The sequence below is a fragment of the Rissa tridactyla genome, chromosome Z (assembly GCF_028500815.1).
Source record: "Rissa tridactyla isolate bRisTri1 chromosome Z, bRisTri1.patW.cur.20221130, whole genome shotgun sequence".
NCBI classification, from domain to species: Eukaryota; Metazoa; Chordata; class Aves; order Charadriiformes; family Laridae; genus Rissa; species Rissa tridactyla.
The window spans coordinates 30,655,657-30,727,083 of record NC_071497.1 but is presented as its reverse complement, the minus strand read 5'-3'; the positions used below and the strand labels follow the sequence as shown (position 1 = coordinate 30,727,083).

The 71,427-nt window shown below is 45.7% G+C and overlaps 1 protein-coding gene across 7 annotated transcripts; it reads left to right on the top strand.

Moving 5' to 3' along the window:
• Positions 1 to 23,673: 23,673 nt before the first annotated feature.
• Positions 23,674 to 53,039, top strand: PRRC1 (proline rich coiled-coil 1). Of its 7 annotated transcripts, none has more exons than XM_054185492.1 (10): positions 23,676 to 23,798; positions 26,356 to 26,489; positions 29,791 to 29,907; positions 33,103 to 33,489; positions 34,737 to 34,894; positions 39,517 to 39,619; positions 44,165 to 44,328; positions 45,681 to 45,784; positions 48,241 to 48,343; positions 51,502 to 53,039. In XM_054185492.1, exons 3-10 carry the CDS (start codon positions 29,811 to 29,813, stop codon positions 51,709 to 51,711), a joined length of 1,326 nt encoding a protein of 441 aa, XP_054041467.1. In that variant the 5' UTR covers positions 23,676 to 23,798; positions 26,356 to 26,489; positions 29,791 to 29,810; the 3' UTR covers positions 51,712 to 53,039. The 7 variants fall into 7 exon arrangements, with proteins under 7 accessions (XP_054041471.1, XP_054041467.1, XP_054041464.1 ...); XM_054185490.1 differs by having other exon boundaries at positions 23,748 to 23,844; XM_054185493.1 differs by lacking the exon at positions 23,676 to 23,798 and adding an exon at positions 23,938 to 24,033.
• Positions 53,040 to 71,427: the final 18,388 nt, after the last annotated feature.

The window sequence follows — 71,427 nt, the reverse complement described above, 5'->3', positions numbered from 1 at the left end:
GGGGCACTGGGAGTCTGCTGCCGCTGCTGTCGCCGACTCTGCCTGTGGTGTCCGGCTTGTGCTGCCGTCCCTTCCAGCAGAGCTGCTCTCCTCCATAGCTGCTCGATGCGCGACGCTATGTCCTGCAAAGAGCGATGGAATGTGGGCACGAGCTGGCTGAGTGGGACTCGGCACCCGGATATAAGCAGTGAGGGACGCCAGGTCACAATGCATCGCTTGGTGACGTCACAATGCATCGTTTGGTGACATCACAGTCTGTTTCTCGGGGACGTCACTATGGGCCGTCCCTACCCATGGCGCCACTGCCCACTCCATCCATCGCCCCCTTCCCTTGTCTTGTGCTCGGCATCAGTGTTTCACGCCAGTCACCAAGGCCTCCGCCGTGTCTTCCCAGGGCCCCCTCAGGTCACTCTGGCCGTGGCAGACGTCTCCAGGCACATGCGGCAAGAGGGTTCCGTGGATGACACCTCGTGCCTCCCTGGGAGGCTGCAGGACAACGTCCCACAAGCTCTGCCCGCACCCCAGCACTGCTGGCCAGCCCTCTGGGCTGCCCTGCTTCCTCCCATGGTGGGACACAGGCAGCCCTTGGCTCACTCTTATGGGTTCTCTCCTGTCTTTCACCCCTAGCCAGAGGACACAAGGGTGGTCCCCTCTGCTCAGCACCCGTCAGGCCTCATCCAGGCACTACGTCCCTTTTGGGGTCCCTGTCTTGTTTGCCTGTGTTTCATTTTTATTTAAACTACAGAAAAAAAATGGAAGACATTGTCCTGTTGATTTACAATAGAAGTTCAAGAACCTGGAATAAATATTACATACATTTTTTTTGACCATGTGAGACCTAAATGTCTGTATTTGTACATGGGAGGAAGCAATGGTATTTTGCTACTTACTGGCCGAAAAACACTCTGACCAGCTCAGGTTTTGTTGCCTGCCAGAGGCAGAAACTGAGTTTCCACAAACGAACAAACAAATTAGTCCTCTTCAGAATCTGTCACCCTCTTTTAAGCTCTGCTTCTTCAAGTGAAGGAGGAGTTTCATGGAAAAACCCTGGACACGTTTTGAAGTCAGCAGCTGACCGTTAAATAAAGGGGGCGATGGATGGAGCGGGCAGTGGCGCTGCAGTAACCCCGGACGTGTGTGCTGGGGCCACAGCACTGCTGGAGCGAGCACCACGGTCGAGGATGGCCCGCTGCAATGTCCCCGAGCGATGGGTTCTGATGTCACCAAGGGGTAGACTGGGAGGTCAGCTCGTGATGGATTATGACCAGGTGCCCCTCACTGCTCATATCTGGGCACTGAGTCCCAGCCACCCGGCTCGTGTCCACACTCCAGCTGAGCCAGGCTGCGAGGCAGGAGTGCTGCTGGAAGCCTGGTGCTGGTGCCTTGCCTGGGGATTTGCTTGTCGCCACTCTCCATACGTGAGCCCAGAGCCACTCGAGGACTTGCCCCAGCCCTGCCACGTTCCGGCAGCCGGGGCACCCAGGAGGCGCGCTCGCAGCAGCAGAGGTGAGCTGGGAGGGGAAACCTCAGCCTGGGCAGCTGGGAGGCTTTCCTTCTTGAAGGACCCGGGCATTTCTTCCACCCCTGCCCGGAGCCGGCAAATGACTGTGGCCTCTCTTCCTTTTCTAGCGTGACACCGGCTGCTGCAGCGCCAGCGAGAGGGAGCCCCTTAACACCCTCGGCTCCCCCCAGCCCAGCGCAGAGCGTGCAGGCTCCCCCCATCTCCACCTCCTGGCCGTGGAGCTGCAGGACCGCTGTCCCATCTGCCTGGACAGCTGGGAGGAGGCCAGCTACCTGATGCCATGCCTCCACCGGTTCTGCTACCCCTGCATCCTGCGCTGGTAGGGGGACAAGCCAACCAGGTACTCCTTGTAGTCACTGTCCCCTCGCACAGAGTGCAGCAGCCGCTCAAAAGGCTGCCTGCAGACTGGGCAGGTCTCTGTCCTGCTGGCCCACCGCCGGATGCACGCAAAGCAGAAGCAGTGCATGCAGCGGGCAACGTAGGCTGCCTTTCTGATGTCTCCCAGGCAGATGGGGCACTGGGAGTCTGCTGCCGCTGCTGTCGCCGACTCTGCCTGTGGTGTCCGGCTTGTGCTGCCGTCCCTTCCAGCAGAGCTGCTCTCCTCCATAGCTGCTCGATGCGCGACGCTATGTCCTGCAAAGAGCGATGGAATGTGGGCACGAGCTGGCTGAGTGGGACTCGGCACCCGGATATAAGCAGTGAGGGACGCCAGGTCACAATGCATCGCTTGGTGACGTCACAATGCATCGTTTGGTGACATCACAGTCTGTTTCTCGGGGACGTCACTATGGGCCGTCCCTACCCATGGCGCCACTGCCCACTCCATCCATCGCCCCCTTCCCTTGTCTTGTGCTCGGCATCAGTGTTTCACGCCAGTCACCAAGGCCTCCGCCGTGTCTTCCCAGGGCCCCCTCAGGTCACTCTGGCCGTGGCAGACGTCTCCAGGCACATGCGGCAAGAGGGTTCCGTGGATGACACCTCGTGCCTCCCTGGGAGGCTGCAGGACAACGTCCCACAAGCTCTGCCCGCACCCCAGCACTGCTGGCCAGCCCTCTGGGCTGCCCTGCTTCCTCCCATGGTGGGACACAGGCAGCCCTTGGCTCACTCTTATGGGTTCTCTCCTGTCTTTCACCCCTAGCCAGAGGACACAAGGGTGGTCCCCTCTGCTCAGCACCCGTCAGGCCTCATCCAGGCACTACGTCCCTTTTGGGGTCCCTGTCTTGTTTGCCTGTGTTTCATTTTTATTTAAACTACAGAAAAAAAATGGAAGACATTGTCCTGTTGATTTACAATAGAAGTTCAAGAACCTGGAATAAATATTACATACATTTTTTTTGACCATGTGAGACCTAAATGTCTGTATTTGTACATGGGAGGAAGCAATGGTATTTTGCTACTTACTGGCCGAAAAACACTCTGACCAGCTCAGGTTTTGTTGCCTGCCAGAGGCAGAAACTGAGTTTCCACAAACGAACAAACAAATTAGTCCTCTTCAGAATCTGTCACCCTCTTTTAAGCTCTGCTTCTTCAAGTGAAGGAGGAGTTTCATGGAAAAACCCTGGACACGTTTTGAAGTCAGCAGCTGACCGTTAAATAAAGGGGGCGATGGATGGAGCGGGCAGTGGCGCTGCAGTAACCCCGGACGTGTGTGCTGGGGCCACAGCACTGCTGGAGCGAGCACCACGGTCGAGGATGGCCCGCTGCAATGTCCCCGAGCGATGGGTTCTGATGTCACCAAGGGGTAGACTGGGAGGTCAGCTCGTGATGGATTATGACCAGGTGCCCCTCACTGCTCATATCTGGGCACTGAGTCCCAGCCACCCGGCTCGTGTCCACACTCCAGCTGAGCCAGGCTGCGAGGCAGGAGTGCTGCTGGAAGCCTGGTGCTGGTGCCTTGCCTGGGGATTTGCTTGTCACCACTCTCCATACGTGAGCCCAGAGCCACTCGAGGACTTGCCCCAGCCCTGCCACGTTCCGGCAGCCGGGGCACCCAGGAGGCGCGCTCGCAGCAGCAGAGGTGAGCTGGGAGGGGAAACCTCAGCCTGGGCAGCTGGGAGGCTTTCCTTCTTGAAGGACCCGGGCATTTCTTCCACCCCTGCCCGGAGCCGGCAAATGACTGTGGCCTCTCTTCCTTTTCTAGCGTGACACCGGCTGCTGCAGCGCCAGCGAGAGGGAGCCCCTTAACACCCTCGGCTCCCCCCAGCCCAGCGCAGAGCGTGCGGGCTCCCCCCATCTCCACCTCCTGGCCGTGGAGCTGCAGGACCGCTGTCCCATCTGCCTGGACAGCTGGGAGGAGGCCAGCTACCTGATGCCATGCCTCCACCGGTTCTGCTACCCCTGCATCCTGCGCTGGTAGGGGGACAAGCCAACCAGGTACTCCTTGTAGTCACTGTCCCCTCGCACAGAGTGCAGCAGCCGCTCAAAAGGCTGCCTGCAGACTGGGCAGGTCTCTGTCCTGCTGGCCCACCGCCGGATGCACGCAAAGCAGAAGCAGTGCATGCAGCGGGCAACGTAGGCTGCCTTTCTGATGTCTCCCAGGCAGATGGGGCACTGGGAGTCTGCTGCCGCTGCTGTCGCCGACTCTGCCTGTGGTGTCCGGCTTGTGCTGCCGTCCCTTCCAGCAGAGCTGCTCTCCTCCATAGCTGCTCGATGCGCGACGCTATGTCCTGCAAAGAGCGATGGAATGTGGGCACGAGCTGGCTGAGTGGGACTCGGCACCCGGATATAAGCAGTGAGGGACGCCAGGTCACAATGCATCGCTTGGTGACGTCACAATGCATCGTTTGGTGACATCACAGTCTGTTTCTCGGGGACGTCACTATGGGCCGTCCCTACCCATGGCGCCACTGCCCACTCCATCCATCGCCCCCTTCCCTTGTCTTGTGCTCGGCATCAGTGTTTCACGCCAGTCACCAAGGCCTCCGCCGTGTCTTCCCAGGGCCCCCTCAGGTCACTCTGGCCGTGGCAGACGTCTCCAGGCACATGCGGCAAGAGGGTTCCGTGGATGACACCTCGTGCCTCCCTGGGAGGCTGCAGGACAACGTCCCACAAGCTCTGCCCGCACCCCAGCACTGCTGGCCAGCCCTCTGGGCTGCCCTGCTTCCTCCCATGGTGGGACACAGGCAGCCCTTGGCTCACTCTCATGGGTTCTCTCCTGTCTTTCACCCCTAGCCAGAGGACACAAGGGTGGTCCCCTCTGCTCAGCACCCCTCAGGCCTCATCCAGGCACTACGTCCCTTTTGGGGTCCCTGTCTTGTTTGCCTGTGTTTCATTTTTATTTAAACTACAGAAAAAAGAAAGGAAGACCTTGTCCTGTTGATTTACAATAGAAGTTCAAGAACCTGGAATAAATATTACATACATTTTTTTTGACCATGTGAGACCTAAATGTCTGTATTTGTACATGGGAGGAAGCAATGGTATTTTGCTACTTACTGGCCGAAAAACACTCTGACCAGCTCAGGTTTTGTTGCCTGCCAGAGGCAGAAACTGAGTTTCCACAAACGAACAAACAAATTAGTCCTCTTCAGAATCTGTCACCCTCTTTTAAGCTCTGCTTCTTCAAGTGAAGGAGGAGTTTCATGGAAAAACCCTGGACACGTTTTGAAGTCAGCAGCTGACCGTTAAATAAAGGGGGCGATGGATGGAGCGGGCAGTGGCGCTGCAGTAACCCCGGACGTGTGTGCTGGGGCCACAGCACTGCTGGAGCGAGCACCACGGTCGAGGATGGCCCGCTGCAATGTCCCCGAGCGATGGGTTCTGATGTCACCAAGGGGTAGACTGGGAGGTCAGCTCGTGATGGATTATGACCAGGTGCCCCTCACTGCTCATATCTGGGCACTGAGTCCCAGCCACCCGGCTCGTGTCCACACTCCAGCTGAGCCAGGCTGCGAGGCAGGAGTGCTGCTGGAAGCCTGGTGCTGGTGCCTTGCCTGGGGATTTGCTTGTCGCCACTCTCCATACGTGAGCCCAGAGCCACTCGAGGACTTGCCCCAGCCCTGCCACGTTCCGGCAGCCGGGGCACCCAGGAGGCGCGCTCGCAGCAGCAGAGGTGAGCTGGGAGGGGAAACCTCAGCCTGGGCAGCTGGGAGGCTTTCCTTCTTGAAGGACCCGGGCATTTCTTCCACCCCTGCCCGGAGCCGGCAAATGACTGTGGCCTCTCTTCCTTTTCTAGCGTGACACCGGCTGCTGCAGCGCCAGCGAGAGGGAGCCCCTTAACACCCTCGGCTCCCCCCAGCCCAGCGCAGAGCGTGCGGGCTCCCCCCATTTCCACCTCCTGGCCGTGGAGCTGCAGGACCGCTGTCCCATCTGCCTGGACAGCTGGGAGGAGGCCAGCTACCTGATGCCATGCCTCCACCGGTTCTGCTACCCCTGCATCCTGCGCTGGTAGGGGGACAAGCCAACCAGGTACTCCTTGTAGTCACTGTCCCCTCGCACAGAGTGCAGCAGCCGCTCAAAAGGCTGCCTGCAGACTGGGCAGGTCTCTGTCCTGCTGGCCCACCGCCGGATGCACGCAAAGCAGAAGCAGTGCATGCAGCGGGCAACGTAGGCTGCCCTTCTGATGTCTCCCAGGCAGATGGGGCACTGGGAGTCTGCTGCCGCTGCTGTCGCCGACTCTGCCTGTGGTGTCCGGCTTGTGCTGCCGTCCCTTCCAGCAGAGCTGCTCTCCTCCATAGCTGCTCGATGCGCGACGCTATGTCCTGCAAAGAGCGATGGAATGTGGGCACGAGCTGGCTGAGTGGGACTCGGCACCCGGATATAAGCAGTGAGGGACGCCAGGTCACAATGCATCGCTTGGTGACGTCACAATGCATCGTTTGGTGACATCACAGTCTGTTTCTCGGGGACGTCACTATGGGCCGTCCCTACCCATGGCGCCACTGCCCACTCCATCCATCGCCCCCTTCCCTTGTCTTGTGCTCGGCATCAGTGTTTCACGCCAGTCACCAAGGCCTCCGCCGTGTCTTCCCAGGGCCCCCTCAGGTCACTCTGGCCGTGGCAGACGTCTCCAGGCACATGCGGCAAGAGGGTTCCGTGGATGACACCTCGTGCCTCCCTGGGAGGCTGCAGGACAACGTCCCACAAGCTCTGCCCGCACCCCAGCACTGCTGGCCAGCCCTCTGGGCTGCCCTGCTTCCTCCCATGGTGGGACACAGGCAGCCCTTGGCTCACTCTCATGGGTTCTCTCCTGTCTTTCACCCCTAGCCAGAGGACACAAGGGTGGTCCCCTCTGCTCAGCACCCCTCAGGCCTCATCCAGGCACTACGTCCCTTTTGGGGTCCCTGTCTTGTTTGCCTGTGTTTCATTTTTATTTAAACTACAGAAAAAAAATGGAAGACATTGTCCTGTTGATTTACAATAGAAGTTCAAGAACCTGGAATAAATATTACATACATTTTTTTTGACCATGTGAGACCTAAATGTCTGTATTTGTACATGGGAGGAAGCAATGGTATTTTGCTACTTACTGGCCGAAAAACACTCTGACCAGCTCAGGTTTTGTTGCCTGCCAGAGGCAGAAACTGAGTTTCCACAAACGAACAAACAAATTAGTCCTCTTCAGAATCTGTCACCCTCTTTTAAGCTCTGCTTCTTCAAGTGAAGGAGGAGTTTCATGGAAAAACCCTGGACACGTTTTGAAGTCAGCAGCTGACCGTTAAATAAAGGGGGCGATGGATGGAGCGGGCAGTGGCGCTGCAGTAACCCCGGACGTGTGTGCTGGGGCCACAGCACTGCTGGAGCGAGCACCACGGTCGAGGATGGCCCGCTGCAATGTCCCCGAGCGATGGGTTCTGATGTCACCAAGGGGTAGACTGGGAGGTCAGCTCGTGATGGATTATGACCAGGTGCCCCTCACTGCTCATATCTGGGCACTGAGTCCCAGCCACCCGGCTCGTGTCCACACTCCAGCTGAGCCAGGCTGCGAGGCAGGAGTGCTGCTGGAAGCCTGGTGCTGGTGCCTTGCCTGGGGATTTGCTTGTCGCCACTCTCCATACGTGAGCCCAGAGCCACTCGAGGACTTGCCCCAGCCCTGCCACGTTCCGGCAGCCGGGGCACCCAGGAGGCGCGCTCGCAGCAGCAGAGGTGAGCTGGGAGGGGAAACCTCAGCCTGGGCAGCTGGGAGGCTTTCCTTCTTGAAGGACCCGGGCATTTCTTCCACCCCTGCCCGGAGCCGGCAAATGACTGTGGCCTCTCTTCCTTTTCTAGCGTGACACCGGCTGCTGCAGCGCCAGCGAGAGGGAGCCCCTTAACACCCTCGGCTCCCCCCAGCCCAGCGCAGAGCGTGCGGGCTCCCCCCATTTCCACCTCCTGGCCGTGGAGCTGCAGGACCGCTGTCCCATCTGCCTGGACAGCTGGGAGGAGGCCAGCTACCTGATGCCATGCCTCCACCGGTTCTGCTACCCCTGCATCCTGCGCTGGTAGGGGGACAAGCCAACCAGGTACTCCTTGTAGTCACTGTCCCCTCGCACAGAGTGCAGCAGCCGCTCAAAAGGCTGCCTGCAGACTGGGCAGGTCTCTGTCCTGCTGGCCCACCGCCGGATGCACGCAAAGCAGAAGCAGTGCATGCAGCGGGCAACGTAGGCTGCCCTTCTGATGTCTCCCAGGCAGATGGGGCACTGGGAGTCTGCTGCCGCTGCTGTCGCCGACTCTGCCTGTGGTGTCCGGCTTGTGCTGCCGTCCCTTCCAGCAGAGCTGCTCTCCTCCATAGCTGCTCGATGCGCGACGCTATGTCCTGCAAAGAGCGATGGAATGTGGGCACGAGCTGGCTGAGTGGGACTCGGCACCCGGATATAAGCAGTGAGGGACGCCAGGTCACAATGCATCGCTTGGTGACGTCACAATGCATCGTTTGGTGACATCACAGTCTGTTTCTCGGGGACGTCACTATGGGCCGTCCCTACCCATGGCGCCACTGCCCACTCCATCCATCGCCCCCTTCCCTTGTCTTGTGCTCGGCATCAGTGTTTCACGCCAGTCACCAAGGCCTCCGCCGTGTCTTCCCAGGGCCCCCTCAGGTCACTCTGGCCGTGGCAGACGTCTCCAGGCACATGCGGCAAGAGGGTTCCGTGGATGACACCTCGTGCCTCCCTGGGAGGCTGCAGGACAACGTCCCACAAGCTCTGCCCGCACCCCAGCACTGCTGGCCAGCCCTCTGGGCTGCCCTGCTTCCTCCCATGGTGGGACACAGGCAGCCCTTGGCTCACTCTCATGGGTTCTCTCCTGTCTTTCACCCCTAGCCAGAGGACACAAGGGTGGTCCCCTCTGCTCAGCACCCCTCAGGCCTCATCCAGGCACTACGTCCCTTTTGGGGTCCCTGTCTTGTTTGCCTGTGTTTCATTTTTATTTAAACTACAGAAAAAAGAAAGGAAGACCTTGTCCTGTTGATTTACAATAGAAGTTCAAGAACCTGGAATAAATATTACATACATTTTTTTTGACCATGTGAGACCTAAATGTCTGTATTTGTACATGGGAGGAAGCAATGGTATTTTGCTACTTACTGGCCGAAAAACACTCTGACCAGCTCAGGTTTTGTTGCCTGCCAGAGGCAGAAACTGAGTTTCCACAAACGAACAAACAAATTAGTCCTCTTCAGAATCTGTCACCCTCTTTTAAGCTCTGCTTCTTCAAGTGAAGGAGGAGTTTCATGGAAAAACCCTGGACACGTTTTGAAGTCAGCAGCTGACCGTTAAATAAAGGGGGCGATGGATGGAGCGGGCAGTGGCGCTGCAGTAACCCCGGACGTGTGTGCTGGGGCCACAGCACTGCTGGAGCGAGCACCACGGTCGAGGATGGCCCGCTGCAATGTCCCCGAGCGATGGGTTCTGATGTCACCAAGGGGTAGACTGGGAGGTCAGCTCGTGATGGATTATGACCAGGTGCCCCTCACTGCTCATATCTGGGCACTGAGTCCCAGCCACCCGGCTCGTGTCCACACTCCAGCTGAGCCAGGCTGCGAGGCAGGAGTGCTGCTGGAAGCCTGGTGCTGGTGCCTTGCCTGGGGATTTGCTTGTCGCCACTCTCCATACGTGAGCCCAGAGCCACTCGAGGACTTGCCCCAGCCCTGCCACGTTCCGGCAGCCGGGGCACCCAGGAGGCGCGCTCGCAGCAGCAGAGGTGAGCTGGGAGGGGAAACCTCAGCCTGGGCAGCTGGGAGGCTTTCCTTCTTGAAGGACCCGGGCATTTCTTCCACCCCTGCCCGGAGCCGGCAAATGACTGTGGCCTCTCTTCCTTTTCTAGCGTGACACCGGCTGCTGCAGCGCCAGCGAGAGGGAGCCCCTTAACACCCTCGGCTCCCCCCAGCCCAGCGCAGAGCGTGCGGGCTCCCCCCATTTCCACCTCCTGGCCGTGGAGCTGCAGGACCGCTGTCCCATCTGCCTGGACAGCTGGGAGGAGGCCAGCTACCTGATGCCATGCCTCCACCGGTTCTGCTACCCCTGCATCCTGCGCTGGTAGGGGGACAAGCCAACCAGGTACTCCTTGTAGTCACTGTCCCCTCGCACAGAGTGCAGCAGCCGCTCAAAAGGCTGCCTGCAGACTGGGCAGGTCTCTGTCCTGCTGGCCCACCGCCGGATGCACGCAAAGCAGAAGCAGTGCATGCAGCGGGCAACGTAGGCTGCCCTTCTGATGTCTCCCAGGCAGATGGGGCACTGGGAGTCTGCTGCCGCTGCTGTCGCCGACTCTGCCTGTGGTGTCCGGCTTGTGCTGCCGTCCCTTCCAGCAGAGCTGCTCTCCTCCATAGCTGCTCGATGCGCGACGCTATGTCCTGCAAAGAGCGATGGAATGTGGGCACGAGCTGGCTGAGTGGGACTCGGCACCCGGATATAAGCAGTGAGGGACGCCAGGTCACAATGCATCGCTTGGTGACGTCACAATGCATCGTTTGGTGACATCACAGTCTGTTTCTCGGGGACGTCACTATGGGCCGTCCCTACCCATGGCGCCACTGCCCACTCCATCCATCGCCCCCTTCCCTTGTCTTGTGCTCGGCATCAGTGTTTCACGCCAGTCACCAAGGCCTCCGCCGTGTCTTCCCAGGGCCCCCTCAGGTCACTCTGGCCGTGGCAGACGTCTCCAGGCACATGCGGCAAGAGGGTTCCGTGGATGACACCTCGTGCCTCCCTGGGAGGCTGCAGGACAACGTCCCACAAGCTCTGCCCGCACCCCAGCACTGCTGGCCAGCCCTCTGGGCTGCCCTGCTTCCTCCCATGGTGGGACACAGGCAGCCCTTGGCTCACTCTCATGGGTTCTCTCCTGTCTTTCACCCCTAGCCAGAGGACACAAGGGTGGTCCCCTCTGCTCAGCACCCCTCAGGCCTCATCCAGGCACTACGTCCCTTTTGGGGTCCCTGTCTTGTTTGCCTGTGTTTCATTTTTATTTAAACTACAGAAAAAAGAAAGGAAGACCTTGTCCTGTTGATTTACAATAGAAGTTCAAGAACCTGGAATAAATATTACATACATTTTTTTTGACCATGTGAGACCTAAATGTCTGTATTTGTACATGGGAGGAAGCAATGGTATTTTGCTACTTACTGGCCGAAAAACACTCTGACCAGCTCAGGTTTTGTTGCCTGCCAGAGGCAGAAACTGAGTTTCCACAAACGAACAAACAAATTAGTCCTCTTCAGAATCTGTCACCCTCTTTTAAGCTCTGCTTCTTCAAGTGAAGGAGGAGTTTCATGGAAAAACCCTGGACACGTTTTGAAGTCAGCAGCTGACCGTTAAATAAAGGGGGCGATGGATGGAGCGGGCAGTGGCGCTGCAGTAACCCCGGACGTGTGTGCTGGGGCCACAGCACTGCTGGAGCGAGCACCACGGTCGAGGATGGCCCGCTGCAATGTCCCCGAGCGATGGGTTCTGATGTCACCAAGGGGTAGACTGGGAGGTCAGCTCGTGATGGATTATGACCAGGTGCCCCTCACTGCTCATATCTGGGCACTGAGTCCCAGCCACCCGGCTCGTGTCCACACTCCAGCTGAGCCAGGCTGCGAGGCAGGAGTGCTGCTGGAAGCCTGGTGCTGGTGCCTTGCCTGGGGATTTGCTTGTCGCCACTCTCCATACGTGAGCCCAGAGCCACTCGAGGACTTGCCCCAGCCCTGCCACGTTCCGGCAGCCGGGGCACCCAGGAGGCGCGCTCGCAGCAGCAGAGGTGAGCTGGGAGGGGAAACCTCAGCCTGGGCAGCTGGGAGGCTTTCCTTCTTGAAGGACCCGGGCATTTCTTCCACCCCTGCCCGGAGCCGGCAAATGACTGTGGCCTCTCTTCCTTTTCTAGCGTGACACCGGCTGCTGCAGCGCCAGCGAGAGGGAGCCCCTTAACACCCTCGGCTCCCCCCAGCCCAGCGCAGAGCGTGCAGGCTCCCCCCATCTCCACCTCCTGGCCGTGGAGCTGCAGGACCGCTGTCCCATCTGCCTGGACAGCTGGGAGGAGGCCAGCTACCTGATGCCATGCCTCCACCGGTTCTGCTACCCCTGCATCCTGCGCTGGTAGGGGGACAAGCCAACCAGGTACTCCTTGTAGTCACTGTCCCCTCGCACAGAGTGCAGCAGCCGCTCAAAAGGCTGCCTGCAGACTGGGCAGGTCTCTGTCCTGCTGGCCCACCGCCGGATGCACGCAAAGCAGAAGCAGTGCATGCAGCGGGCAACGTAGGCTGCCCTTCTGATGTCTCCCAGGCAGATGGGGCACTGGGAGTCTGCTGCCGCTGCTGTCGCCGACTCTGCCTGTGGTGTCCGGCTTGTGCTGCCGTCCCTTCCAGCAGAGCTGCTCTCCTCCATAGCTGCTCGATGCGCGACGCTATGTCCTGCAAAGAGCGATGGAATGTGGGCACGAGCTGGCTGAGTGGGACTCGGCACCCGGATATAAGCAGTGAGGGACGCCAGGTCACAATGCATCGCTTGGTGACGTCACAATGCATCGTTTGGTGACATCACAGTCTGTTTCTCGGGGACGTCACTATGGGCCGTCCCTACCCATGGCGCCACTGCCCACTCCATCCATCGCCCCCTTCCCTTGTCTTGTGCTCGGCATCAGTGTTTCACGCCAGTCACCAAGGCCTCCGCCGTGTCTTCCCAGGGCCCCCTCAGGTCACTCTGGCCGTGGCAGACGTCTCCAGGCACATGCGGCAAGAGGGTTCCGTGGATGACACCTCGTGCCTCCCTGGGAGGCTGCAGGACAACGTCCCACAAGCTCTGCCCGCACCCCAGCACTGCTGGCCAGCCCTCTGGGCTGCCCTGCTTCCTCCCATGGTGGGACACAGGCAGCCCTTGGCTCACTCTCATGGGTTCTCTCCTGTCTTTCACCCCTAGCCAGAGGACACAAGGGTGGTCCCCTCTGCTCAGCACCCCTCAGGCCTCATCCAGGCACTACGTCCCTTTTGGGGTCCCTGTCTTGTTTGCCTGTGTTTCATTTTTATTTAAACTACAGAAAAAAAATGGAAGACATTGTCCTGTTGATTTACAATAGAAGTTCAAGAACCTGGAATAAATATTACATACATTTTTTTTGACCATGTGAGACCTAAATGTCTGTATTTGTACATGGGAGGAAGCAATGGTATTTTGCTACTTACTGGCCGAAAAACACTCTGACCAGCTCAGGTTTTGTTGCCTGCCAGAGGCAGAAACTGAGTTTCCACAAACGAACAAACAAATTAGTCCTCTTCAGAATCTGTCACCCTCTTTTAAGCTCTGCTTCTTCAAGTGAAGGAGGAGTTTCATGGAAAAACCCTGGACACGTTTTGAAGTCAGCAGCTGACCGTTAAATAAAGGGGGCGATGGATGGAGCGGGCAGTGGCGCTGCAGTAACCCCGGACGTGTGTGCTGGGGCCACAGCACTGCTGGAGCGAGCACCACGGTCGAGGATGGCCCGCTGCAATGTCCCCGAGCGATGGGTTCTGATGTCACCAAGGGGTAGACTGGGAGGTCAGCTCGTGATGGATTATGACCAGGTGCCCCTCACTGCTCATATCTGGGCACTGAGTCCCAGCCACCCGGCTCGTGTCCACACTCCAGCTGAGCCAGGCTGCGAGGCAGGAGTGCTGCTGGAAGCCTGGTGCTGGTGCCTTGCCTGGGGATTTGCTTGTCGCCACTCTCCATACGTGAGCCCAGAGCCACTCGAGGACTTGCCCCAGCCCTGCCACGTTCCGGCAGCCGGGGCACCCAGGAGGCGCGCTCGCAGCAGCAGAGGTGAGCTGGGAGGGGAAACCTCAGCCTGGGCAGCTGGGAGGCTTTCCTTCTTGAAGGACCCGGGCATTTCTTCCACCCCTGCCCGGAGCCGGCAAATGACTGTGGCCTCTCTTCCTTTTCTAGCGTGACACCGGCTGCTGCAGCGCCAGCGAGAGGGAGCCCCTTAACACCCTCGGCTCCCCCCAGCCCAGCGCAGAGCGTGCAGGCTCCCCCCATCTCCACCTCCTGGCCGTGGAGCTGCAGGACCGCTGTCCCATCTGCCTGGACAGCTGGGAGGAGGCCAGCTACCTGATGCCATGCCTCCACCGGTTCTGCTACCCCTGCATCCTGCGCTGGTAGGGGGACAAGCCAACCAGGTACTCCTTGTAGTCACTGTCCCCTCGCACAGAGTGCAGCAGCCGCTCAAAAGGCTGCCTGCAGACTGGGCAGGTCTCTGTCCTGCTGGCCCACCGCCGGATGCACGCAAAGCAGAAGCAGTGCATGCAGCGGGCAACGTAGGCTGCCCTTCTGATGTCTCCCAGGCAGATGGGGCACTGGGAGTCTGCTGCCGCTGCTGTCGCCAACTCTGCCTGTGGTGTCCGGCTTGTGCTGCCGTCCCTTCCAGCAGAGCTGCTCTCCTCCATAGCTGCTCGATGCGCGACGCTATGTCCTGCAAAGAGCGATGGAATGTGGGCACGAGCTGGCTGAGTGGGACTCGGCACCCGGATATAAGCAGTGAGGGACGCCAGGTCACAATGCATCGCTTGGTGACGTCACAATGCATCGTTTGGTGACATCACAGTCTGTTTCTCGGGGACGTCACTATGGGCCGTCCCTACCCATGGCGCCACTGCCCACTCCATCCATCGCCCCCTTCCCTTGTCTTGTGCTCGGCATCAGTGTTTCACGCCAGTCACCAAGGCCTCCGCCGTGTCTTCCCAGGGCCCCCTCAGGTCACTCTGGCCGTGGCAGACGTCTCCAGGCACATGCGGCAAGAGGGTTCCGTGGATGACACCTCGTGCCTCCCTGGGAGGCTGCAGGACAACGTCCCACAAGCTCTGCCCGCACCCCAGCACTGCTGGCCAGCCCTCTGGGCTGCCCTGCTTCCTCCCATGGTGGGACACAGGCAGCCCTTGGCTCACTCTCATGGGTTCTCTCCTGTCTTTCACCCCTAGCCAGAGGACACAAGGGTGGTCCCCTCTGCTCAGCACCCCTCAGGCCTCATCCAGGCACTACGTCCCTTTTGGGGTCCCTGTCTTGTTTGCCTGTGTTTCATTTTTATTTAAACTACAGAAAAAAGAAAGGAAGACCTTGTCCTGTTGATTTACAATAGAAGTTCAAGAACCTGGAATAAATATTACATACATTTTTTTTGACCATGTGAGACCTAAATGTCTGTATTTGTACATGGGAGGAAGCAATGGTATTTTGCTACTTACTGGCCGAAAAACACTCTGACCAGCTCAGGTTTTGTTGCCTGCCAGAGGCAGAAACTGAGTTTCCACAAACGAACAAACAAATTAGTCCTCTTCAGAATCTGTCACCCTCTTTTAAGCTCTGCTTCTTCAAGTGAAGGAGGAGTTTCATGGAAAAACCCTGGACACGTTTTGAAGTCAGCAGCTGACCGTTAAATAAAGGGGGCGATGGATGGAGCGGGCAGTGGCGCTGCAGTAACCCCGGACGTGTGTGCTGGGGCCACAGCACTGCTGGAGCGAGCACCACGGTCGAGGATGGCCCGCTGCAATGTCCCCGAGCGATGGGTTCTGATGTCACCAAGGGGTAGACTGGGAGGTCAGCTCGTGATGGATTATGACCAGGTGCCCCTCACTGCTCATATCTGGGCACTGAGTCCCAGCCACCCGGCTCGTGTCCACACTCCAGCTGAGCCAGGCTGCGAGGCAGGAGTGCTGCTGGAAGCCTGGTGCTGGCGCCTTGCCTGGGGATTTGCTTGTCGCCACTCTCCATACGTGAGCCCAGAGCCACTCGAGGACTTGCCCCAGCCCTGCCACGTTCCGGCAGCCGGGGCACCCAGGAGGCGCGCTCGCAGCAGCAGAGGTGAGCTGGGAGGGGAAACCTCAGCCTGGGCAGCTGGGAGGCTTTCCTTCTTGAAGGACCCGGGCATTTCTTCCACCCCTGCCCGGAGCCGGCAAATGACTGTGGCCTCTCTTCCTTTTCTAGCGTGACACCGGCTGCTGCAGCGCCAGCGAGAGGGAGCCCCTTAACACCCTCGGCTCCCCCCAGCCCAGCGCAGAGCGTGCGGGCTCCCCCCATTTCCACCTCCTGGCCGTGGAGCTGCAGGACCGCTGTCCCATCTGCCTGGACAGCTGGGAGGAGGCCAGCTACCTGATGCCATGCCTCCACCGGTTCTGCTACCCCTGCATCCTGCGCTGGTAGGGGGACAAGCCAACCAGGTACTCCTTGTAGTCACTGTCCCCTCGCACAGAGTGCAGCAGCCGCTCAAAAGGCTGCCTGCAGACTGGGCAGGTCTCTGTCCTGCTGGCCCACCGCCGGATGCACGCAAAGCAGAAGCAGTGCATGCAGTAGGCAACGTAGGCTGCCCTTCTGATGTCTCCCAGGCAGATGGGGCACTGGGAGTCTGCTGCCGCTGCTGTCGCCGACTCTGCCTGTGGTGTCCGGCTTGTGCTGCCGTCCCTTCCAGCAGAGCTGCTCTCCTCCATAGCTGCTCGATGCGCGACGCTATGTCCTGCAAAGAGCGATGGAATGTGGGCACGAGCTGGCTGAGTGGGACTCGGCACCCGGATATAAGCAGTGAGGGACGCCAGGTCACAATGCATCGCTTGGTGACGTCACAATGCATCGTTTGGTGACATCACAGTCTGTTTCTCGGGGACGTCACTATGGGCCGTCCCTACCCATGGCGCCACTGCCCACTCCATCCATCGCCCCCTTCCCTTGTCTTGTGCTCGGCATCAGTGTTTCACGCCAGTCACCAAGGCCTCCGCCGTGTCTTCCCAGGGCCCCCTCAGGTCACTCTGGCCGTGGCAGACGTCTCCAGGCACATGCGGCAAGAGGGTTCCGTGGATGACACCTCGTGCCTCCCTGGGAGGCTGCAGGACAACGTCCCACAAGCTCTGCCCGCACCCCAGCACTGCTGGCCAGCCCTCTGGGCTGCCCTGCTTCCTCCCATGGTGGGACACAGGCAGCCCTTGGCTCACTCTCATGGGTTCTCTCCTGTCTTTCACCCCTAGCCAGAGGACACAAGGGTGGTCCCCTCTGCTCAGCACCCCTCAGGCCTCATCCAGGCACTACGTCCCTTTTGGGGTCCCTGTCTTGTTTGCCTGTGTTTCATTTTTATTTAAACTACAGAAAAAAGAAAGGAAGACCTTGTCCTGTTGATTTACAATAGAAGTTCAAGAACCTGGAATAAATATTACATACATTTTTTTTGACCATGTGAGACCTAAATGTCTGTATTTGTACATGGGAGGAAGCAATGGTATTTTGCTACTTACTGGCCGAAAAACACTCTGACCAGCTCAGGTTTTGTTGCCTGCCAGAGGCAGAAACTGAGTTTCCACAAACGAACAAACAAATTAGTCCTCTTCAGAATCTGTCACCCTCTTTTAAGCTCTGCTTCTTCAAGTGAAGGAGGAGTTTCATGGAAAAACCCTGGACACGTTTTGAAGTCAGCAGCTGACCGTTAAATAAAGGGGGCGATGGATGGAGCGGGCAGTGGCGCTGCAGTAACCCCGGACGTGTGTGCTGGGGCCACAGCACTGCTGGAGCGAGCACCACGGTCGAGGATGGCCCGCTGCAATGTCCCCGAGCGATGGGTTCTGATGTCACCAAGGGGTAGACTGGGAGGTCAGCTCGTGATGGATTATGACCAGGTGCCCCTCACTGCTCATATCTGGGCACTGAGTCCCAGCCACCCGGCTCGTGTCCACACTCCAGCTGAGCCAGGCTGCGAGGCAGGAGTGCTGCTGGAAGCCTGGTGCTGGTGCCTTGCCTGGGGATTTGCTTGTCGCCACTCTCCATACGTGAGCCCAGAGCCACTCGAGGACTTGCCCCAGCCCTGCCACGTTCCGGCAGCCGGGGCACCCAGGAGGCGCGCTCGCAGCAGCAGAGGTGAGCTGGGAGGGGAAACCTCAGCCTGGGCAGCTGGGAGGCTTTCCTTCTTGAAGGACCCGGGCATTTCTTCCACCCCTGCCCGGAGCCGGCAAATGACTGTGGCCTCTCTTCCTTTTCTAGCGTGACACCGGCTGCTGCAGCGCCAGCGAGAGGGAGCCCCTTAACACCCTCGGCTCCCCCCAGCCCAGCGCAGAGCGTGCGGGCTCCCCCCATTTCCACCTCCTGGCCGTGGAGCTGCAGGACCGCTGTCCCATCTGCCTGGACAGCTGGGAGGAGGCCAGCTACCTGATGCCATGCCTCCACCGGTTCTGCTACCCCTGCATCCTGCGCTGGTAGGGGGACAAGCCGACCAGGTACTCCTTGTAGTCACTGTCCCCTCGCACAGAGTGCAGCAGCCGCTCAAAAGGCTGCCTGCAGACTGGGCAGGTCTCTGTCCTGCTGGCCCACCGCCGGATGCACGCAAAGCAGAAGCAGTGCATGCAGTAGGCAACGTAGGCTGCCCTTCTGATGTCTCCCAGGCAGATGGGGCACTGGGAGTCTGCTGCCGCTGCTGTCGCCGACTCTGCCTGTGGTGTCCGGCTTGTGCTGCCGTCCCTTCCAGCAGAGCTGCTCTCCCCCATAGCTGCTCGATGCGCGACGCTATGTCCTGCAAAGAGCGATGGAATGTGGGCACGAGCTGGCTGAGTGGGACTCGGCACCCGGATATAAGCAGTGAGGGACGCCAGGTCACAATGCATCGCTTGGTGACGTCACAATGCATCGTTTGGTGACATCACAGTCTGTTTCTCGGGGACGTCACTATGGGCCGTCCCTACCCATGGCGCCACTGCCCACTCCATCCATCGCCCCCTTCCCTTGTCTTGTGCTCGGCATCAGTGTTTCACGCCAGTCACCAAGGCCTCCGCCGTGTCTTCCCAGGGCCCCCTCAGGTCACTCTGGCCGTGGCAGACGTCTCCAGGCACATGCGGCAAGAGGGTTCCGTGGATGACACCTCGTGCCTCCCTGGGAGGCTGCAGGACAACGTCCCACAAGCTCTGCCCGCACCCCAGCACTGCTGGCCAGCCCTCTGGGCTGCCCTGATTCCTCTCATGGCGTGGCAGAAGCAGCCCTTGGCTCACTCTCATGGGTTCTCTCCTGTCCTGTTTTGTCCTGTTTCCTCCCTGCTACTGCAGGGCCCTTCTGGAAGCTTCCATAGTGCCTGGCCCTCTCGCTCCTACAGGGCCTTTCCCTTCAGCAAGCTGTAATGGCACATAGGCCTCTCTCATTGCAGAGCCCTTTCTCCTCTGGAAGCTGCCCTGGTGCCTACGCCTCTGCCATTACAGGGGCCCTTTCCCCTTCAGGAAGGTGCCACGGTGCCTAGATCTCTGCCTTTGTGGGGGCCTTCTCCAGGCAGCAAGCTGCCATGGCGCCTAGGCCACTGCCATTGCAGGGGGCTTTCCCTTCAGCAAACTGCCATGGCTCCTGGACCTCTGCCATTGCAGGGGGCTTTCCCTTCAGGAAGCTGCCATGGTGACTGGCTCTCTGGCTCTTGCAGGGGGCTTTCCCTTCTGGAATCTGCCATGGCACCCAGGCCTCTGCCATTGCAGGGCCCTTTCCCGTTGAGGAAACTGCCATGGCACCTGGACCTTTGTTCTTGCAGGTCCCTTTCCCATCAGGAAACCGCCATGGCACCTGCGCCTCTACTCTTGCAGGAACGTTTTCCTTCAGGAAGCTGCCACTGTGCCTGGCCTTGTGGCTCTTGTAGGGCCCTTTCCCTTCTGGAAGGTGCCGTGGGGCCTGGACATTTTTTCTTGCAGGGGACTTTCCCTTCTAGAAGCTGCCATGGTGCCTGGGCACCTGTGACGCCTGGGCCTCTGCCATTGCAGCAGCCCATTCCCTTCAACAAGCTGTCATGGTGCCTAGCCCTCTGCTCTTACAGTGCCCTACCCCTTCTGGAAGCTGCCATTGCAGTGGGCTTTCCCTTCAGGCAGCTGCCATTGTGCCTGGCACTCTGGCTCTTGCAAGGCCCTTTCCCTTCAGCATGCTGCAATGGCACCTAGGCCTCTACCACTACAGGGCCCTTTCCCTTTAGGAAGCTGCCACGGCGCCTACGCCTCTGCAACTGCAGGGGGTGCTTTCCCTTCAGGAAGCTGCCATGGCGCCTAGACCCCTGCCATTGCAGGGGCCCTTTCCATTCAGGAAACTCACGTGGGGCGTGGTCCTCTGCTCTTGCAAAGCCTTCTGGAAGCCTTTCCCTTCTGGAAGCTGCCATGGCACCTGGACATTTTTTCTTGCAGGGGGCTTTCCCTTCTGGAAGCTGCCCTGGTGCCTGGGCCTCTGCATTTGCAGGGGCCTTCTCCTGGCAGCAAGCTGCCATGGCACCTACGCCTCTCACATTACAGGGGCTCCTTCCATTCAGGAAACTAACATGGGGCCTGGGCCTCTGCTCTTGCAGGGCCCTTTCCCTTCTGGAAGCTGCCGTGGCGCCTACGCTTCAGCCATTAGAGGGACTCCTTCTCTTCAGCAAGCTGCCATGGCGCCTGGCCCTTAACTCTTGCAGTGCCCTTTCCCTTTAGGAAGCTGCCATGGTGCCTGGACCTTAACTCTTCCACGGCCCTTTCCCCTTCAGGAAGCTGCCATGGTGCAAAGCCCCCTGCCTCTTACAGGGCCCTCTCCCTTCTGGAAGCACCTGTGACGCCTGGGCCTCTGCCATTGCAGCGGCCCTTTCCCTTCAACAAGCTGTCATGGTGCCTGGCCCTCTGCTCTTACAGTGCCCTATCCCTTCTGGAAGCTGCCATGACGGCTGGGCCTCTGCAATTCCAGGGCCTTTCAGCAAGCTGCCATGGCACGTGGCCTTCTGTTATTGCAGGGGCCCTTTCCCTTCAGGAAGCTGCCATAGCGCTTGGGCCTTTGTTCTTGCAGTGGGCTTTCCCTTCAGGAAGCGACCATGGTGTCTGGACCTGTGACATTACAGGGGCACCTTCCCTTCAGCAAGCTGCCATGGTGCCTGTCCCTTAACTCTTGCAGGGCCCTTTCCCCTTCAGCAAGGTGCCATGGTGCCTAGATCTCTGCCTTTGTGGGGGCCTTCTCCCGGCAGCAAGCTGCCACGGCGCCTAGGCCACTGCCATTGCAGGGGCTTTTTCCCTTCAGGAAACTGCAATGGGGCCTGGCCCTCTGCTATTGCAGAGGCCATTTCCTTTCAGGAAGCTGCCATGGGGCCTGGTCCTCTGCCTTTGCGGGGGCCTTCTCCCAGCAGCAAGCTGCCATGGTGCCTGGACCTTTGCCATCGCAATGGCCTTTCCCTTCAGCAAGTTGCCGTAGCACCTGAGTCTCTGCTCCTGCAGGGCCCTTTCACTTCTGGAAGCTGACATGGCCGCTTCTCTTGCAGGGGGCTTTCCCCTCATAGAGCTGCCATGGTGCCTGCACTTCTACCATTGCAAAGGGCTTTCCCCTCAGCAAGCTGCCATGGCACCGGGGCCTCTGCCATTGCAGGGGCCCTTTCCCTTCAGCAAGCTGCCTTGGTACCTGGACCTCTGCCATTGCAGGGGGCTTTCCCTTCTGGAAGCTACCATGGCTCCTGGCCCTTAACTCTTGCACGGCTCTTTTCCCCTTCAGCAACGTGCCATGGTGCCTGTCCCTCTCGCTCTTACAGGACCCTTTCCCTTCAGCAAGGTGCAATGGCGCCTGGGCCTCTGCCATTGCAGGGCCCTTTCTCTTACAGCAAGCTGCCATGTTGCCTGGGCCTCTGCTCTTGCAGGGTGCTTTCTGTTCTGGAAGCTGTCATTACGCCTGGGTCTCTGCCATTCCTGGGCCCTTCAGCAAGCTGCCATGGCGCCTGGGCCTCTGCCTTTGCAGGGGCCGTTTCCCTTCTGGAAGCTGCTATGGTCCTAGGCCTGTGCCATTGTAGCGCCCTTTCCCCTCTGGAAGCTACCATGGTGACTCGGCCTCTGGCTCTTGCAAGGCCCTTTCCCCTCTGGAAGCTACCATGGTGACTCGGCCTCTGGCTCTTGCAAGGCCCTTTCCCTTCTGGAAGCTGCCATGGCACCCAGGCCTATGCCATTACAGGGCCCTTTCCTGTTCAGGAAAGTGCCACGGCACCTGGACCTTTGTTCTTGCAGGTCCCTTTCCCTTCAGGAAACTGCCATGGCACCTGGCCCTTAACACTTGCTGGGCCCTTTCCCCTTCAGCAAGCTGCAATGGCACCTAGGCCTCTACCACTACAGCGCCCTTTCCCTTTAGGAAGCTGCCATTGTGCCTGGCCCTCTGGCTGTTGCAAGGCCCTTTCCCTCCAGCAAGCTGCAATGGCACCGAAGCCTCTGCCACTGCAGGGCCCTTTCCCTTCAGAAAGCTTCCATGGCGCCTACACCCCTGCAACTGCAGGGGCCCTTTTCATTTAGGAAACTCACATGAGGCGTGGGCCTCTGCTCTTGGAGTGCCCTTTCCCTTCTGGAAGCTGCCATGGCTCCTGGGTCTCTGCCTTTGCAGAGGCCTTCTCCTGGCAGCAAGCTGCCATGGCGCCTACGCCTCTCACATTACAGGGGCTCTTTCTCTTCGGCAACCTGCCATGGCGCCTAGCCCTTAACTCTTGCAGGGCCCTTTCCCTTCTGGAAGCTGCCGTGGCGCCTACGCCTCTGCCATTAGAGGGACTCTTTCTCTTCAGCAAGCTGCCATGGCGCCTGGCCCTTAACTCTTGCAGTGCCCTTTCTCTTTAAGAAACTGCCATGGTGCCCGGACCTTTGCTCTTGCAAGGCCCTTTCCCTTCAGGAAGCTGCCTTGGTACCTGGACCTCTGTCATTGCAGAGGGCTTTCCCTTCTGGAAGCTACCATGGCTCCTGGCCCTTAACTCTTGCACGGCCCTTTTCCCCTTCAACAAGCTGTCATGGTGCCTGGCCCTCTGCTCTTACAGTGCCCTATCCCTTCTGGAAGCTGCCATGACAGCTGGGCCTCTGCTATTCCAGGGCCTTTCAGCAAGCTGCCATGGTGCCTGGACCTTTGCCATTGCAATGGGCTTTCCCTTCAGCAAGTTGCGGTAGCACCTGGGTCTCTGCTCCTGCAGGGCCCTTTCATTTCTGGAAGCTGACATGGGGCCTGGACCTTTGTTCTTGCAAGGGCCCTTTCCCTTCAGCAAGCTGCCTTGGTACCTGGACCTCTGCCATTGCAGGGGGCTTTCCCTTCTGGAAGCTACCATGGCTCCTGGCCCTTAACTCTTGCACGGCCCTTTTCCCCTTCAGCAACGTGCCATGGTGCCTGTCCCTCTCGCTCTTGCAGGACCCTTTCCCTTCAGCAAGGTGCAATGGCGCCTGGGCCTCTGCCATTGCAGGGCCCTTTCTCTTACAGCAAGCTGCCATGTTGCCTGGCCCTCTGCTCTTGCAGGGGGGCTTTCCCTTCAGCAAGCTGCCACGCTGCCTGGGCCTCTGCTCTTGCAGGGTGCTTTCTGTTCTGGAAGCTGTCATTACACCCGGGCCTCTGCCATTGCAGGGGCCCTTTCCCTTCAGTAAATATACTTTAAATTCCTGTAACTAGTAATCTAGAAAATGCTGCCTGACGACTTGGTAAAGCTGTGTAATGTAAGTCCGTTATGGACTTTTTTCTTCCACCTCGCCAGAGAAAGCACTCCTAAAGGCTCTTAGATATCCATAGAGCTCATCATTTCCCAAGGTATGACGCTAAGAGAGCCAAAAATATGGCGAAGGGCAGTGGCTGAACCGCTTCGTTGCGCCGTGCGGAGTTCCTCGTGTCATCCCGCCCTTCCCTGCCCTCTCCTCGGCCGCGCACGAGCGTGGCACAGGAGACGCCACGCGGCCCCCTGCAGCCATTTTGTACACAGGCAACGAAGGCCACACCCCAGCCACAACGTCCTCCTTTTCGGCCCGCCCGCCCGGGGCGGAGCGCGCTCGGCAGCGCCGCCGGAGACGTGGCAGCGCGGGGCGGGCCGGGCCGGGCCGGCGCCGCGCCGGCTGCTGGGAGCTGTAGTCAGTGGTCGAGACGGTCGGTGGCTCCGTTTATGGCCGGTGGTGCCCGTGGTGCGGTTTCCGCGCCAGGTGAGCATGGGCGGGCAGGGGGGCAGGCAGCTGGCTCTGCTGCTCGGTGAGGCGGCGCGTCGCGGCGGGCCGAGGGGACGCGTTGGCACCCGTTGTCCCCGGCGGTGGGGAGGGCGTGGCTGGAGGGCTGGGCGAGGCCGGGCGGTGTCGGCGTCCCGCAGCGGTGGCTTCCCCGCGCTCCCGGCTGGCCGCTGCGGCCGTTGGGTGTCCTTGGGGCCCGAAGCGGCTGAGGCAGGTCCGGAGGTTTGGGCGGCGGTGGGGGGCGGGGAGCAGCGCGGCGTGTCGAGCGGGGGTGCCGCGGAGGTGTTTTCCGGCGGGGGGGGTATGCTGGAGGGGTCGATGTCGCTGTGCCCGGCCTGCCGGCCTAGGCCGCGCCGCTCTGTTGGCCCGTCAATGCCGGGGCGGCTGCCGGCCCGAGTGCGTGTGTTTGCCCGTGTGGTGGCCCCGTGCTCAGCTCCGGGAGCCCTCCCGAGCCCTCCCGCTCGGGCGCCTTTACCCCTTGGCGGCACACCTGGAGCTGCACCGTGTCGGCCCCTCGCTGGGCTCAGCCTTGGAGAGCAGCCAGGGGCCTGACCCTGCTGTGGGCACTCTGGGTTGTTCCTCTTGTTCTGAACCATCTTGCCCTTCTAAAGGGCAGCAGTGGTTCCTGACCCCGCTATTGACAGGAACCCACTTTGGTGCTTGTTGTTAGGTGTGGGTCATGGGCTATGAATGCAGATCAGAGTCCTTACAGCGGGACTTCTTGCTGCCTTAGCGACTGGTGGCATTGGGAACACAGGCAGGGACCAGGCACACCATAAAATTTCCAGTTGGCTTGTCCTGGTTTCTTGCTAGGTCATATATATTTTTATGCTCTTGTGAGTCACCCTCCCAGCGACCAAGCTTCCTCTGGGTACTATGTAGAGAGTCTGGATACCTGGCCTCACGGCTGTGCTTTTCAGCCTTGCCGCTGGGGATGGAACTGCTGGTCCTGGTAAACCTGTGTGGCTTCAGCTTGACTCTGTCAGTAGCTAATAGAAGGGAAGCGTCAGGAGGTTTACTGGTTATTATAATGTCTGGAGGCATTGTTGAAGTGATTTGACCTTTATTTATATGATTTATTGTCACATGAAAGAAGCATTATTTATTTTAGTGAAAAAACTCTGAAAGTGCTGGAGCTGTTGTATCCCATAATATCATTAACTATTGGTGCAAATTGGTAGAATGTATGTGGGTTTGTTTAGCTGTTTCTTTAATGGATTTTAATGTAGTGGTATGTAACATGGTATACCAGATCAGTAGTTCTCTGATTGTGGTCATCAGTGATCTGGAACTAAGTGATCCATGGAGCTACATGAATTTTGTGATATTTAATAATAGGCATTTGATAGTAAGGGTGTACGTGGTCTGGAACAAATCCTGAGAGTTGGCAATGGCACTAAGAATGTGGGATATGAAATAATTCTCAGAGATTAGGAACTTTTTAGAAAAGTAGAACTTTTTTATGGTATCTGTGGTCTACTGTAACTCTCTCTGCAGTAATCTTAAAACAAGGCCAACCCCTTCTGGCATGCCTGGTGTTTTGAGTTGTCTTGGTACTGCATTAGGTCTGAGGCATACTGGATTCTACTGGATTCTGCTTGGTGAACAGATTTTTTTTTGCTGCTGTTAAAATGTGAAAAAGTGATGCAACATTATTTACGCTATGAATATAAAATAGGTATAGGAGAGTTCTCTGTGTGTGGTGGGTTTCCCCTACTCCTCTCCTGATTACCTCTCTTTAAAGCTTTGGACTTTAGAACAAGTCATTTAGTATCAGGTGATTAAACAGATGATCCCTCTATGCCCTTCCTTTGGCTTCAGTGAGGCTTGTATGTCCTCCGGGACCTGCCTGCATTTAACAGACCAGAATCTGAAGGAAGTTTTATACTTGACTTTGTGTTCTCCCTTTTTAAGGTAGAATAAACCAATGTGAGGGATTTTTCAGACGAAACATTAATATACTAACAGTTCAACTCTCTTTTTCTTCTTTTTTAAAAAGTGTTGTCTTTTTGATTGATGTCAGCTTCACTTCATTTCTTATAACCAAAGGTTTTCCTTTTTTTCATTTTCTTTCTTGCTTCCTTCTTGGTGATTCTGTTTTCAGTCTCTCTTGTTTGCGTCTTTATAAGTTCTTGGGCTTTTTTTCCCTTTCACTTCTTTCCTGTTGAATAGAAGTATGTTCCTGTGAATCTGTCTACCAGTTAGTCCAACCCAGGATGTAACATTTTATTTAAAGAGGTTGTTGCACTGGGAATGGCTCCAAACAATTCGATTTGCTCAAATAAATAAATAAATGACTGCAGCTTATTCTGGACAGTTGTCAGCTTGTGTTTAGCCATTAAACAAGGTGTGTAACCAGTACTGTGCCACACACTTAGTTAAAAATGTTAGGCATATTATGATTAAAGATGTGAAGCTTAATACCACTTGAATTTAGTATTCCAGCTATGGTGTGTTTTTTTCATTTTAGGCTTCATTTAGGAATAATTTTTCTTCTTAGGGTTCTTAAGTATCTTGTGGTGCTTTTTTTTATTAGCAGGAGCATCTACTGAAATACAAGAAGGGGTTAATTAAGGATGACTGAAAATATGGCCTCGTTATAAACTCTGAAGTATGACTGACTTCTAGATAACGTGGTTTTATCCATGTGAAATTTACTAATCTCCATTTGTAAGTAATCTTGCTGTTAACTGTGAATTTCTATATTTTAGAGTAATAACCTGAAGACATGGTTATATCATAAGATTACTGCAAAATATTAGTGCAAATGTAATTACCTCCTATTAAACTTAAGTTAAAATATGAATAATTTACCAGTTCAGCCTTGTAGTCTCTAAATCAAATTACTTCATTGCTGCTTTTAACACAAGCCCTGTTAAAATTTTCAGTCAGAACTTTAGCCTCATTTTCCCTTCAATATACATGGGCCTTTCATTGCAGAGTTTGGTTAATGGCTGAGATCTGGCTTTAGGTTACTGGATGAGATTCAGCGTTTAGAATCCGTAAAATATAGTTACCAGTCAACTAGGGGTAGACCTTGTGGTATACTTATTTTCTTTGTGTAACGTGGGGGTTTCACTTCATCCCTACAGTGTCTGCATTAGTACTGACAAGGACTATTTTTTTAATGTAATAATTAATGGCAGCCTAGCAAAATTCATGCTTCTGCTTCTTAAAGGGTTTTTTTTAAGGATGACTGACCATTGGGAATGTCACTTTTCTGTGCTTGTCTGTATTTCTCTTTTCCTTATCCCTTCTTTTTTACTTTCATATAAGCATAAGATTTTCTTCTAGCTAAATGTGTCGAGATTATCAAATTTGTGAAATCAATTTATGATCACAAATCACTAGGTGGCAGTGCTGCTGTTATTTTCACCTAATTACACATGCTTCACTTGGCCTGTCCTAGAGTTAGTTTTTCCTTTGTCTTTTCAAATTAGTAATACAAAATGTTCTAGTTTGCAAGAAGTCACAAAAGTCACTTCCTTAAGAAATTAGGCTGAATTTTCATATGCCACTTGTTGCTAATTATGTGTTTGTGGGCTAGGAAGAATTATCACTTTTCTTACTGTAAAGTTAATAGAGAATAGCAACTACAGAGTTATTTACATTTCTACTAATTCCTGACTTTCCAGATGTCAGTTATGTTAATTTTCAGGGGGTTGTTGTGCTGTGCCCCTCCCCGCCTTCCGTGCTCCCCGCCCCACCCCCCCCTCCCCCTCCGGCTTTAATATCTCTGTGAAGCCTTGAAAAAGCTTTGCATGGGGTTTTTGAAAAGCCACTCTGTGGAACTTTTTGAGTCATTCTGCATGGCCTCAGTATTTATTTTAAGTAATAAGCACCTCTCAGCAGTTTTTAATCATGGCATGAGGTGAAATCAAGCAGCAGGTTAAAAGAGCCTTGATAAAATAAAATGTGTCTAGGATTGGTCAGTGATTACTTCCATTGCACAGTGGAAAAAATTTTCATGCTTTGCAGTGTATAATTGGAAGAAGAATGACTTTAGAAATACTTCTATGAGGGGGAATGTAAACTCCTGTACCTTGATTAAAAGACAAAATCTTACTATTGCGAATTCTTCTGCTTAGTGAGGTTTAATGGAAGACTGTGCAGTTCCTTTCTAAAGGATGATATGTACTTATTCTGCAAGGACAGTCTGTTCCTCACCAGGCAGTTACTGACCCTTTCACCACATCTGAAAAGAAGTTTTGAAATGAATTGAAGAGGTACTCAGAACCTAAAATCCCTCTGTCATAAGAGTTTTCATGAAGAGTGCTGCACATAAACCACATGTACTTGCTTTCTGAGGCTGGGCTCAAATGTTTAATCTTGAATAGCTTATGCAAAGCATACTGGTTTGTCAGAGAGACTATAATTTATTCTACATGTTTTTGATGCTTTTATTTCTTTTTGAGACTCTTGTAAGCCTGTTAGGACTAACACTGACATCCTACTTTTTGGATTTTTCAATTTTGTTATAACGGTAATTTTTCCTCCATATTAAGAGTTGCGTGTATGTTTAAAACAACAATAAGGCAATGAGGGGTTTGGGTTTTGGGTTTTTTTTGAAAGAGAGGAAAACTTGTGTATTTTTGTAGGTGGAGTTCTTTTTATATACACGTGGGTATTTTAATTTAACACATTATCTGTGTTTCCTCTGTAAATTTTCCTCTGTAAATTGTTAAAGGCAATAAACTGTCAGTCCTCAGTAGCTGCTGATGTAATGGATGGAAAATGTTTGAGTATGTCTATTTTTCATACATATAATTACTTTGTATAGGGTTATTATTTCATTAAAATTTCCTTAAGAATTGTTACCTAAGAGAGCGGTACAAATAATTGCTGTCTAGTTTACCAGACTTGGGAGGAGGCAGGGTTTTTTGTTAGCTGCCTCTGCACCAAAGAACAAAAATCTCCAGCTGTTCATGAAAGTCTTTATTTTTTTCCCCCTCTCCTTTTCTTCTCCAAAGTCATTTTACATTAATTTAAGATTTTTAAATAAACATACAGCTTTATTTTTCCAGAAATAGTATATTGTAAAAGTTTACTCAAAGATGTTAAAAGTTACTTCCAACGTAATATGGCCTTCAAAATAAAAGCCAAAGTTTTCAAGTACTTTCACTTGCATTTTACAGGAATTGTCTGTACTGGAAAACTTGTTCAGTGTGAACTATTTTCAGTGTAATTTTATTCACGTTAGAAGTCAATTTCAGCTGATTTCATTTGGCTTTTCTGGAGTTTTATTTAGCTGACCCCAAAACGCTTCTGCTTTAAGGTAGACAAGATCATGATTAGAGCTTAGGTCACAGAGTCAGGACTTCTGGGCTGTTGCCAGCTATGCCACTCACTGTTTGTGGTGTTCAGCAAGGTGCTTGCCCTCAGGTGTGATGCACCGGAGCATCTACTTAAGCATTTAAGCACTTAAGCCCCGAGAGGTTACAGCTTCTTGGGTAGTCATGGTTCTTTGCTGCCAGAAAGGGCAGACATCGTTCCTCTGTCTCACCTCTTGCCGCGTCTTGCATCCTGTTCTGCATCCCCTCTGATGTCAGGTCCTTGTTTGAGTTACTACAGCTCAATAATGCATCAAAATACTACCCCGTAGTTAAGTTTTTCTTGCAATGGGATATGGGTTTTGTGATGTGTAATTACTTCTCTATGATTACCCATCTAAGCACCACCAGTATATATTGGAAGTAGTAACTGGGCATCCACCGTAAGGCTTCCAGAAAAATGCTTGGATCTTGAGGTATTATCACAGTGATAAATAAACAAAGGGAAGGTACAGGAGAAATTAGACATACTGGATAATTGTGCACTTCAGATCAGTCAATTTTTTTCTTTTTTTCTAGAGTTGGCGTTTGAATTACCTACTCTGTTCAGGAATGTAAATCACTGTGTTGTGGCTTTTACATTCTAATTTAAAATCTTTTCTCTTGTTTCTCAAGATAAGCTTTCTTTTTTTTCCTTACAGCTTTTTGTAGCTGAAGGAACATGATGGAAGAGAGTGGAATAGAGACAACTCCACCTGGCACACCCCCGCCAAGCACAGCAGGGGCTGCTGCTGCCGCTGCTACACCTGTCTCATTAGGTACAGAAACTTCCTCAGCAACTTGCTCACGTTTATTCATGTCTTTTGAAGCACAGCAATTCACCCAAAAACGTTGCAATCAGCATAATTACAGTGCTCTTCTCCAGACTAATTGGAAGAATTTAAATTGTTTCTTAATCATGGAAATGTGCTTCTTATCTGACATGCATCTGACACATAGACTATTTTAAACATTTTTTTATTCTTGAAACTTTTTTATGAAGTCACATGGATGCACTTGTGTTTTTTAAGGATGTGAGGCCAGGGAAGTGATGCCTTCCACTACAGTGCACAGTTAGATGGGCAGCATAGAAGAGACTTAAAACAAACTTACAGTCTTGTAGGGGATAGTGGTAAAGCTCTTTGCCACTGTTTTTACCTCATAATCTGGCTAACAATCTAATTGGATCTGACAAAAAGTTGGCCAAAAACAATCCAAAATTTTCAAGAGGACCGTTTGAAATCTAAATTTACATCCAGTTTTGTTAATGATGAACCTTGCCCTACGTGTATATTGTGCCTTAGCTAAGGATAGCATGAAGCTGTTATGATTAGCAAAACTAAGCAGAACACGAAAACAAACCTCTACAATTTTTTGGGTGTAATGTTTCAAGTCATGCAATACTCAGTCCAGTACTTAAAAAAATTCAGTAGACTTAATGATAAATCTTTGGAAGCCTCTTTGGAGATTTCTTAGCTAATAGCGAAGACAAAAGCTATGTACTTTGGGGACACACTTGTTCTTCCTGACATGGTAAAAATGTCTGAAATAATACACGGAAAACAATATGGTGGCAAACTAAATGTCTGCATCAGCAAATACTGTTGGAAGACGCATAGAAAACATTGCTCAACATTTGAAGAAACAAGTATTGAAAAAAATTACACAGCATGGGAGGGTTGCTATACAGTTGATTGAAAGTACAGATGTTCCTAACATGTCTCAGCTTACGTTTTCTGCTAGATTCTGTTTCAATAATAAAATATACAAAAGAACGACTGCATTGTCAAATGCTAAAGGAGGGTTGTGCTGGAGAAGATGTATCCTCAACAGTAAATGACTTCTTTAATAAAAGCAGTGTTTTTACTAAATTTGTGTAAGTTTACCCACTGATGGAGCAGTTGCTTTGATTAGGATGAAGATGGATTCTGGAATAAGGTTACAGAGATATTACCCCACATGAAATTTTATTCAGTGCCTCATTCATAAGCAAGCTCTTGCAGCAAAGAAACTGGAGTCAGAAGTGCAGAAAGTGCTACAGGATATCATCAATTTTATAAAATTGTTTAATGATGGTTAATTGTATAAAAATGATCTTTAAATAGTAATTTTTTTTAACAATACTTTATAATGACATAGGGAGCGACCATGAAATCTTTTTGTATCACACAGTGGTTTGCTGGTTGTCGTGTGGCAAGGTATTAAAGGGAGTTGTTGAACTTAAAGGTGACATTAACATTTTTCTTTTACAAAAAGAGAAGTCTCCCAAATTTGCTGATATTTTTGTGATGACAAGTGGCTGCCAGAAATGTGCTACCTAGTACGTATTTAAAAAAAAAAAAAAAGCACTCATAATTTGTCCCTTGAAGGTAAAGGTGATGTTTTAACAAGGAGTGATATAGTAACTACTTTTTGTAAGAAAGTTATGCTTTTGAGAGACCATTTTGAAAATTGATATTTGGAATTTGTTATGCATTTCTGTTGCCAAAAATAACGCAAGTGTCATCTATAAAAGCTCTCATCGTACACATAAACTTGTAAAGAAAATTTCCTAACATGTGTAAAAAAAATCTTCCAACCGAAGAGTTTCAGTGGGTTTTGAACCCATTTGCTAAAAATGCCAAAGTGCAAAACCTTCTGGTTAGTTTGCAAGAACAACTGATTGACATCAGGGAAGAAGGAAATTTGCTAGCTGAATTTCAAGAAAAACCTTTGCATAATTGGTGGGTGGGAGTGGAAAACGAATGCCATGGTTTAGTAATCAAAGCCAGCAATGCACTCTTTCCGTTTGGATCTATGTATCTTTGCAAGGTGTCTTTTCCACCTATGACAGCCAGTAAAGGCAAGTATCGAAATAATCTGAACATAGAACCAGACCTTCAAATTGCTGTATCACGAGGTGCTAAACCAAGATTTAAAAGAATATGAGACTTCTTCAATCACATTGCTCACACTAAAATAAATTATTAATAATTGTATTATATTGTATGTTAACAATTATTAACGTATTATATCATTGCATTAATAATATTTTAATAAAACCACTTTCAGTGTGAGGATAAAAGTTTTTGTACTGTTAGTGAATTATTTGTTACTTTTTTTATTCATCTTTGTCATACTTTTAAAATTTCTATTGTGTGTTTTTTATAATATACAGTGGTACATATAAATAATTCTTAAATAAATAAATTTACATATGTTGGGAGGGTGCATGTTCAGAAATTTTTTACTGATAGGTATGTGTGATAAAGTTTGGAGACCACTGCATTAGTGCAGCTTGGCATATCACTTGACTGTCATTGATGTTTAGGCTGAGGCCAGTGAGATGCTTTGTCCAATGAGCCAATGAGAAGCTGATCCAACAGCTTACTGCTATCAAAAATGGTCGTTTCTGTTTTTCTGAATTAATTTTCTGGTAAAACTTTGTTTACAAAGCAAAATTGGTTTATTCAAGATCATCTGAGGGCCAGATTGAAACACAAAAAGCAGAGGGATTAATTAGGAGGCCGGGTGCCAGGGAAGAGGGCTGCCTGGTGCTCAGCCCGTCTCGTAGAAGTAACTCTCACCCTGCCAGATATTATGAATGTACATTTTATTCTTAAATGTAGGCACTTCCGGTATCATCATTATGCCTGTTGGTTTAGCAGTCACTCAGAAAGAACTGTACTAGCTAGAAATTTCTGAGGCATACTTCAGCTGCTATAAATTCAGTAGTCAAATGTTGACTCATCTTTTTAAGCTTATGACAAATAGCGTCATGCAAGAAGAAGAGATGTGGCTTACAAGATGGAATAACCAAAAATTGAGCACAATTGATGTTGTATGCAAACTCAAGCAGAACTAAAATTCATTTTGAAGGGAGAAAGGCAGACTGGGTCAAAACTGAACATAAAATACCTGAACAATTCTATAACTGAATCTTGGGGATCAAGGGTCAGCATTTCTAAAATTCATTTTTTTATCTTTTTTCCTAGCTTTGTCCAGTCCCCTTGCGACACCAAGCATGTCATCTGCTGCTGCATACTCACCACCCTTGCCAGCTGGAGTCTCTCCACTTCCTCCTCCTATGATGACTTCAGCTTCGCTTCCACTTGTGCCTTCTGCAACGGTTTCTACTATTGCACCACCTTTAACTTCTGCCCCACCTCCTGTTGCCCCTTCAGCTTTTAGTACCTCCATGTCGCAGTTCTCTGCATCTCCTCCATTAAGCTCTACTGGTGGCCCTGGTCTTCCTGCACCTCCCACTGGTCCCCCGATTTCAGGATTTTCCATGTCTTCAACCTATGACATTACCAGAGGTCATGCTGGTCGAGCACCACAGAGCCCACTGATGCCATCATTTTCTGCACCTCCAGTCACAGGTAACTTTTTGTTTATGTGTTTTTGTCTTTGTGAGAGAGGATGAAGGATCTCCTGGGTGGCTTTTTACACCACTCTGCTAGAGTCCTGCAGGTTCAGCTTCTTTACTCTTCTGGTTACACTTAATTAATGTAGCTGCACTCATAAGAAGAGTAGCCTCTTTAGTATATAGTTCTGTAGCAATCAGGCTCACAGAAAAATCTTTGAGAGCTTTATTTTTTGTTGACTTGGACAGGAAAGCCCAGCTGAATGTATATACATACCTTTTGTTTAGATCAGAGGGTCACCTTCAGCCATTATATTTCCACAGAATGATATGATACTTCAGGCTGTAATCTCATAATTTTCAGGTTTTTGTTCTGAAAAGCAGTCTATAACAAGCTGTCCATCACGTGACACCAGCTTCTATTTTCTTGTTTCCAGCCACTAAATTGCATTGGGACAGCTAAAAATACATACCTTCCATGCAAGCAGTTGCTGTAGTTGCTAAACTGATGGCATTTTCTGATAGTGGAATGGAAACTTGGCTATTCAACTGCAATTGGGCCAGGCTTTTACTATTATTGGTGATATCTCTTTTAAGTAGTCTGTATTAGGAGAATTGTCTAAAAAGACCTATCAATTGTGCAGTGCAAAATAAAAATAACTCTTGATAAAGGCTAGTGTCGGAAAATCTGTTAAAATAGGCTTGAGTAATGGGACAAAGGTTCATGCTTAAATTTTCTACTGTTTGAGTTTCTTTTATTTTCCTATAAATATGTAAAGCTATTCACTTGCTTCCTCCTTTTTCTATTGCTATTAATTTCCAGCACTCAGGGTTACAAAATTTCCTACTTCTCTCTCTTTTATTATGTATGAGAATATTCCTATCTCTTTGTTCAGAGAGCAACACCCATTCCTCTTTCTCCTCTACTGAGGGCTTATTATTAAAATCTGAATACAATAAAAGCACCACTGTTAAAGTAACCTGCTAAGAAACAATCATTGTTTAATTTTATACATAATGTACAGGCAGTCTTGGTTCTATTAGCAGATATTGTTGAACTCCTTTACAGTAGTTATATCTGCAAACCTTTAACAAGTAGAATTGTTCTGGGGCCTTCCACTTTAGGAAATTAAGTGAATCAGGCCAGTATTATTCTACTCTTCCTGCTCATTTTCCTGTTAAACAATTGCATTTTGCTACACTATAACAAATTAAATACAGTAAAATAAATGAACACTTGTGTTTTATTGTCCCACTTACTAGGTGTTTTGGCAGATCCTATTACTCAACAAGCAACTTTCTCATCACCTTTGGCTCCTGGAACTGGTTCTGCAATCACTTTTCCTGAGGAGCGTGAAGACCCTAGAGTATCTACTGCCCAAGGTGGAGCACCTGCTGGAGGACTGTGGGGGTTTATAAAGGTATGGGGTTTTGTCTGTTACCCTTCATGAGGAACTACGTTTTTTACTGGCTATACTAACACGTATCTGATTTTTTAAATGCACGTTGCTATAAATCCTATCTTTTCTCCAGTCTCATGTGTAAGATGGCTGGTTTTAGTACTGATGTTTGCTGAAACTATGCTTTTGCTCTTCCTCTGTATAGAAGAGGGAGGATTACACAAATGCAGGTGTTCCAAATTAATTTTAGTGCTTGTGAGAGGAAGATGTGCTTACCTAACAGGTTCCATCACGTGTTCTTAAATTGGGTGAACCTTTAGAACCTCTTTAAGACCTGAAAGTTAATTTTTACTTCACAGCAACTGGATGCAGAAAATGTTAGCCTGTTTTACCTCACCAGAATTGTTTGCATATCCCGTTTCTTTATCATTTCCTACTGAACTGAGTTTCATTTCCATGGGAAATCATAGAACAGTCCTGCCTGTTCTATAACAAAAATGTCTCTTCAAGGAGAGACAAATAGATATTCCTGTTATTTTCAAAGAACAGTTTGCCTAAGAAGGGTCTAAAGTATTTTGTAGGATTTTTCTATTCTGCTAGAAGGCATGGAGTGTATAAAGTGCAAAACAGATACTCCTTGTGGTGTGATCTAATCATACAGAGAAAATAAGCAGCAACATCAAGTAGAGTTTCATTAGCCTATAACCTTTTCAGAGCTGTGGCAAATGCTACGTGTAAGTAGAATCATGAAGATTGTGGCAAAGAGATCTAAGGACTGTGCATGAATGCTGAATCATCTTCAAGAGCAACTCCGTTTTCTGTACTGATTCATACAAAACGTGAGGAAGAATCAGGAAGATAGATGTCTCAGTGGGATTGCAGAGTTTTGGAGGGACTTTCAAGCCCTTTTGAACATAAAAAGCTGGGAGATGAAGTTGTGTGTTAAATAGCAAACTGAGCCCTCCCTTACTCCAGGAATACACATCTTGACAGTGATACGGTCTTAAAGAGCAAGATTAATCCTCCATCAATCAGTACAGTGAGAGTGGAGTTGCCATGCTGCCCTTTTCAAGGAGACGTGTCTTCTCATGATCATAAAACATAATCTTTCTTCCTTTAAGTAATAATGTCTTTCTTTTGGTCATCATAGTTCTCTTAATATTTGCAATAGATGATAATGTTCCAGAAGAGAATATTATGGTTTTTTTTGGGAACATGATTCTGTAGCCGTTTTTAAAGTACCAGAGCTTGCAATTGCAAATTAGTTGAAAGGCCAATCTCATCCACATTACTGTTGCCTTTATACCAGTAGCATCCAAAACATGTCCTGTTTCTATTTATGGAGAAGGTCTGTATCATTGACTTCAGTAATAAAATCTAGATTGTCATTGAAGTATTAAGCGTTCCATGTGCTCTGTGTGTTCAGGGACCTCTTTTTGAGAATATCCTAGATGGAAGAATGACAAATCATTAATTACACTGAAGCCATCAAGCTCTTCATGTGTGTAAACACACATCAGACTCTGGTTTTTTTTTTTAAAGATCAGCCAGAATCTGGGAGACTACCTGGTAATTATTACAGAAATGCATCCTGGATTCCCCGTTGAAGGGCTTACACAGTAGTTGCAGCAGTTGTCTTTATTTCTGTTCTTGAAGCGGTTTGAACTACCCTTTTTCTTCTGGTGTTCTTAAGAAATCATGCACCTTTCTTCCACTTTTCCTTCCAGCTAGATAGTATCCAAGACTGTGACAATCTGAAAGTGACAATTAATGGTCTAGAATCAAATAAGACTGTTTCACTTCGTTTGATCTGTCAAAGACAGCTGCACAGTCTCATAGGAATTCCAAGATCGGTCAGTCAGTTGTAGTCATTGCACATAACAGCTTGCATATTTGACTATTTGAGCAATGAAGACAGCCAGGACATGAATTTTCAAAAGATTTGTATTTACACTCTGCTGACATGAAAGATTCTCCATTTGAGCAATTTGGATTTATGTTTACTTAGAATTGACTTGGTAGAAGTTCGAAACTTAATGGCATTATGGTTCACAGAGTTATAGTAACTTCATGTTTTGCATTGGTATAAAACCGTGGATTATTTATCCCTGCTTGTGCTAGGCTGATGAACGTAAAGGCATCTTCCACTGGTAGAAGCCAGAGTGTATGTTCTCCACTATATACTTCTTGCTGCTCAGGAACCTGATTGCCTGCAGGAGATGTATAATGACTTCATATTAGTTAAGCAGCCAGGCTGCTGATTGGAGAAGTAGTGCTTGGCTTTGTATTACTGGAAAAATGCTAGAATTGGAAATTCCTACTTAACATGTTTCTGAGCATCTCATAACATTCACATGTTAAAACAGACAAACTTGAAATAGTGAGAGAGCTGAAGGAGGAGGAATATAAACTTCCTTGTTCTTTATGCCATCCTGTGGGTATATGAGTAGTCCCAAGAGTATGTGTATTACTCACTGAACGCTACCATTCAGAAAAATCTTGTGTTATATTCATGAGAAAGAAGTGTCTACAGTGGGCTTTGGCTTGAAAAAACTTAATTGTGCTAGAGTAATTGTTTAAATTTCTTAATGAAATTCTACAGTCAGCCTTAGTGTTCTGCACAGTGGTGAGAAGAGTACCTGAACCTGATAGTGAACTATTTCAGCATGAGGCATGGGATAAGATAATCATTATTAGTAGCTATGCAATATCTCAGTAGTTGTAGAATTTTGTGGGGTTTTTCCTTTGTTAAGCTTGCTACAAAGAAATAGAAAGCATTCAAAGGTTGGATGGGGCTTTGAGCAACCTGATCTTGTGGAAGGTATCCCTGCCCATGGTAGGGGGGTTGGAACTAGGCGATCTGTAAGATTCCTTCCAAACCATTCTATGATTTATGGGAAAGAAGCTTTGCTAAGCAAAAGTTATTCTGAGATAGTTAAAACTACTCTGATTCTGCAGTTGTCTGAGATACTGTGTAGGTGTACTAAGCAAGCACTTTGTGGAAAAACATATGTGCACAGTGCTGTCCTGTGTAATTCTTGTCATTTACTGAAACAAATACCAGCATATGCAGTTTTAATATTAGTCTATTTACTAAAGAAATTTTATAAAAGGCTTCTGTAAAATAGATTACAGTGCTTTATCTTTCAATGATTCAGCATTGGTATCTCTCTTCTTTTGCCATGTGATCTTACCTCTAATTTAAATAAAATTTTGATGAGATACAGACGTTCATTAGACTTTGCCAGAGACAGGACAGTGTTTGTGTTTATATTTAGTGATCTTTTAGGTCGTCAGCAGCTGCACCTATGATTTGGCTGGAGAATGTAGAACATTTTTCCAGCAATGTTTAGAATCTATTTATAAATCAAGGACTTTCAGCTCAATTGCTCTAGAAATATTTGTCAGTAATGGGCCATTCAAAAATAGATCCTATTGTCTTAAGATCTCTTCAGCTTGAGTTATCACAGTTCAAATCTAGCTGCCTAATCTGGTGATACCTATAATTAGCTCTGGGAACCTACAACTTTGCTAAATGCTCAAGGCTTCCCTTCCCAGAATAGGACTAAATCAAGTGTGTTTCCCACCATCACTGATGGGTCTGTTACTGCATTAATGCAGAAGAGGATGGTAGAGATGATATTTGAACTTTATGTTGCAATTGAAATGCCATGCACTGATAGTCACGTCCTGTAGCGTTTGTGCTGACGACTGAGATACCATAGGTGTTACCAAGGGTAAATGTGGTAGGAAAAACACAAAGGTTTTGGTTTGTTTGTGTCCTGGTTTGAGATAGAACAAAACACCAGTTTTCTTTTCAGTAATTTTACTTTTCATTTAAGTCTATTCTAACTAACATCACTCCCTGAAATTAACGTCATATTTTTCAGAGAGTGTCTGCTCCTAGCAGATAACATCTGATGTTTATAGTGAATACCAAGGAACGGTATGCAGAGAGGCTCTTGCTTATACTTACTGCTATAACAACCAAGGTCAGTTAACTTTGGTATGAACCAAGTTGGAGGGTCAGAAGCAGAAGAGCGTAGAAGGGTCACACCTGCAGGGAGGATGGGACAGGACAGGTGACCCAAAGCTGACCAACAGGGTATTCCATCCCATCTGCCCTATGCTCAGAATAAAAGCTGAGAAATCAAAGGGGTCAGCTCTCTTTCTTCCACGGCCGGTGTCCAAGGAGGATTCTGTTCATCTGCCTCTGATCCCAATCTGTGCCTTCCTGAATCCAGTTGCTGAATCCAATTCCCGTCCATCGCTGAGTCCAGTCTGTGATTTTCTCAGTGCCTGCTGGTGACGTGGTTGTCATCCTGGAAGCTCGATATTGATTTTGTATATAGTTGTATATATTGCATATATTTCAGTATTTTCTCATTATTATCTTTTTATTGTGAATAGTTTTAGTTTCATATTTCATTAAAGTAGTTTTAGTTTCTTTTCAACCCCGTAACTCTCTCCCTTATTCTCTCTCTCTCCTTATCTGGAAAGGGAGAGAGGTTAAAAGAGAGCATCTGTCGTTTGTTTAGTGGCCAGTCCAGCCTAAGCCACAGTAGTTTGTTTTTAACTGCAACATTTTGAGTTTCTTGGGAAAAAACACAAGCTAATATGGAAATCTGTTTGCTTAAATTCAGGGTGTAGCTGAGAATCCCATGGTGAAGTCTGTTCTTGATAAAACGAAACATTCAGTGGAGACCATGATCACAACACTGGATCCTGGCATGGTTCCATATATCAGTAAGTATTTGTGACAAACCATTGAGCAATGCATGTACATGTTAGAGAGGTTAATATAATAGCACACTACTTTTACACTTGAAGTTTGTCTATGCAGTGTGTTAATTCAAACTCAAAATACTGTACTGATTTCTCAAGTGTATTGTCCAGTGAAACTCTCCCCCTGGAGGGTGACTTTTTATGTCTGTCCTGAGGTTCATTTGACTTTTGTATCCCACTATAGTTCAGATAGTGGCATAGTGAATTTAATTCAGATTGTGATATATAGGAAGTTATAAAGAAATTAAAACAATTAAGAGACCTTGTCTATAATCCCTAAGTTGCATACTGTTTTCTCCCACTGTGTCTCTATTTAAGCCCTATGGAGTTGAGTTTAAAATACAGTGTATGTGTTCTGTTGGATCACATGCTTAAATACTACTGTGTAAGCTACCACATTAAAGTTGAAACACGCCAAAAGATAGGCATACTCAGAGAGGCATAGGGCAGAGTTATTTACATAGCTTTTGTTGCTTTCTTCTGATGTTCAGGTGTTCCACTTTTCTAGCCTAATAATATTCATACTTTTTCTAGGAAATTCAGCAAACTTGAGGCAGTTCATGAATCAGTTAGTAAGAACATTGAAATTCTAAAATGATCTAATGAAGTCTGAAGTATTGCTGAGCGTTGAGCCTAGAAGGAAAAGCCTAGCATTTCAATTACAGCTTGAAAATTGAAAGGAAGGAGAAGCATTGTGGCATTCACCATTTTTTGTTCTACTAGAGTACATTACGTGTCACATATAACTGATGCGAGATTTCTGTTTCATTAAAATCAGGAAGCAAAAAACATACTATGTCCATGATGGTGGTTTGGTTTTCATTTTTGGTGGGGTTATTTTGTTTGTTTTGTTTTGGCATTTTTTCTTTGTTTTGTTTGTTTTGTTTTTTCTTTTTTCTTCCAGCAGTCTGATAAGCAATCCTTCTTCTTAGTTGTGCCGGTACTGCCCTTTGTCTGCATGTAGGTGAAGCTGGTCAGGAAACAGATCAGGCTAAGAAGAAACTAATAAAATGTTTTTGCATTTTGTTTTTCTGAGCTGTTTTTCAGCTGTAGCAATGCTGTGATCCAGCTAACCATGTTGCTGCATTATTGTAATAATCCAGTGAACAATATGTGGAATAAAAGGGGAAGGTGACCTAATTATTGAGTAGTAGTTAAATGTCTTACATTTAAGGGAACATATGCCAGCACCTGACTAGTGAGGAGATAGTGGGATATGAAATCAATGAGGAGGCCAGGCCAGCAACTGAGAAAGTATTTGAGAGGAGTAGCAGAATGCAAGGGAAAGCTACAGAAAGTGTTGATTATGCACAATTTCAAGAACTGTATTTAAGGTTTCTATTGCAGTCATGGCTGTCCCTTTTTAAAATAGGATCTGTCAGTATCCAGTGATGGTTTGGCTGGTTTTGACGCAGTATTCACTGGACAAAACAACATTACCTAGAGGAGGAAATAATTCTAATAAAATGCTTTGCTTTTAAAACTCAGAGTAAACAAATTCAGTGGTTATCTCAAAGTTCTCTAAAGTCATGTTGCAAGGGAAAGCATCTGTATACATCTTGGCCATTAATTTATTACATTTTTTTTCATAGTTGCCGGTTGTGGAAATAGGGTAGAGATTTGTAAACTTAGTATTTACTTCATTCTAGAAATGTTTTCTGGGATCAACAAAAGCCATGTGCTCAACAACAGATGGCCCCACTTCTCTCTGCTCTCTCTCCACTGCTGCAATTCCAAACAAATTTCAGATTCCTTACACCAAAGCCTGAAATTTCCAAAGCTTCTGGATGAGGAGGTTGACATATTTTTTTTCATGTGAGCAAATAGTATTTCTGTAATCTCTTTCTTGAAAAGAGTTGAACTGTTTTCATAGGCACATTGTGAAGATGTCATCTGAGGCAAGCACCTGGAATAGAAGATTTCTGTCTGCAGAGGAAATGGTCACCTTATAAGCATAAGCATAATGCTTTTGTAACAAAAGATGACAGGGAATCTTAAATTGCATGTGGAACAGTCATTTTGATTTATAACATATAAAGTACAATGAAATTTCATGTTCAAGAGTCAGAGCTTAACTTAATGTGACAGTTCTGTCTCTGAATTTGCCAGGGTATATCTAATTCTTATATTTTAGGTTTTAATATTACCATATTACCATAGCGTGTGACAGATCTTGTCATAAATTGTTTCTTTTTATGCCTTCTGTAGTATCTGTGATGAACAAAGATATGCTTTTGATATGTGATGACCCTTAATACAAAAGAACATAATCTGTATTCTACTGTTGCAATACACAAACGTGAGGCACGGTTACCATTCTTAAGTTACTATGCAGTAATTTACTAGGTACGTTATGGGCTAGTTTTCAGTTGCTTTAAAAACTCTTTCAACAGTTTTTCTATCCCTAAGCACTCAAACAAGGCTAACTTCAGCAAAACCTTGCAGTCAATTTTAAGCACTTGTTTGCTTATGTTAACTTGATTTCTATCAAGAAGGAATCAATGAAAAGCAACACTCAATAATTTTTTTAGTCCTGTTGTTACCTAGTGTTTAAAAAACAATTGCCCAGACTTCACCGATATGTACACCCGATTCCATCCAGTAAAGCAATTTATAAATAAAAAGTTAAAAAATAATCTAAAAATCAAATAGAACATTTTACTACTGTTCTGGCATATCTCTACCAATTCTTCATAAAAAGAAGACGTTTCTTGTAACTAAGGTCTGCTAAGTGCTAAGTCAAATAATAAATTGTTCTTTTCTTTAAAATTTAAGCTTCAGACTTATCATTATCTATGGAGGATTTCTTCTTACATCAGGATAAATACTGCAAAATTTGTCACCATGTGTAATTAGGTGGAGTGTTAGTGTTCAGAAGCAAAACCACTGGTCTCTGTTCTTACTTCTTTTAAAATGCTGCTTAACATATTTTTATACAGTCAGTGGGCCTGGGAAATGACAGGTTAAAAGGCTGTTCCTTCATTAGTTTGCTACTGTTGTCATAAGAAATGCCCTGCTGGATGACAGCCACGAAGTTGTGTAGGTTGGAAGGGAGGCTATCTTTTCTAAGATAGTCTGCTTCACTAGGGCCCCCTAGAGCCAGTTGCCCAGGACTGCGTCAAGGCAGCTTTTGGGTATCTCCAAGGATGGAGACTCCACCAGCTCTCTGGACAACCTGTGCCAGTTCTCAGTCACCCTCACAGTAACAAAGTTTTTCCAGATGTTCATATGGAACCTCCTATGTTTCAGTATGCGCCCGATGCCTCTGGTCCTGTCACTGAGCACCACTGAAAGAAGCTGGCTCCATCCTCTTTGCAGCCTTCCTTCAGATATTTGTATACACCAATAAGATTCCCCTGAGCATTTTCTTCTCCAGGCTGAACATTCCCAGCTCTGTCAGTCTTTCGTCATAGCAGAGATGCTCTAGTCCAGTGGTTCATCTAGCTCAATATTCTGTCTTCAATAGAAGCCAAAGGAGATGCTGTATGGTAAATGACAGTAGATCTGGTGACTTCTGTAGTCCTTTCTCCTTCTCCTCCATCATCCATAGCCATTGAACTATGGGTGACGAGAGGTGTGCCCCACTTTTAGTGCCTGCCTGTGGACATGTTCATGAATTTGTCCTTAATGCTTGCTGATGCAATTTACTTACGCAGCTTTCTCTGATGTCATGTTCCATGTTTGAAAATGGTTTAAGCTGTTCTTAAGAAAGCTGTCAGAGAAGGGACAAGTTTTATGAGATGTTTTTGAATAATTTAAGTTTGACAATAAAAATGATCCAACTGTGATAAAGACAGATGTGAGGTATAATTGAGCTCATCAATCTTTTGTAGTGGTTTAAGATTTCTTTTAATTCATGAACTGTTTTGTTTTATTCTAAAAAAGCTTAGTGAAAACTCATCCTTCTTCATGGCGATACCCCCATATGGAAATCATTCAGAAATACTTAGACCTTTTTGGTTTCATAGGTATTTAATATCTAGACACGAGATAAAGGTGTAGGGAGGCAGACAGGTAATAAAATGACACTGAAATTCACAGTCCAAGGACAACTAGAAAGTAATACAAGCCTTTCTTTTAAAGCTTATGTAATTTTACAGCTGTTCACCAGATTTTATGAGCTGCATCTGTGTTCTTGGTCCCTGGCATAAAGAAGAGTTTGTGTGTCACACCAACATTCCTTACTACTTCCCAGAACACTGAAACATCCTTAGAAATGGATGTCTGAGTTATTCTCCTAAATCCATGGATTGTCATCCTTAATGAGTGGTATGCTTTTTTTCAGGTGCTGGACAACCATCGGTTTCTGTTTTCTGTCTTTCATCCATGAATCACTTAACTATTCATCTAGCTTCCTAAGTTACTTCTGCTTCACGAAAGAACTTTTATACAGTGCATGAGAAAGAGAAAACCAACTGAAGCATACTCTTAAGATATAGAATGTATTTGAACTAGCTTATAATGGGAGTGACGAAAAATATATGCATATGTTTATGTATTTTACAGAAACTGGGGGAGAACTGGACATAGTGGTTACTTCTAATAAAGAGGTAAAAGTCGCAGCAATTAGAGATGCCTTTCAAGAAGTCTTTGGAATGGCTGTTGTTACTGGAGAGGCTGCACAGTCTAACATCGCACCCCAACCTGTGGGCTATGCTGCAGGTTTAAAAGTAAGTTGATACATAACAGTATCAGTATTGCCTCCAATGCAAAGAGAGAGTTGAAAAACTATGATTTTTCCATAAAGGGAAGGTCAATTTGTGGGATAGGTAAACATCCTTTTTGTCATATTGTCATTTTGACATATTGTCATCTGGACCACTAGATCAGTTTAAAGCTTCTTGTTGAAATAGTTTTGGAGTTTTTTTGCAAAGACATTCACAGCAAATTAAGAAGATGTATATCAGTTTTCTTACACTGTCAGTGACTGCCATCACATGCCATACATTATGATATTACTGTCGTTTCAAAGTATGTCAGGCATTTCTTCTTAAGTTTATTATTAGCACACCATGTTGGTAATGTTAGAAATTAAGAGAAACTCTTTGAGACTGAGTTATTTCACCACTAATTCCATAGATCAAAGATAATTTGATCAACATTTGTCAGAGATCTTCCTGAACAGATCTATGTTACATTTAAAAAGCAAGAATTCACTGTGCAGCCTTGCAAACAGCTGTGCTGTCCCAGAGGAAGGGTTAGCAAAGATTGTTCAACCAGATTTTTAAAATGTACGTGTTCATCAGGTGTATCTAGGTGCAGCCACCTCAATGACCAATAAGTAAAAACTCTGAAAAACAACTATATAGTATTGTGTTTCTTAAATGTAGGCAAATCGTTTACTCCTTAAAAATAGGAAGTATTTTCTCCTAACGCTGTGGCAGTGCTCACAGCTGAGTAAAGCCTGGCGTTGTAGCAATATATTAGCTGATACAATTTTATATTGAGGTAAGTATATATGTATATGTTCCTTTACGTGTTTAGCTACTGCAGTGGAGAAGTAGTACTATTACAACTTCAGACTGGTAACAAGTTAGTAGAGAATGATTCCTACATTTTAGTTGGATAGCTACCACAACAAAAACATTCTCTCCCTTGGTCTTACACAGTTTGTCCAAAGTTCTTAAAGGATCTAAACCTTGACAAACCTTAAGCTGCAAAAATGTCAGCGTCTGTAACAGAAATACATACTGATGCTTTAACTAATAGTGAAACTTCACATAGTTACAGGTTAGGAATTCTTTGCATGCTAATCTAGGTCTTTTAAATGGAAAAATAAACTAAAAATATTTAGTTACTTTTATCACAGTTTTTGTTGATGTTTGGGATTCCATTATGGCTTTTCATGATTTTTGTTTTCTGTTTTTCTAATGTTGAAATAAGACTAATTTTTCAAAATCTTTCATATTTTCTGTTTAACTTGAAAAGTATGTTCTAGAGTTCTTTTTGCATTCATCTGTAAGCATTGTAACATGCTGTGATTCAAAGAGAATGTTGTCTAACAGCTTATGTTACCATTTAGGGAGCCCAAGAAAGGATAGACAGCTTGCGTCGGACAGGAGTAATACATGAAAAACAGCCTGCTGTATCAGTAGAAAACTTCATTGCGGAATTGCTTCCTGACAAGTAAGAACTTTAAACACATTCCTGGGAGGGAAAAAAAAAAAAGAGAATATTGTTTGTTTACCCAAAGGGATCTATAAAGAGGTGCTGTGAGTATTGCTCTGAGCAGAAGGGAGAGAGTCTGTCTTCAGTATTGCTTTGTCAGGCTTGATTTTGGTGATGTTGTTCAGCTTTTTGTCCACACATCTTGAGACTTTAATATATAAAATCCTTGTCAGGTTTTTCAAGATTCACAATATGAAAACACAATGAAGTTATACTGAACTGATGAAATTAAGGAGCGATGAAATTAAGGAGCTTGTAGTTTGCTCACTCTTGTGTGCTCACTCTCCTCTTTCTCTGAAATTTTATTTGTTTCAGAAAGTATATTGTGAGATCTTCTGGCATTTGTAATAATATGATTTTATCAGATAATATATTATACATTTTCCTTTCACCGAAAACGTACGTAATACTTTTAATTGGCACTGCACAGACATCACAATGGTGTTTTCAAATACATTACAACTTGATTTCGTAACATGCTTCTTGACAGACATTTCTTGAAGTAGCTTTATAATTAATTTCCAAAACATTAAGGACAATGTTGTGGTTTTTTTAATGCAAACTTAAATAGTTTTTTTCTAATGTTTGTATTTTTGTTCATGTGATGGGCTTTGATTTATTTTTTTGACACTTACTGTGCTCGTACTCCATTTTTCAAGGTACATTTCAAGGTGAATTAGCTAGAATTAGGAAGTGTTTTAATTGTTATTTAGTATTTATTTCCATCTATTACTGATTTAAATGTTTTATTGTATTTCTGCAAAGCAGTAAGTATGACAAGGACATCTCTGTTTCAAAGTAATTGCTGCTGTTGTCCTTTGAATTTACTCATTCCTAAATCTGAGTATGTTGCTTTAAGTACTTGACATGAAAGAGCTCACCCAGGACTGCAGTGTTATTGAAAGGAATGCTAACTCTTCTGTCCACATGTTAGAGGCCCCAAGAATGTCTTGATCTTTGATATTAGTTACAGTAGAAACAAAGAATAACTTAATGCATGCTTTAATTTTTATTCAGTAGGCAACATTGAAAGCTTCCTTCCATGGTGTTACAAAACCCATTTGAACTATTTTCGGCCCTTGTTTTTTTCTGCAATGAAATGATAGGTCATGGTGCTAGTTATCAATTAATTATTCTGAAGTGAGCATTGTGGTGTTACAGTTTTAATATGGGGGATGCAGTCTGTGTTTTGCTGATATTTTTCACCATACTTTACACATGGCTGAAGGAGAGGAGGTTCTGAGGAACCACCCATTAATAGTAAGAGCTCTGCACCTAACACTTAACATATCAGTCACTGCTCACAACTGAACTTCTCAGTTGCCTGTCAGACAGCTGAAGGACATTACTTCCCCAATTACATGTGTTGGATACTATATGCAGAAAAGGTTGAAAAGTCTTTTATGTGTATTTTACCCCTTAGACTCTTAACCCCTTTATTAGTTGGGAGCAAGTTATCTTTAACCATGAAGCTTTCTCAGCAGTCTTACATAGTTGCAAGTGAGGTAGTCCTCTATCACAGAGTATTCCAGTGCACTATTCCCTACTACAAAGATGATGTGAGTGAAGTACTTCTTCCTGTCTTGCTCCACTAAACTCTTAACATGTGGCCTAGCCAGTCTTTTTTAAAAATTGGAGTCTTGCGTTTCTTTTTATAACAGTATTTTGTATTTGTGCTTTCCCTGAAGTATGTTTCTCCTGTGGCAACTGAACTGTAAAACTCTTACAGGAATTGAATACAGTGAGGTAGTGATGATACATTGCCCTTGGTTTTATTTGGATCACGTCACTGTTGTTAGTTTGTTGATAGTGAGAAATGATTTAATGTTTCTGCAAGCAACTGTTTTGGGTACTGCTTCAGTAGCCTTTACTGTGTCTGCTACAGCAAGCACCATCTTTTCTGAAAGGTGCAGAAGTGTTTCTCTGAATAAATCATTTAAATGATTGTTATAGGATTATACATACCAAAACGTCTTGTGAATATAGAACATGAATGATGAATAGATTATTTTTTTAATTGTTAGGGAAGGTTATCGTAATGAGAAACGTTCTTTCAAAGATTCAGTGAAAACTTTAGCATAATAAATATGGCCAAAAGAACATATCTGCACACATGCCCATACCACCAGATTTCTTTCTTTCTTTGATCTGTAAGTTTAATGTATTTTTATGCTTATTGTATTTTTTATATATATTATGTATTTTACATACATACACATGTGCTACATTATGATTTTTTATGTATATATTGGTATCTGCAAATTTTACTTGGAAAATACTAGAACACTGATGAAACTCATTACTTTATTACTACATTTGTAATAGAGTTTATAAAATGGTCATAATTCAACTGCTAACGTTGTTTCTCAATTGATTGATACTCAGTACTTAAAGTAACTTGCACGTCATTGCAGATGGTTTGACATTGGATGTTTGATTATTGAGGATCCAATTCATGGAATTCATCTGGAAGCTTTTACCCAAGCAACACCAGTGCCATTGCAATATGTTCAGCAGGTAAGTTTTCAGTTTTCTTACCAACGTTGGATTAACAGTTGAGACATAAGACTTAAGTTTTAATTTCATTTATGATGACAGTTTTTACTATCAGTTGCTCCACTTGAATGTTTTAATTTATGATACGAGAATAAAAACTGTTTCTGAATCATGTTTCTGTATTACCTAAAAACGTATATGCATTTGTGGCAAAGCAATTCTTGATCAGGAGTCTGATTCTGCAGTACATAGCACTTGGAAGCCCTAGTTTTACTTTATTAAAAAAGAAGAAATATTCCAAAAGAAGTTAACCAAGAGGAAATATTAAACAACAATAAATTAACCATAAAGAAGTACTCCCTCATAACGGAAATATAACATTAATCTTTGAAGTATTGTCATCAGTCTGGTTCAGTGACTCAAAATTAACCCTCATGAATTTTTACAAAGGTACAATAAGAATACTCATTCTTCCTCAGGTGCGGAAGGAGGGCTTTGCAGCTTAAGTAATGCACTAAGCAACTGCACCAAGGAAGTGGAGTAAACAGTCTTATCCATTCAAAGGCTTAGTTTTCTTTCCTTACCTTACATCACAAATGTATTGGAGTTTCATCTAATACCAATAAAACTGTGTAACATTGAAGTGTGTGTGCACACATGTACATGTTAGCAATTCAGTGAAGTAGCTTACACTTCATTTAGGCACAAGTTTATAATTTGAGATCTTGCCACTCAGTTTTTCATAAAGCCTCAGTATTTGTGTTGTTAATTACCAGCAAACGGACAGCATACTGAACTGATCAGTATTCTGAAAACTCATTCCTAATAAATAAATAAAGGATATCCCTTCTTCAGATCTGTGCTTGAACTTGATTCCACCATGGATGTATAGGGTCGCACCTAAAAGACTCATTTCCTCTTCTGACTGCTATTCTGACATGAAAAAAATCTTAGAAATACCATGCTTCATCCCATTGTAAATAATGCAGTATTGTGGAGTTCTTAAATATCATCAATAGAAGTTTTTCATGAGATTGTTTACATTTCTTTGGGCACACACTGGGAATTACTCCAGACTCTAGTCACTGCATGTTGCCTGACAGCAGATATGAGTCATGCATTAGTTAACTGTGGTCTTAAAATTCTTTTAAAATAAATGTTTCCATTAGGAGTTTCAAAATAAAACTGTTTGGGGTTTGATCCTCAGGGGGTTGTTTTGCAAAAACAAATAGTAACTGTTGAATGGGGTTGGTTTTTGTTTTTTTGTGGTAGAGTGAACATGTGTGGGATTGGTTTTAGTTCTTATTTTTCAGAGTTCTTACAACTTTGAAAAGCTGATGAGTGGCAAAAGGAGAAATACTGCTCTGTCTCTCTGTAGTTTTCCAGAATGCTTTTCAAAAAGAGTAGGGAAAGACGTGAAGCTACGGGAAAAAGAAAAGTATTAATTATGCAGATACAGCTTCATTGACTAGATGATCTTTAAAGGTCCCTTCCAACCCAAACCATTCTATGATGCTGTCAAAATAGGCACAGGGTGGTGGTGGTGATTCATTGGGCTCTCGATTGTGTGCGTGCACCAGTTGTTACCTTTGTTCCCATTATGTCTCTTCTAGAATCAGAATGGGTTTCTCTCATGGGTGTGCAAGAAACATACATTTGTATAAATCCACTCCAATATCTTTAAGCAAAATCTAGATTATGATAGGAAAATTCTATTTTCAGACTAAGAGAAGAAAGATGTGTTGAACAGGCAATGTTATTTGTTATTCACAGTATAAAAGATTTAATAGAGGCAAGATTAAAAGCAATTACATTGCTTGAAATTCTTGCTAGCTTTGTGTTTTATTGTTCTGTGTAATGGAAATAGTGGTAAAACTGTATAGAATAGATACTCTAGCAATGGCATAGAGTTTTCTGAGCACATAGTATGAGACTCATGGCTGTTCATAACTCTTAATATTGCTTGATTTATGGATGTAAAAAGGTCGATTTGAGGGTTTGTTTTGAGAACCTTTTTCTGTTAAGAGACTAGGTGTCATCTTGTTTTTTGCTGAGCCAAAGATTGCAACCATGATGGGAAACTAGTGCAAGGTTGTTTTTTCTATTTATTTTATTTGAGGTTTACTGATTTTTGGCAGTAAAAATACCAAATAATTAATTTATGAAGTTATGTGTAATTGTAGATCATAATGGAGGTATCACAATCAGATATTCGGTCCCTACTTGCAGCTAGATGCACTGTTATTTACTTCTTACTGCCAGTGTGTTCTGACTAATAAGGAAAATTCCTGTTCCTTTGCTTAAGAAATCTGCCTTTTATGTACCTCTTAATAATAACAAGTTATTTCAATATTAGAGCAGACTGCACATTCTAACAAACTTTCATACGTTACTGTCACAAGACAGTAGCTTAAGGAAGGCTGGAACACACTAGTGAACTTTGATCTGCTGCACACACATTGCAAACAGACTAACTCAAATATTTGTCAAAATAAAATCTGTATGAAGAATTTGGCCTAATTTGCAACGCTATGAAGAACTGAGTAATACTAAGACCAGTCTTACTGAGGCTAAAAGTCTTTTACCCTTCACTGGGGGCGACAGTGACCAGAGGTGGTTGCCTAGGATGAGCATAGGCCAGATAAGTGTCCTGATACTTGCCCCACTGTTTCCCTTCTGCTTCCAGCTTCAGGGAATTACAGTGTTATATTACAGAATAATATAATTATAATACAGATGCAAATATCTCAGTGCCTCCATTTCTTCTTGTATTTGGCTACTTGCCAGCTTCAGAGAGACATCTTATCCTTTTTTAAAACCTTTAGAGGGTAAGAGTCATTGTGTAAATATGTATCAGTATTTATTCCATCTGTCGGTTAGTTTAAAAGGGAAAATTACTTCCTGGTAACGGCATAATGTCTTTACTCTCTTAAGCATTGTATTTTAGTTTTATGCTGTTCAGATGTCATTTGGATCATGATACATACAAATCCAAAAAGTATAATCAGCTAAGAAAATTATGGGGCAGTCTGAAATTTGGATTCTGATACCCTTTAATTTGCCATGTAACCCTGTTGATGTAAGAATGATTACTTACAAAAATTGGTAATGGTGAAGATAGAAGAAAATTTTACTCATTTGAAACTCATTCACTGACCACTTCTCAAAATGTTACACAGGCTAAAAGTCTCACTCCTCAGGACTACAGTCTGAGATGGTCAGGCCTGTTGGTGACTGTGGGCGAAGTACTTGAGAAGAGTATACTGAATGTCAACAGGACTGATTGGCACATGGTATTCACTGGCATGTCCCGTCGACAGATGATCTACAGTGCAGCAAAGGCTCTAGCAGGAATGTACAAGCAACACTTACCACCCAGGACGGTTTGAAAGAAGGCTGATCTGTGACACTAAGGAATACTGGGTCTGATTCAAGAATTCAAGTGAAAGCTACATATTTTAATTCTCAATGGATACAGCACAGATCTGTAATCTAACTGTAAACTGTATTTTACTTTTTAAGAAATGAAGGTATTTTCCAATAGTGGAAATGAACAATTTTAACTACTATATGATTTCCAATATGATTCACAAAACAGGAAATCAGAACAAACATATTTATAAGTGGGACAAATACCGTTACAGTTTGTAAGTGGAATGTGCTATTATTTGACACCTTACTAGGAATTTGCTGAGATACTTTAGTTAGTATACTTTTTTAAAGAAGGGGTTCATTGTTCAGTTATTTCTGTTATATTAGTAATATAAACATGCTGGTAGCATAATATATCTGTTATATATGCATTTCAATCCAGAGAGACTACCTTCTGTATTAGATGTTTTCTTGGCTCCTGTGCTTAGGTGGTACTTAACACCTCATAGGTTTGGTGTCTGTATAAGTTCTCAGGAGTGATGCTGAGTAGTTTTTACAACACGTAACAGTGAGCAGCTGAAGAAGAGCACAAATCCATGCCCCATTAGTAGAAGTAACTGCTAAATAATTTTGAAATCTTGTTTTCCATGCTGCACCTTTTTTGTTTTTATGTAACAGTAATGGCATTTACATCCAATTAAAACACCAGACAAATTCCAAGTTGCTTCAGTGGGTTTTAGATCAGGTACCACATATGCATGAAATTATCTCAGCAGTTTCAACAACATAATTTACTACAGTGCTTCCAAACTTCATATTTTATATGGAATTATGTAATTTCTTCTACAAAGTTATGGTTGTCAGCATTTTGATGCGGAAAATGGTGAGATGTGTATCCCTTGCTTTGCTCTCCTGGGTTTTCTAAACATTTTTAAGTCTTAAATGCCTTCTTGATGTCATGAGCTCACTGTTTCTTATGTAAGTCTTCAGTGGTGTCTGATTTTTTTCGTGGCTATAAATGCCCTGTATCCATGCTCACACAATCTTAAATCTTCATTTAGAAATACAGAAGTAATTGTGAAGAAAATATTTTGGTAATAATACTTTTTTTAAGAAAGAAAGAATAAACAAATACTCTTTGTTTGCCTTAAAGAAACAGTTTTTCAGCTTGTATTGCTCTGCCTTTACTTTTCTTAGGTGCTTTCAAAAGACATTTTTATATACGATATACTGTTAAGCCAGCTCGCGTTTGTACCCAGTGAAAGCCTGTCTATTTCCAAGTAATATATTTTGCCTTAATTGTCTTGCTCTGTAAATTAGTTGAATAAATGTTTTTCCTAGAGGACTGTATCTATTTTAAAGGTTTATTTTTTAATATAGCTGATGAACATCTGTTTATTGTAATTTACATGGTCAAGTTACAAATTTTGCACGTTCTTAAATGCCATTTTGTCTGAAAACAAAACAAGCAGAACCTGACTCTTGTGGTCTTGAGGTCTCTCATTGGGAGCACTTCTTCGTATCATAAGCTAAAAGGATGATACAGGGACTTCTGTTAGTCATTGTTCAGTAAAGGCATCTTTGCTTTTACTGTAATTTCAGTTTGCAGAGTATAATGTGTTGAACGCTGCCCTTTTATCCCCTGCTTACAGCATCCTCCATGATGCAAAGGAAGAGGACATGAAATCATCAGTAGGTTTATGTGCTCTGGCATGAGTTAAAATGAAAACTGAAGAGGAATTTACATTTTCTTTCTCCCTTTCCTTGCCTTGGTGTTCACTGGTTTTCACAGGTGATAAGAGTGGAGGCAGAAGGCAGCTTCTTATTTTGCAGCACCTGGTTCATTCTGGTGGTATTGTCCCAGCATTCACTATCTTGTGAATAGACTCACTATCTTGTGAGTCTGCTAATGCGGCATACTCCAAGGCTGCCCTGGCCAGGCTTAGAGAATTTTTAGGTCTCTGTTATCCCATAGAAATTTGCTTGCTTTATGCCAAAATGAGAACCATTGCTGCTCTTCTCTCTGTGTATTTTGTCCTCTTGGTTGCGTGCTGGGATATGACGTGGTCAAGTGAAATGGTCTTTCTCCATTCAGAATCTCTGGCTTGATGAAGGGTCTTTTGATGTAATTTTGACTGCTCGTCCAAGAATTTAAATGGCTCAACTTGGTAACTTCCAGTTAGTTCCCTCCCTTTAACTGAGTATTGCTTGTTTATGTATATAAAAAAAAATAACATCCTCACATAAAAGCTAGGAGCTCAACTTCTTCTCTGAGAGGCCAAAGAAAGGAAAAATGTCTGCACGGTGCTCTGGAAAACAGAATTACTTCCTATCTGAGTGTAGGCCTTTTCCAGGGTCTGAGTTGCAGTTGGCATGGATGAATTCTGAAACAAGTTAAGGTAATTTTCAGCTTTTTACCATCTGCTGGGTCATGTTGTGCACAATAATAGGAGAGGAAGCTCTTCAGGTAGGACACTGATATCCTGTGTTAAATGTATATTGAAATCATCTTAGAAAAGCAGGTATCAGAACACATTTGAACATGTAAAGACAATTCTCAGCTGCTAGCCATCACACTAGATACAGCTGCAGATGCCATTTCTGTTGCTTTGTGAATGGATAAATTTGCTCAAATATGAATGTCATAAACAAAAAATCAGGAAAGCTCCCACGTTTGAAGATGGAGAATATCGAGGATTGCTGAAAAATGGTCCTGGGGATATGTCCAGGAGGAAGGGAGACTGGCTATATTAATTACTGTGTTTTAATTCTGCAGTTGTTTTGTTCATTGTATGTTTTGTAGCAAGCGGTGCTGAATGCAATTTTTCCATCGCAGGGCTTTCCATGGGCTTGTTCAGTACACTCATGATGTTTTGGAGATAACTTTCCTCAGCAAGAAAATACTCATTGATAAGTTACATGGTAAAAAGAACATAATTTGGCCTGACCCGCTTCTATTGTAGCTCCTGCCTCTCTGCAGTCAAATGTAAAAGCACCGTAATCGACAGGGAGCAAGACACGTCTGCATCTGTAGGTAAGCCAAAATGTAGTAATAACTGCATGCTCTGCTGTGATGTTGGTGACACTGATTGTTTTTGCTGCACATCTCTATAATGATACTGTAATTTCATTCACTGCCCGCATGTGGTCATTTCAGTTCTTTGGGGCTGGAATGTGACAGATGATTGCACCAGTGCTGCTCAGGACTGCCTAATTGCTATTACATGACTGTGACAAAGATGTCCTGATTAAAAACCTTTACATGCCTGCGTGCATGCCAAAATATATATTTGTCCACTATAGTACTGTTTTTTAAAGAGTGTTTCAGATAGATGCAGCCAAATTCTTCCAGTTTGCATTAAATTGAAGCAGATCTACAGGATCTTTAAACTAAGGTGGAGTCTTTAAAATGTTGGAGGTGGTTCACCACTTCTGCTGTTGCCTGCTGCTCTAAGCAGCAACACTTGTGGCTTTCGGGCAGCCCTTCTCATGCTAAGTTTAAATGCATCGCTTTGTACAACTTCAGGTAGTGACTCTTTAAGTCACTTGTGCATTGCAAAATGGCAAGATTTTAGTTGTTGTTATGAAAAGTAGTATTTAGCAGAGCTGTGATAAATTCTGGTTGCACTTAAGATCTGTATAGGCTAATAAAAGATGGATCAGTCTTCAGGAAAATCAGCATGAGGATTTTGTATATAGGAAGAATATTGAATTTTTATTCTGAGGCTGAAAACAGTTTCAGGACTTCACAGAATGGTTTGGGTTGGAAGCAATATTAAAGATCATTTAGTTCTAACCCCCTTATCCCCTTTGCAGTTTGAGTAACCTGCAGGGACACCTCTCACTAGACCAGGTTACTCAAAGCCCCATCCAGCCTGGCGTTGAACGCTTCCAGGGTTGGGGCATCCACAACTTCTCTGGGCAACCTGTTCCAGTGCCTCACCACCCTCACTATAAAGAATTTCTTCCTAATACCTAATCTAAATCTCCCCTCTTTCAATTTAAAACTGTTACCCCTCGTCCTATCGCTATGGTCCCTGATAAAGAGTCCCTCCTCATTTTACCTGTAGGCCCCTTTTAAGCACTGGAAGGCTGCTGTAAGGTTCTCCCCGGAGCTTTCTCTTCTCCAGGCTGAACAACCGCAGCTCTCTCAGCCTGTCTTCATAGGAGAAGTGCTCCAGCCCTCTCATCATCTTCATGGCCCTCCTCTGGACCCACTCCAACAGATCCATGTCCTTCTGGGGCCCCAGAACTGGACACCATACTCCAGGTGGGGTCTCACGAGAGCAGAGTAGAGGGGCAGGATCATCTTCCTCGACCTGCTGGCCACACTTCTTTTGATGCAGCCCAGGATGTGGTTGGCTTTCTGGGCTGTGTGCATGTATTGCTGGCTCGTGTTGAGCTTCTCATCAACCAACACCCCCAAGTCCTCCTCAGGGCTGCTCTCAATCCATTCTCTGCCCTGTCTGTATTTGTGCTTGCAGTTGTCCCAGGATCTTGCACTTGGCCTTGTTGAACTTCTTGAAGTTTGCATGGGCCCACCTCTCAAGCCTGTCCAGGTTCCTCTGGATGGCATCCCTTCCTGAAGGGGATTGTGCCACACAGCTTAGTGTCATCAGCAAACTTGCTGAGTGTGTGCTCAATCCCACTGTCCATGTCACCAACAAAGATGTTAAACAGCACTGGTCCCAGTACTGACCTCTGAGGCACACCACTTGACACTGGTTTCCACTTGGACATGGAGCCATTGACCACAACTCTTAGAGTGTGTCCATCCAGCCAGTTCCTTATCCACAAGATAAGAAGTCATGCGGGACTGTCAAATGCTTTGCACAAGTTCAGGTAGATGATGTGGATTGCTCTTTGTTTATCCACCAACACTGTTACCCTGTTGCAGAAGACAACCAAATTTGACTTAACGAAATTCTTTAAAGAAATGAGAGCTAGCGCCTGCTGGCAAGTGTAGAAGCCTCTGAAATTCCTATATTGTGTACATGTGGTGCCAGCTCTAAGAGTCAGTTAAAGGTGTTTTCTTTGTTTCTGCAAGTGAGATTTTAGTAGGTCAGAGAGAAACTAAAGATACTTTTCCAGCTTTTTTTATTCTAATTCATCTTCTTGAAAGTGAAAAAAAATATGTTAACAGACATCCTGTTAAAAAAAACTGTGTGTCTCACACAATTTCTGTGACAAGTTACTCCTAGTGGCCATTATTGACCTTTCCCATTTGTAGTAGGAGTTTTGGGTAGTTTTTGTTATCAATGGGCTTAGGAAATTCAGATTTTTTTTTTAATGAATGTATTCTGCCCCTTTGGTCCAACTTTACAACAACCCACAAGAGGATAATGTTTAAAGAAACTAAGCAGAAAATGTAAAAGGGTGGCTCAGCTAAGGAATATCCCCACAAATAATCCCATGCAGTGATGGGCTGAGATGTTCCCAGGAGCAGAATGAACGAATTGTGAAAGATGAATGCGATTGCGTGACTGGAAGGCTGGGAGGCCAGAACTGAGAAAGTAAGTTTCTCAGAAGCTTGCTGCAAGCACTCAGTTTGCCGTCCTGTCTGGTTCAAAAATGAGTGTTTAGGAGACAGTGAAATATTTAGACTCAGTTTTATCTCTCTTTCCCAGTATTCTGGTCCCATAGTTAGTATATCCATTCTGTACCAAAAAAAGGATACTCCGTTGTTGTTTTTTTTTAAATACCTGTAGCCTGCTTAAAAGGTATCCAACAGAGGTCCAAGCTGGAAGCTTTGCAAAGAGAAGCCAGATACTTGTCTCAGTAGTAGTATCCTCAAAAAGAGGAATGAGTGCCTACCAGTTACAGGTATACCTGTGAAACAAAGTGGGGTGGCAGCAGAGATGAGCTTACATGTGCTAATTTTATTCTAGTTAGTGCAGATGACAACAGAAGGAAAAACACAGGGATGTATTGGGGCTCTGAATACTTTTGGACTGGTTGAGACTCTGCAATGAAGCCCTCAGCACCGCTTTTTTAAACACTTGCTAGTTGTGTCAAGGTACAGGTGGAAAAAGTGTGGCTATGTGTGCTGCATTTCCACCTTTATCTTCTTGTGGTGTCCTGCCCTAAGAAAATACAATACATAATAGCAAAGGTTAAAATGAGATGTGTGCTGCAAATATTTGCCAGGGTCGAATTCAGTCCTGTTGCAATTGGTTTGATTTCACTGAAGATACAGCAGCCATGAATAAGAGCAAATAACTATTACTTACTCTTTTCAACTCCTTAATGTATATAAGTCCTTTCTAGAACAAATACACTGGCATGCCCTCTCTGTGAGATTAGGTAGATGAATTTTAGGCATGATGTCACAAATGAGGATTTTGAAGGAGAGTGTGACTGGGTTATCAGTAGAAAGGGGCTGGAAATCTAAGTGGGCAAAAAATGCTTTGCTTGAACAAAATCTTTTTTCTGGACTTCACTTGCACAGAGTCAGTAGTCTAAGCAGCTTTTCGCCGTAGAAAGTATATACTTATGCCAGCCTTTATGCTGTGGCCTTAGTCGGACATTGACTTTATAAGCAGCTGTAGAGGCTTGTTGGTGGAGGCTTCTGCCCCTGCAGATTTCCTAGAATAAGCTCTCTCAGCTGAAGTTACCTGGTGCCGCTCTCACACTCTGTTTTGGCTGCAGCTAGGCTCAGTCGAAAACTTACTATTCTGGGCCTGGCCTTAGTCTTTTCATCAGGGCACTATTTGTTTCTCTGTTAGAAAAACCCTGGTTATAATGTTCCCCACACATTTTTTGAAACTAATCTGATAACTTTCACTCAGCTTCTCCCCTCTCAAGATTTGCCATGAACATCTGTGAAGAAAGGTTGAGGCATGTGGGGCCTGCTGAAACAGCAAATATAGTTTGGTGGAACTTATTTATCCAAAATCAAAACCGGAACAGCCTCAATGACTACTCATATACTTTCCAGAATGTTCTCCTTTAACAAAAGGTTTTTAGAAATGTCTTCCAATACAAGTCTTCTTTTTCAGGCTCCTGCTCAATTTGGGCAAGATAGTGAACAATGGCAGAAGAAGGCAAAGAATAGAAAGAAGTATGAAAGGATGTGAAAGTAGCCTGGAGAGTACTGGAGAAGCAGGAATGTCTAGTGAGGAATGGAGAAGGAACAGGCAACTTAATTGTCTTTTATTCAGTGCCCTGGATGCAGGAGGTGGTAGAGGGTAGTTGAGACATCAGATGGGAATATGGAATAACTTGGGTGTGTCTGCTACTGCTGATTTTGGCCAGCTTTAGAAGAGCACCAATACATATGTGCAAGTCTTGCAGTAGAGAGGTTTAGCGTAACTGTGATTCAGTATCTGGATTTAATGAAGTTTACAAGTTACTTTTGATGTTTACCCTTGCATGCAGTATAGGGTAGGTTTTTCAGTGAGTGTTTTTCAAATGGAAGGTTTTTGAAGGACTTCTATATGTATCAACCTATGAAAATGAAAATTTTAGTAAAAATTCGTAAGGATATTTGTAAAAGTAACCTTTTTTCATAAAACTATGGTGTGAGGTAAACTTTGCAGATTGAAAATAAAAGTTTATCACTGAACAGTATTCACTCTGAAAAACTGAACTCTGTGGGTCTAGTTTACAATTACATTTAATAATTTTTGACCAAACGAATATTGAAAAAACAAGCCTTTCTTTGTTTCCTACTGTTAGCAGACACTGGAATGAGTAGCAAATGAGAACATTCTGTATCCCAGCAAAAGTTGTTAACAGACTTGAAAACCAGAGTAAAATAGCTTCAGACTTGGTTAATTTTCTGATGTGGATTTTAACTTCAACAATTAAGTCTGTCTGTAATCTATCAAGAACTCACATTTTGACATGCTCAATCTTGGAGCCACTTGGCTTTGACTTTGTGACTCTGTTCCATCCATAGTTATACAATTACGGAAAAACTATTCACATAAAAATAATGGTGTATAGAGCTACAGTTCCTAAAAGGGAAAAATGCCAATTGGTTTGATTTATTATCTCATTGTGCAGAATTATGTCAAAGCATTAGATATTCCAGCCAGTTGACTTTGTAAAGCAGCCAGACTATGAACTGGCAATTCAATTGTGAATACACATTGCTGCAGACGAATAACAGATCCAAAACCACTTAACTGCTGCATCTGAGCTAACACAGTGATTTTTTCATATACTGGAATCAAAGTAGATGTAGCTTTAAAAAGGTTACAGGCAAACTTAAAATATTTTGTCTTGAGAAAGATTTCCAACTATCTTTGCATTCTGCAAGTGTGAGTGAATGTAGCCATGGACATCCCTGTAAAATAGAGAAGCACCTCATATATTACGGGAGAGAGCAGATGAGTTGGTTTTCCACAGTTATGTTGGCTTTCTTTAATATAAAATTACACAGAATTCTGTGTTATGTCTGAGTTTTTTGGTGTTAATCACAAAAACACGCTGTTGCGTGAAAAGGGGCAAAGCGGTTTCGGCAGAAGATAAACCCCCTTGCGTTCCAACGCTCCTTACCAAGGTGGGAGGCTAGGTGCAGCTAGGTTTAAGTTCTGAGTGATGCCCAATTCAGCACTGTCAGTCCAATCGCGTTTAATATGTATTAAACCATTATGATTTGGATACACTAATAGTGGACTGCACCTTCAGTCTAGTTGTGCTCATGAACTAGCACGGCCACTCTCGAGTCTTTGGTCGCGTTCAGTGAGAAATCAAAACAATTAGCTACTTAAACAGTGCAGTTTATTTAAACAACAGATATACAGCTTCTTAGGATTGCTGGTGATAAATACACTGTCCGCAAAGCACGTGCAAATAAAGATATTGTTAATTATACAAAACGCGTGACAAAGTTATAAACAATACAGCCTGGCTATAAATGTAGGATAGAGATTCCCTAGAGAAATTTCTAAATTCCCCGAGGAAACACTCAGTATACTCTAAGTCTTACCCAAAGGTGTCCCTACAGGGGGGAAGAGAGGCTCAGCCCGTCGACTGATCCTGGAAGTTAGAATCATAGAATCATAGAATTGCTGAGGTTGGAAGGGACCTTTAAGATCATCGAGTCCAACCTGTAACCTACCCTGACAAAAGCCACTTCTAAACTATGTCCCTAAGTGCCCCATCTACCCTTTTTTTAAACACCTCCAGGGATGGTGAATCCACCACCTCCCTGGGCAGCCTATTCCAATGTTTAATAACCCTTTCAGTGAAAAAATGTTTCCTAATATCCAATCTAAACCTCTCCTGACGTAACTTGAACCCGTTTCCTCTCGTCCTATCACTTGTCACCAGGGAGAAGAGGTCAGCCCCCATCTCTCTGCAACCTCCTTTCAGGTAGTTGTAGAGGGTGATAAGGTCTCCCCTCAGCCTCCTCTTCTCCAAGCTAAACAACCCCAGCTCCCTCAGTCGTTCTTCATAAGGTTTGTCCTCCAGACCCCTCACCAGCTTTGTAGCCCTTCTCTGGACACGCTCCAACACCTCAATGTCCCTCTTGTAGCGAGGGGCCCAAAACTGAACGCAGGACTCGAGGTGGGGCCTCACCAGTGCCGAGTACAGGGGGATGATCATTTCCCTAGTCCGGCTCACCACACTATTCCTGATACAGGCTAGGATGCTGTTGGCCTTCTTGGCCACCTGGGCACACTGCTGGCTCATATTCAGCCGGCTGTCAACCAACACCCCCAGGTCCTTTTCTGCTGGGCTGCTTTCGAGCCACTCTGTCCCAATCCTGTAGCGCTGCATGGGGTTGTTGTGACCCAAGTGCAGGACCCGGCACTTGGCCTTGTTGAACCTCATACCATTGGTCTCAGCCCATCAGTCCAGCCTGTCCAGATCCCTCTGCAGAGCCAACCTACCCTCAAGCAGATCAACACGCCTGCCCAGTTTAGTGTCATCTGCGAACTTACTGAGGGTGCATTCCATCTCTTCATCCAGATCATTGATAAAGATATTAAAGAGAACCAGCCCCAGCACCGAGCCCTGGGGGACACCACTTGTGACCGGACACCAACTGGATTTAACTCCATTTACCACCATTCTCTGGGCACGGCCATCCAGCCCGTTTTTTACCCAGCGAAGAGTACACCTGTCCAGGCCATGGGCAGCCAGTTTCTCCAGGAGAATGCTGTGGGAAACAGTGTCAAAAGCTTTGCAAAAATCCAAGTAGATAACATCCACAGCTTTTCCCTCATCCACTAAGTGGGTCACCTTATCATAGAAGGATATTAGGTTTGATAGGCATGACCTGCCCTTCACAAACCCATGCTGACTGGGCCTGATCACCCTGTTCTCCTGCATGTGCCGTGTAATGGCACTGAGGAGGATCTGTTCCATGACCTTCCCAGGCACCGAGGTCAGACTGACTGGCCTGTAGTTCCCCGGATCCTCCTTCCAGCCCTAGTGATGGAGTTCTCCTGACTTGTTCGCGATGGTGTCTTCCCTGATATCCCCCCTCTCTCAGGCTATTTTTATGCTATTTTTTTTATCTTCAAAGTGAAGTTTGAGTGACTTTAGTCATAAATACTTTTATTATGATTGGTGTACTCAAGGAGGAGTGGTCGCACTTTGGTGGCAGGTAGCCTCCGGGATGGAGGTGTGTTTTGGTACATTGTAGTGAGCAAAGTTCGCACAAAGGACAGCATTTCATCAACATTTGATGAAATGTTGGCTTGGGTAGCGTGTAGGCCGCTTATCTGTTTCGTAGTACCATCTCGTTCCCATATCTGCTATTCGTCACAAGGGAAGGCTACGGAACAATCGCGTTCCGTTCCATCCCTCGTGTAGTTTCACAAACAACCTTGTACAGGGAATCGCAGATGTTGCATTCTTCGCGTGCCGGCTGTGGCTGTATTCTACCTCAGAAGCCTCTTGATTTTATGACTTTCCTTAATGTGTGAACAATGCTGTACTTTTGTATTGTTGGCCAATTTAGTAATTATTCCACACATGCTTCCTGTAAAAGTATACACTGTGACAGGAGTGAATGTAATTTATGTTACTTTTTTTAAGACCTGGGGCTAGAAATTATGCATCAAGACATTTAAACTTATTTTAATCTATTTTTGTCAGATCAATGCAAACAGCATGTATTTGATAAATATCAAAATTAAAATTAACTAATGAGGTAGCTCTGTTGTGAACAATGCATTGAACCACTGAGTCAAATTACTCCCTGAATTTTCTTAACTTTTAATTTTCACTTGAAAAGGCTTAATTTAAGTATCTGTATGTTCATGCCTTACATCTTGTGCAGTTGAGTCAATTCTGCTCTGAATTTTATAAGACTGTTTCCTAATGAAAGAAAACACCTTTTTCAGCTGACAGGTTACTAGAGGGAACTTGTTTCTTTTCAGCTCAGTAACAAAAAAGAGTATAGTTTGTTGCCCTGGTTGTATGCTAAAAAATGATTGATTATGTCCTCTGGTGAGAAAATGAGTAGATAAGAGAGATAGGCTTAATTAAACTCTCTTGACTGGCTGTATTTACCAACTTGGGACAGGCTGTGAAAAGAACAGCATTTAACCACAGCAAGAAGCACCCTAATTTATTTTTTCCCCAAGTATCAAAGAGAGTGCTGTTCTGTATGCTTTTACAATAGACCACATACAAATACATAGTACTTAGGGGTCATTTTCATGATCTAATTCTTACAGTTGCAGGAAGAACTGTTGCAAATAAGTGGTGATTGTTCCATGAGTTCTTGGAAAATTGCAGAGAGTTGTATTTTGTGGAATTCTGACATAGCAGTGTGATCCAACAAGAGGTAAAAACCAGTACCTTGCCCAGCAACAGGTTTAGAAAGTATTCCCAGGCAGGCCAAACAGTTATCTTGCAAGAAACAGTGTACTTGAGATGTTGCTGTGAGATGAATGAGTATAGTTATGCACATGCAAAGTGTATACTGCAATTTGGGTTTTGATAAAATGTATTAAAACGAAAACAAAATCAAAAAACTTATGTCTGAAGAGGAAAGGACAGGAGAATATTTGGCTTTAATGCAATGGGAGCTACTGTAATCAATAATCACACAGTTACACTGTTCTTTTCAGAGTATTTATGAAAATGCACATCCCAATACTTAGAAGGTTGTAAGCTTATATGCTCACAATGCTTATAATGTGAGCATTATAAGCTCTCTCTATGTGATGTAGATACAGTCTTTTATATCTGCAGAGCTTATTTTCTTGGATATTGTAACTCAGCAGTACTGGACATACAAAATTTGGTCTTAATAAGTCTAAGACATTAAAATTATCATTAAGGGATAAGGTGTTTTAGTTTCCTTTTTTTTTTAAGTGCTACAAATCACATGAATCTATGAGAGCAAGTTCTTTCACCACCAGTGAAAGACAAATTACTAAGTGAGCAACTTTGAACTGCTGTAAACAGTGATATTTGAAAAGTCATGGCAGTCAGGTGAAATCCCTGGTGACTGGAAAAAGGGAAACATCAGACCCATTTTTAAAAAGGGTAGAAAGGAGGACCCTGGGAACTACTGCCCTGTCAGCCTCACCTCTGTGCCTGGGAAGATCATGGAACAGGTCCCCCTAGAAGCTATGCTAAGGCACATGGAGGACAGGGAGGTGATTCGAGACAACCAGCATGGCTTCACCAGGGGCAAGTCCTGTCTGACCAGCCTGGTGGCTTTCTACAATGGGGTGACTGCAGCAGTGGGCAAGGGAAGAGCAACGGATATCATCTATCTGGATTTCTGCAAGGCCTTTGCCATGGTCCACCGCAATATCCTTCTCTCTAAGTTGGAGAGATATGGATTTGATGGGTGGACTGTTCAGTGGATAAGGCTGGCTGGTCACATCCAGAGGGTTGTGGCCAATGGCTCAATGTACAGATGGAGAGAGGTTACAAGTGGTGTCCCTCAGGGATCCATACTGGGACCAGTGCTGTTCAACACCTTCATCAATGATTTAGGCAGTTGGACCAAGTGCACCCTCAGCAAGTTTGCCGATGACACCAAGATGAGTGGGGCAGTTGACAGGCCAGAGGGACAGGATGAGCTGGAGAGGTGGGCCCAAGCAAACCTTATGAAGTTCAACAAGGCCAAATGCAAGGTCCTACACTTGGGTCGGGACAATCCTCGTTATCGATACAGGCTGGGGGATAACGTGAGAGAGACCAGCCCTGCGGAAAAGGACTTGGGGGTACTGGTGGATAAGAAGATGGACATGAGCCAATGATGTGCACTTGCAGCCCAGAAGGCCAATCGCATCCTGGGCTGCATCAAAAGAACCATGGCCAGCAGATCGAGAGAGGTGATTCTTCCCCTCTCATGAGACCCCACCTGGAGTACTGTGTCCAGCTCTGGAACCCTCAGCGCAGGAAGGACATGGACCTGTTGGAGCAGGTCCAGAGGAGGGCCACAAAGATGATCAAAGGGCTGGAGCACCTCTCATATGAAGACAGGCTGAGAGAGTTGGGGTTAGTCAGCCTGGAGAAGAGAAGGCTCAGGGGAGACCTTATAGCAGCCTTCCAGTACCTGAAGGGGGCCTACAGGAAAGCTGGGCAGGGGCTGTTTGCAAAGGCATGTAGCGATAGGACGAGGATCAATGGTTTTAAACTAGAGCAGGGTGGGTTTAGATTAGACATTAGGAAGAAGTTCTTTACAATGAGGGTGGTGAGACACTGGAACAGGTTGCCCAGAGAGGGGGTGGAGGCCTCATCCCTGGAGACATTCAAGGCCAAGCTTGATGAGGCTCTGAGCAACCTGATCTAGTTGAAGACGTCCCTGCTCACTGCAGGGGGGTTGGACTAGAGGACCTTTAAAGGTCCTTTGCAACCCAACACATTCTGTGACTCTATGATTCTGTTCTATGAAACTTGGGAGCAAGCTCCCAATTTCTGCTTGCTTTCTGGGTTCTTAAGTGCAAGCAAGGAACAAAAGCTGATGTCTGCAGATGCCATGGCTGACTTCAGGTGGATTTCAGAGCTTGTTTCTGGTTCCCATTAGCTGTATAGGAAACCATCCATGGTGGGAAGAGTACTTCTGCCATAGGAAGCTGTGGAAGACCTAGCCAATGGTGACGTATATAGCACAAAGCTGAAGAGGGAAGGAGGACTATGAGCCTAATTTAAGGTGGCATAGAGTAAAATGATGAGCCTGAGGAGTTGAATCTCTATTTTGGGGACTAAGTGTAAAGTAAAGGAGGGTGGAAACATGTGGGTCAGAGCTGGTGCAAAATCCAGCCAATCTTGATGGTATGTGTCGCCGTATCTTCTCTTATCACTGTAAGTATCCAAAATAACTTTGGAAGCCACTGCATGAGCAAATTTGCTTTTCTTGCTTATTCTTGGAAGATTGTCAGATACTGGGTAGGAAATGGTTGAACATATGCATTTACAGATTAGATTGGTACACTGAAACAGAATAAAGACTAGCTATTATCTCATGCAGATGAAGCAGTACTAGCAAAGTCTGTAAAGTCATGTGTGTGAATACACACAGTTTTAGACAAACACAGGGTTACCTTTTCTTAGGTTCATTTCTAGTAGTAAAGTTTCTCCTAGTATGAAAGGGGAAGTTTTGTCTTTTTGCCCACAAAAGACCTTTGTAACATTTTTGAATGATCTATTTGATTTGCTTTGCTAATCTTAGTTACGTCTCACTGCAGCCTTTTTATATTACCTACAATTTGCTCTCTGTTTTCTTGATGTGGAAGCCAACCCCTCTCTCCCATTTCTGTTGAAGGAAACATGATTCTTTTTAGTCAAACTCTCAATCCCTTGCTAGTTGACATCAGTGTTGTTTTATTAACATAAGTGGAAACATAGTGGTTCATGCAGGTTGATGAGGTAGCGCCATGTTTTCATGATTTTAATTTGTTTTCATTTAAAGACAGCAGGCTATAAGATACTTTTCAGAGATTTGCAGAACTGGATAATACCAAACCATTGCTCCCATACAATTAGATGAATAGGAAAAAGTGTTTTCTTTGCAATTTGTTTTGACTTTTGAGTTATGGCAAAACCAAAACAAAATGGGTTTGAATTCACAGATAAAAAAGTTTAATGAAACATACAGAAACCTAAGCTTGCAAATGTCTCATAGTTTTGGGAACTGATGAGGGTTCATATGCAGTATATGAGGGTTCAATATGAGTATTTTGCAGCCTCATAAATGAAGCTGGCTACTCATTGGTTGTGATCAAAACTACCCTTCTTTTTAGTGCTAGCTGAACTCATCTGGCATTAAAGAGAAGAGCTGAATAAACACTGTTTCGTGAGAGCAAATATCTCCAGTCAGTGTTGACACATGTTTTCAAAATGAAGTTGAGCAGAACATTCTACCTCTGCCAGTATAGCATCTTCCTTACTGTGGATTTGCCTATTTACCTTTAAATTTAGTTTTTTAAAAGAAAGGCATATTTCTGCTGATTTTTTGAAGCCATTCAAAGCACCTACTCAGAAAATTGCTACTTTTAGAGGAAATTCTAGCAAATTTCTAGTAGACTGGTATGAATAAATGTTACAATAATATAGTTTCAGTGCATATCTTTTTATTTACTTAGGTTTGTATAATGAGGGGGAAACATTTCTTGGTAAAGAATGTAATTGTGTATTCCACATATCTTCAGTGCAGTAGGCACTGCAGGAAAGCAGCTCAGAGACAGAAAACGTAAGTCATCTGTATGCAATCACAAACACCATATGGTTTTGCACGCTCTACCCACGTATCTACATAAACGTGACTGTCGCTTGCAAAAGTATCAGAAAAAAAGAAGTTGTGTATGTCCATGTATTTATTTTTAGTCATCCCATTGTGTTTGAGTACCCTAACACATTAAAGATTTTAATTCTTTATCTCTTACTTTATTCAGCGAAGATGGAATATTCGGGAGAGGTTACAACTGAAAGAATCCAAATGTTTGACATTCCTCTAATGGGATGTGGGGCTGTTTGCTGAGCAAGCTAAATCACTGCAACAGCAACACCTTTCAGTTTGACTATGCCAGTGTTTTGGTGATGGCAAGTTCCAACGGAGCAAATTTTTGTGTTCGCATCCTTCCCTCTTTAAATGCATTTAGCACTAATCATATGACAGCCTCAGTGCAGTACTTCTGTATTAATTTTTTGGGTTGCACATGCCATGTACTGGGCTGAAAGCATTTGGCTTTTTAAATTTTGTATGTGTAATCCCTCACTGTGTATTTTCTCCTGTGTAATCCTCTAAAAGGGTGATGAGCTGCTCTGAAAGCAGTCCTGTCATTACCCACTCCAGGGATACCAATGCTGGAGAAAGCAAGGGAAAACAGAAGAGGTGCCAGACTCCTGTGTCGGGGGTTGCAGGTGGTGCAGCTGCGTGTACCTGGTGTGCCTCTACTGAACATGAATGCTTGCATAAATCATAAATCTGCAATGTTCTGCTCCAGCCAAAGCCAAGGGCAGAAGGTTTTACGACAGCTTCTTTTGGGTGGATGTTGGTGGTGTTTTGCAAGCATAGCTGATGAAAAATTCAAAATAAGGCTACGTAAGTCATGGGATATGTATGAATACTATGTGAATGTAGTCTTTGTGACTCCTAACTTTCTCACACTGTTTATGCTCTCTCAAAGTGAAGCACTGCTGGTTTTGTTGTTTTTCTGGGTTGGTTTTATTGTTGTTTTTTACTTTTAACCAGGGTGCTTCTATAGCTCTTTGTTTTATTTACAGTTTAAAAAAATCTTTGTTATCTGCAAACATCTTTAACAAGCAGCAGAGCACATGGAAAAAAAAATCGTTGTCCTTTTGACAGATTTGTTCAGCTGTGCTTTTAACTCATTTCCTGATTTATAATATTTCAGCCATCCTAGTCTATTTTTCTGTTAATTTCTCCTTAACCTAGTCTGATTCACTGAAGCTCCTTTACTTCACCTCCATTTCTTCTTTTAATTCTCTTCAACTGGTTTTATTGTCTTTCTTCCATTTTAGGGAAGTCCTACTGCTGTGGCAGGCCTGTCATCCTCTGCCTGGATGCTGCTAGGGACCTCTTCATCCCTCCAGCCTTTGACAATGTTTCACTCCACCCTTACTCTTTGAAGAACAACTCAGCAACTCAGTCAAAGTTTCATGCTCTTTTGGCCCTTTACCTTCAGCATCTAACACCAGTGAGGAGGGATGATCTAACGGTCATAGACAGACACAGCTTCGGGTTGTCCTTTGTGATTTTTGTTATTTACTTTTTTTTTGTCATCTACTTGAGGAGGTCTTCATATAAAGCAAGGAACCACTGTCACCTAATAAGAGTAAGATCGTGACGTGCAGCTAAGGAGTTGTGATTTCATACAGAGGAGGGCAGTGTTGTTCCTGCAGTAACCGCCACAGCAGACTATACACAGGAGACAGTATGAGGTTCTACTCTAAGACATGTCTTTGTTTTCAAAACCTCATTTTTGAAAAGTTTTTACTATGTTCACCACATTTCCTGCTGTTATTTGGCTCCCCTGCTTCAAACCTGTCAAGTGAGCAGGAAGATAAAACCTGAGGATTTCCAGAGCATATTCATGTAGGTCTTTATCTAGGTGGTTTTTAAACCATATTCTTTATTTCAGTTATCATAAACATAAGCAGAAAAAACGTTTTTTGGTGTTTTCTGAATGATTCTTTTCTCATTCTTGAAAAATAATGCTGGGAGAAAAGGTCGAAGTTGTGGTTTTGTTTTGTTGTGGAGTTGAGTTACAACTTGGCTAAGCAGCCAGCAGATCTAACTATACATACTGCAGTACATATCAGCTGCAGAGTCAAAACAAACACTCTTGTGAACTAAATCCTGGTAAACCCAAAAGTATAAATGGGTTAAAAAAGAGACTAATGGAGAAGTTGCAACATAGGACCGTGTAGCCTGAGAGTGGCATTGCAGATGTCCCTTCCTCTGTGGTGGTACTGCACAAGCCTGTTCATTTTTCAAGCTCAGCCCTAAAATAACATTTCAAGGCTTTTGCCAGCCACACAGCGGTCACATCCAAAACATCTCTTTGTTCTGGCCCTTGTGTGCTAGACTTAAACTGTGCCAGGCATCACGAGGCAGAGCACAGTATGGCATAAGGCAGTGGTGCCTATGAGCGTGCTAGGGGTTAAACACCTCGCAGGGCTGTGCTTGAGCCTCTTTCTCGATTCTGCTTATTTACTAATATACGTTGCCTAAAGACCCGTTTACTGCTGTTTCTTTAACAAAGAATCCTCCTAATCTGTTCAGCACTGACACAAGCCTGGGTACCTGGTAGTTACTGGCCTGTTCTGAACTGGCCCACCAAATGAAGAAGCTATAGTTGCCCAGTCTATAGAAGCTTGGGCAAAACAGAGCAGAAGTTGTATTCATATCAAGAATTCTGGTTGTTTCTATTTGATCATACACACACACACATTCATATATCATCATATATATGCATAATATTTATTAAATATTTCATACAGTGTTTATAGTGTATAAAATATGTATGTATATACAGGGCAAATTAACTTTTTCATTTGAATGCTTGGCCTTTTTTTTAACTTCTAGACTATGACATCTGTGTAGAAGGGATTGTATCGCAAGCACAGTTCTGACCTATAACATACAACCTTTCATGGTGCCTTGGACTCCAAGAGAAGGAAAGTTTCTGCAGATGGGAAGGAGACCTGGCTTTGCTGTACTTTTCTTCTGTTAAACCAGACTAGGACAGACATACAAACAGTGTTTTGGCACAGAAAAAAAATATCTAGTCCTTAAAGTGTCACTCTGGTTTAATTAAGACACTGCTAAATGGAATGATAACCTATTCATGTGATTACTTCTGATGCTAAAGATACTGTTAATGCTTTCATATCTGAGGAGGGATATAGTAAGACAAATGTAGAATTACTGCTTTTCTGCTTGTTTCTGTGCATACTTTGCATAGTGGCCGTATGCTTTTGGGGTACCGGAAAGCATTGCAGCAGGAATTTCAGATTTCATTTTTCCCAACATATGGACTTGACCCTAATTAATTCGCTAGTTAAATAAAGAAACTCTTGCCAAAGTCACATGGCAAATTGTGGTTCCTTTCTGGGCATTTGGCACTTGATGAAACATAACCACACATTTTCTTTTCGTTTATATCTTCAAGTTGAATGTTTGAGCCATAGTAATGAGACAGACCGCAGGCTGTCAGCTTCAATAGAGTTAATGTGCTGTTGCTATTCTCAGTAGTGCATTCTGACAAGAAAACCCATCGTGCATTTACTTTAAAGAAATGCTGGTATCTTGCTTGTTTGAAGGTCATTTTGACCTCCCTAGAACACTTACTGGGCAAAAGCCAAATGTGTGTATTGTCTGCCAGGAAACACATGGGCCAAAAAGACTCAGTCCACAGCAGTATCTGACATTTGCTAATAGGACACCCACCCAACCGTCACCTGTATTTTCTAGCCCTTCACACGACCATTCAGAACTTACAACTTCTGACAATTTGGAAATGCGCACAAACTATTTTACTCTTTTATTTCTGCTTCTTCACGTGGATATGTTTCTAGGTATTCACTCCGGAACCCACACAGGCTGAAATCCTGGCTCAGGAAAGTCGAAATGGCTGGTGACCACAAGAAGACCAGCATTTCCCCCAAATTCTGCCTGATGAAGGTTAAACATTTTTTGTGTGTGTATATATATGTGTATATTTATATATGAATGAAAGATAAAACGGATTTATTTTTCTTCATGAGGAAGGAATCTGTAGCCTTGTCCTTGAGAAAAGTCACTGAAAAGTGTAGTACACAATAAACTCCAGAGGATGATGCTT

Bases quoted from the DNA above. Each gene is read 5' to 3' on its own strand.
- PRRC1 (XM_054185496.1), top strand. From the start codon at position 29,811: ATGATGGAAGAGAGTGGAATAGAGACAACTCCACCTGGCACACCCCCG. The intron at 44,329-45,680 runs GTAAGTTGATAC...GTTACCATTTAG, and splicing joins GCTATGCTGCAGGTTTAAAA to GGAGCCCAAGAAAGGATAGA. The intron at 48,344-51,501 runs GTAAGTTTTCAG...AATGTTACACAG, and splicing joins CATTGCAATATGTTCAGCAG to GCTAAAAGTCTCACTCCTCA.